The sequence below is a fragment of the Rhipicephalus sanguineus genome, chromosome 6 (assembly GCF_013339695.2).
Source record: "Rhipicephalus sanguineus isolate Rsan-2018 chromosome 6, BIME_Rsan_1.4, whole genome shotgun sequence".
Lineage (NCBI taxonomy): Eukaryota > Metazoa > Arthropoda > Arachnida > Ixodida > Ixodidae > Rhipicephalus > Rhipicephalus sanguineus.
Window position 1 is genome coordinate 139,174,393 of NC_051181.1, and position 68,422 is coordinate 139,242,814.

The 68,422-nt window shown below is 45.3% G+C and overlaps 2 protein-coding genes across 2 annotated transcripts; one reads left to right on the plus strand and one right to left on the minus strand.

Annotated features, from left to right (window-relative positions):
- Window positions 1–30,894: 30,894 nt before the first annotated feature.
- On the minus strand, window positions 30,895–55,796 carry LOC119396547 (GRIP1-associated protein 1). Its single transcript, XM_037663803.2, has 22 exons — window positions 55,685–55,796; window positions 55,281–55,347; window positions 52,594–52,655; window positions 51,759–51,893; window positions 50,759–50,912; window positions 48,758–48,773; window positions 48,593–48,678; window positions 47,796–47,866; window positions 47,579–47,658; window positions 46,798–46,845; window positions 46,532–46,709; window positions 45,585–45,719; window positions 44,705–44,800; window positions 43,731–43,877; window positions 43,143–43,367; window positions 40,710–40,841; window positions 40,543–40,645; window positions 39,452–39,603; window positions 38,151–38,261; window positions 36,653–36,746; window positions 35,608–35,771; window positions 30,895–33,136 (listed from the first exon to the last, which is right to left on the minus strand). The coding sequence occupies exons 1-22, from the start codon at window positions 55,724–55,726 to the stop codon at window positions 33,065–33,067; spliced, it is 2,370 nt and encodes a 789-aa protein (XP_037519731.1). The 5' UTR covers window positions 55,727–55,796; the 3' UTR covers window positions 30,895–33,064.
- A 105-nt stretch (window positions 55,797–55,901) lies between these two features.
- LOC119396548 (mucolipin-3) lies at window positions 55,902–58,516 on the plus strand. Its single transcript, XM_037663805.2, has one exon. The coding sequence runs from the start codon at window positions 56,138–56,140 to the stop codon at window positions 58,004–58,006; it is 1,869 nt and encodes a 622-aa protein (XP_037519733.1). The 5' UTR covers window positions 55,902–56,137; the 3' UTR covers window positions 58,007–58,516.
- Window positions 58,517–68,422: the final 9,906 nt, after the last annotated feature.

Genomic DNA, 68,422 nt, shown 5'->3' on the forward strand with positions numbered 1-68,422 from the left:
TGCATAGCGAAACTTCATCGGCTGTGCGTTTCGGACTTGCTCGGGTGACCTCAGCACCGCTCTCGGATCAAAATGATAACTACTTTCGGCGCAGCGCATGAGCTCGCTTTATGCATGATGCTTTTCGAGATATTTTGTGCGAGGCTAAAAAAAATGCCCCCCCCCCCCCTTTCCAATTCTGAAAGGATTTTGGTTGCATGTCAAGCGAATCGTTTACACCAGATCCATCCTTCCTGTCTACAGGCACGCTTCTTTCTTTTTTTTTTTTTTTCGCAACAAAGTCAGTTGCTGTAAGTTGTGCTTCACTGCAGAACGTTATCATCTGCGGAGAAGAGCGCTTTGCCGAAAGGAGGACGCCTGCCTCAATCACTCGGAAATCTTCCGCAAACGGGAGGTAAAGGCAGCATTTTATCGACGACCAAGCGAACACTTGCTATACGAAAGACACGCCGAACTGAGCGTTCGTTATTTTTTTGCGTCCTGACGTCATTCATAGCGTCTCTTTTTAGAACACCCCTCGTTTCCTAAGCAAGAAGATTATCTGAGCCATATTTTGCACCCTCGGTTTCATGAAGTTGCTGAACAGTCACATCTGATGACGCACCAAAGAGAGTATCCAAAATTTGTTTATTTAAGGTCTGCTCTTTTCTGTCAACCGTGCATGTTCTGCAACGCTAAGAGGTAGAGCGAGAAGTTAGAACCAATTGAAAACATTTGTGTTTCAACTTACTGAAGCGTGAAAATTTAACTTTTGGTGGTGAACTCCTAATCCCCGTAACAAATCGAGACTCGTTAAGTTTCATTTCTCTTCATTCATATTTTTTCTTAATGCCAGAAGACGTTTCAAGAGGCAAAATAATAATTAATAATTGCTAATTAATCATTAATTGCATAACTCGCAACGTCATCTTAAAACTAAGCACACGGCTGTTCTTTGCAGTTCACAAATATCGAAATGTGGCCGCCGTGGCCGGGATTCGAACCCGTGCCCATTACAAAAGGCAATGCACTGAAACTTTGAAATTAAATCACACTTGTGGTTACCTTACCATGGTTGTGGTTGGTAGTCGCGGTTGAAATCATCAACCGCGACTACCAACCACAACCATGGTAAGGTTATTTGTGTTGAAATAGCAGCGCGAACAAAAGACACAGGCACAGCGAAGTTGACAAACAAGCGCTGAACACGCAAACGTTTACTTTGCGAATAGGCGGAAGAGGTAAGCCCCAGCTATCCACATTGGTCACGTACAGAGCGAGTCAATAAACTTACAAAAGCTAAAAAGACGGAAACGGATAATAAATCGTCAAGCGGTATTCAAGAAGGCGAATTCTTCGCTGGTGTCTGTGCCTTTCGTTTGCGCTGCAATTTCAACATGAATAATCACCAAATTGTCCAACTTTCACATCTACTGAAATGGTAACATAAGTCGCTCATAAACGTGAATGTCGGTAGTCGCGGACCGAGCTAAAAGCTGACAATATAAATTTGTAAATAATAATAATAATTTTGGGGGTTTTTCGACCCAAAACCACGATATGATTATGAGGGGCGCCGTAGGGGAGGGCTCCGGAATTTTCAACCACCTGGGGTTCTTTAACGTCAATATAAATTTATGGAGACATGAAAAGCGTCGCATTGGAGAAATAAAGCATCAGAGGGAAACTTTCAAGTGGATTAAGTCATGTCGTGGCAAGTGCTAAGTTTAATCTTTTGCTTTGTTTCTGTCTTCAATATACGACTACCCATCGTCGCCATTATGTCGAAAAAGTTCGTTTGTTAAAGAAAGTCTTCTTTAATTAGAAACACGTATTGCGAAACAATTAAGCACCTGTGCAGTAAACGCCCTCGTCCACCTAAGCTGTACAGTGCTTAAGGTGCTCGGCCACTGACACGAAGGTCGCGGGTTTGATCCGGGCTGCGGAGGTCGCATTTTCCATGGAGGCGGAGTGTTGGAGGCCCTGTACTGTCATGTCAGTGCTCGTTAAAGAACACCAGATGGTCGAAATTTTGGGAGCCCGCCACTACGGCGTGCCCCATAATCATATCGTGGTTTCGGCACATAAAACCCCGAATATTATATTTAAATTGCCGTCACATTAAGTGCATTAGCGAAGTTAAAAGATTACCGACATGCCAGTCTCCTTAACATTAGGAATAACTTATGCTGTTCAGTTACGAATCGAAGGCAAGATTGCGTGTACTTTCAAGCATGCAGCGTCGAATTTTACAGCACATGTACAAAGGGCTGTGAGATGAACTCTTCGGCAAAGTGCGAACGATTCTTGTGTGTCTTGTGTGTGAACATTGTTGTCGACACGTGGACATTATGCATGACGTTAGAACATTCCTTTTAAAAGGACGTTGCCGTGGATGAGTTTTGCAATACTCTACTTTTATTTATAAGTTCGTGGCGCTAATTAATAAGTAAGAAGAGTAGCCGAAGCCATGTATAGGCACCAACCTCTCCTTAAACACATTTAATAAAAAAGACTAGTTCTTCAGATAATAAATAGGCATGCATTGTAAATTTTCCATCTCGATTTTTCTTTCCTTCTTATTGGACGAAAGAGAAGAAATGAGGAGAAGTATTGCTCACCTAACATACGGTTACTCGCGAAGGCAAATAATGTAAATGCCTTCCTACATTCTTCATTCGGACGTTTCTCCGATTGGCCGAAAGGCATCGCAGCAGGCGTGGTTACAAGCTTTCAAACAATACGTCTTCATTCGCGCCGCATGAAAATTCTATCAAGGAAGGAAGCACTCTTCTTCATGGTCTACCACTCCGTATTGCACAACCTATACCACAACCTGCGTAGCCACCACGTAGCCGCTATAGCTGTCGCTTAATGTATGTGTGCCTCCCAGTGTATATTTTACAAGCCTGACCAACTATGAGTTGCAGGAGCAGCGTCGGTGGAAGTTGCGCGAGCCAATGGGGCCCAGAATTAATCTACCCTACGAGCAAGATTCTAATCTATCTATCTACCTATCTATCTATCTATCTATCTATCTATCTATCTATCTATCTATCTATCTATCTATCTATCTATCTATCTATCTATCTATCTATCTATCTATCTATCTATCTATCTATCTATCTATCTATCTATCTATCTATCTATCTATCTATCTATCTATCTATCTATCTATCTATCTATCTATCTATCTAACACCGCAAGAAAAGTATGTGCGGGCGCACAAAACATTAAACAAAACAGAAGAAAAGATTCATCACAGTGATAGGCCTCCTAAGTCGCTCCACCTATTAATGTCACTTTGTGGGACTTTCGGAAAGCTGTGAATGAGATGCTTCCTGCTTTATTTCTAAAGAAAAGAAAGCTACGGGCTACGAGACTGGTTATATATACTTGCATACTCGCAACCCTTCAGTAGGCACGACCAGAATGTACGTCAGCGCTTATTTTAGTCATTATTTTTTCCTCCGTCTTTCTATCCATCTCGGAATCACCTCGGCGGTACGCCGCGACCTTTAACATCACAACCGCAAGTAGGTATGGCTTCCAACTGTCTCACTCCACCAAACGCCCTCTCTTTTTGTCCGGTTGGCTGGATTGTTAATATTTCCTTAGCTTTACCAGTGGCTCGTCTTCTCTGAGACCTTTCCGTCAGAAGCGACGGTGGGGCTTCTTTCCTCATATAGAAAAAACAAAGTGAAGGCAGCGAAAGAGAGATCGTAGGCCAGGGGCTTCTCTGCTGCAAAGAGTCGCAGTGCGTGGGTAGGCGGTTTGTGCGCTTGCGTCCAAGCTGCCCCCCGTGTCACCGCGGGTAAAAATATTCCGAGGACAATCGAAGCCTAAATGCGGCCACGTCATATCGAACAACGCGGTCGTTTCGCTGGCTGCCCTGGCCTGAGACCGGCTGCCGGCCCAACGATGCTCGCACCAACGGCTGGCCTTTCGATTCATCAAAACCCGAGAGCCTTGTATTCGCACACCAGTCCGAGTTAAGTGACGCAATCTTCGAGGCGCAAATGAGAGCGCTGAGCATCCGATATTAATGACTTACTTATTCACGTGAGCCATTCTAGTGCTCTTAATGTGCTTAAGGTTTAAAAACTGTTCATAGCAAAAGTCCATTTCCTCACACGCGTTTCTTTTTCTGAACAGCGCTCAAGTGTTCACGCCCGCTCAGCCTTGGCTTAACAATCATCGCTATCCTATACCGCTTCATCTTGGCTTAGCGGCTATGGCGTACCGCTGTTAGGCACTTGGTAACGGGTTCGATTGCCGATCAGGGCGGCCTCATTTTGATGGGGCAGAAATGCAGAAACATCTGCGTACTCATGCACACGTTAAAAAATCCATTTGGTGAAAATGAATTCAAAGTCCCCTCACTAAGGCGTGACTCCTGATTATGTCGTAGTTTTCGCACCTAAAACCCAACTTTCAAGTTTTTGTTTAACCTGCTGCCATTCGCATTCGCTGCGCATGATCTAAGTTCACTGTTCTGTGTTTTCCAGCGTTTCACTCAGTCTACAGCTAGTGATTTTTTTTTTTCATGCAGTCATGCCGCACGCCTCTACGGGCTAGTCTCGGCTCTGAGCCCTTCACAAGTCATTTCTGTACTTTGACAGATGGTCGGTCGGTCGGTTTAGGCGTTTCCTCCAGGCGACATTAGCATGAAAATCTTAACCTGCAATCGCAACGGGTGGTTGTACCTTCCCTTGGCCATTGCCCTTGGCCGCCGCGGTGGTACAGTGGTGGTGCTCATCTGCTGACCCAAAGGTCGCGGGTTCGACCCCGACCCTGGCGGTCGCATTTTCGATGGAGGCGAAGATGCCAAAAGCCCTTGTACTTCACTTGAGGTGGGCGCTAAGGAACCCCAGGTGGTCGAAATTTCCGGAGTCCGCCACTAAACGACGTGCCCCATAATCATATAGTAATTTTTGGCACGTAAAACTCCAGGAATTATTGACCATGGCCGCAAGTAAACGTGATTATCAGTGTCGTCAACACGCTTTCTGGGCCACAAGGCTTCGTCGGCATGTTCATCATCATCCTAATCGTTATCATAATCATCGCCATAACCATAGACCCTGTCACCGCCAACACGCGCATGCGCATATTCAGTATACACCTGTTCCATCTGGCATGTCGCCACATGCTTGCGAACTTGGCTCGATCGAAATCAAGTATGTTTGACTGCTGGGTTAGTCTCTTTTCTTTCTTTCTTTTTTTTTTTCCACGAACACAGAGAGCGAGATAAGAAGGATGCAAAGTGGTACGCCGATTCCAGCCAGTTATAACTTAATTAAGCCTTCTTTTTTTCCCCGACCTTCTTTGCGCTCCGGCTTGGCGCAGTTCCAATGGTCGAACACGAGAGCTGTTTATCTAAAATTTAACAACGACTCGCTACTCCATTCTCTTCGCCAGTGCATTTACCTGCTTCGACGCAACACTCTTGCCGCCCATGAATGCTCTTCGACCACGAAGACTTCGATATTTACTACAAGCACGATCCGGTGATGAAACGCCGTAGGGCAGGTCTTCACTGCCAAATTGGTAGTCGGTGTATGCAAGTGTAAAACGACTATTAGAAAGACCCAACCGGAACCAGACCGGAACAAAGAAATTTCGCGCCTAGCTATTCCTTTTCTTTAATTAAATGTATATAAAGAGAGGTTGCTGCCAACGCGTGGTGCCGGCTACTCCTTTTCACTTGCATAGTATTTGTCGTCGCAATGTAGAAAACAAACACAAATATATACAAAGGCGCGTAGTACAACACTCGCGCACAAGTAGAAACGACACGTGGAAGTGAGCGCATTTCTCGACTGTCGTTTTGTTTTGAGGGCCGTGTCCTAATTTTTAGCGGTAATCTTGCTGGTAACTACATTACGCGTGTACGAACTAGCCCAACAGATTACTTCTCTCCAGATTTAAATTTCCACATTGACTAGCCCATTTTCAAGTTGATCTGAAGATGTGACCCGATTCCCGTCTCCCAATCATATATTCTACAAAATACATACATACATACATACATACATACATACATACATACATACATACATACATACATACATACATACATACATACATACATACATACATACATACATACATGCATACATACATACATACATACATACATACATACATACATACATACATACATACATACATACATACATACATACATACATACATACATACATACATACATACATAGCATGCGCTAACGACGAATAACCGTTGCACGTACGTGCACACTTATACACAAATTCGTATGCATGCAAAGCAAAAAGGAAGCGGGAAACAGGGGAGAAAGGTCAAGGCATCGAACTTTTCTTTCTGTATGTGATAGGTGCTAGGTAGCAGAGGCTAAACAAACACCAACCTTTCTTAGTAACCGTCTTAGATGGCTATCTACTCCAAATACCGCTACCATAATGAAAGGGCAGTGTTGTTCTTGTTGTTGCTGTTCACTGCGAGTAATTTATTCAAGAAGTAAAAAGGGATCTACTTGGCCTGCATTTGTCAGCCAACGTAAAAATAAATACTATTTTCCGGGCTAAAGCTGAGAAATCGTATCTCAATGTGAAGAACGATCATAAACTCTATCATTCAAAAACTATAATGAAGATGAAATACGCTATCGAAGATTAAATGTGCGTGTATTTGTACGAATCTCTTTGTGCAATACCTGCGTATTTAATTTCCCAACACGAGCACTGGATAATTATCGGCTAAATGTCGCCTAATCTAGGCTAGTGTTTGCTAAGTGTTGGATGATGTTGGCAACATTTCCCTCAGCTCCATTCCTTAGCGCAGGCGTCGACACAGCTCTGATTGGTCAACTGCTTCGCAAGCGCAACCATCACTAGAGAAATGTGTCGCATACCTCTTTTTTTCTTTTTTTTTTCTTTTGAAGAAGAAATGGCAGATAAAGGTCCGAAAAACTTACGGAAAGTACTGCTGACGTCACAAAATTCTAAGGACCAGCTCAGGCCGGTGTACAGGGCCAGGGTGTCGGCTTCAAGCCTCGTCAAGCTAGAATAAGGATGACACCCACCTATAAAACGGGCGAAGAAAACGAGCGCATGGTAACAAAATGACGTTTTTAAGGGGAAGCCTTAGATGCCTCATCAAACGCGAAAAGTAACCGCCAGCGGCAGCAGCGTCAAAGCGATGCAAGAAGTCAGATCACGTGACGATGCAAAAAAAGTCATGTGATCAGAGATTACGTCTTTATGGCGTCACCAAGGTGACATCACCACGACGTTCCAGATCGCTAATATTTGTGACATCAATGTGATATCATCATGGCGTCTCACTATGGCGTCACGTAATGTGACGTCACATGATGACGTCATCGCATCATTGCATCATCGTATGCTCGAAGGTGGGCCGATCCCGGAGGCAACGCAAAACACGTCAGGTGCAGGAAGCTTTCCGGAGGGAGGATCAATACATTGACTGAGAAGCAAAATAAGATGGCTTTCGCCTTCGAGTCGTGTTAGGCGAACGCATAGGGACCAATATGTCAGTCTCTCTCTCTCTCTCTCTCTGTTTATTCCTCTCGTTCTCTTTAAGAAGCACGGTATGCAGGCAGTACAACACGACGTTTCCCGTTCTGTACGCGCGTGTGCCGTCGGTCAACGTCAGCGGTGACGACAACGCCGCCGTAACCTCCCGATGCGAGCCTGTTTCGTCTCCCGACGCCGTTTATCGGTTTCCCGTGGCTCGTTCCCTTCCCGCTCTGCTCGCGCACCTATATGGTATACGAGCCGCAGTTGCGCCCGAGAACGCTTTCGCATAAATCGACCCCGGTGTCCCCGAGATATAATAAACCTCGCCCGATGTCTAAGCGAACGAGCGCGCCCGTAAAATGCGCGCGGCGCCACCGGCGGCGGTGATGAAAAAGCACGAGGCCCATTTTGCGTTCCGGAAAAAAGATAAAGCACAAAGGAGCGGTCCCTCCGTGATGTTTCCTTTCTTCACAAAGAACGTGGAAAATGGGAAGGAGTAAGAAGAAGAAGCCGTGCCGAGACGGCGACCAAAAAAGAAAAAAAAAGTGTTATGCGAAAGGCGCAAGATACTATACGGCGAGAGGCGGCGGAGTTCTTTGAGAACAGGGCGATATAAAAATCGTCCGCTACGTCTAAGAGGTCCACGCTCCGCGAATGTCGGCGAGGGGACGCTCCAAGCTCGTTTCGCAATGGTTATAAGCTCCGTTCGGCTTCGCGCGGGGAGAGCTCTATCCGGCCGTCCAGAAAGGTCGCCGTAACATGAAGTTTAGGAAGGTACCGGTTTAACCAAAATTAACCCTTAATGCGTGGTAAAACAGCTCGTTATTGAAGGGCCCCAAACCAGGTCAGGACATAGCAAAAGCTCACAGGGTCCCTTCTGCATTCGCCTTAGACGACTCGAAGGCAAAAGCGATTTTGTTTTTTTTTTCTGTCGATGCATTAATCCCCCCCCCCTCCCCCACTACCTCTGGAAGCTTTCTGAAGCTAACGTAGTTTTGCACTGCCTTCAGGATCGGAGACTATACATGCTTTCTGCGCCTCACATAACCATGTGACTGCCCCCGTGATCGGCCTCCGTGATCGGCCCACCTTTGACCACATAGAGTTAATATACTGATTCTAGAGGAAAAGCTGGGCCGCGAGACCGCTAACCACCAGAACGCTGACATCTTGGAAAGTTGTCATTCTTGCCATCACATATCAATCCTAAAGAAGCGTTTGCACAATTAAAAACGCGCGGATATTGTTTTGTGTTTATTTTGAATACTTTTACGAAAGAATACAACGGCTATTTATGCAATCTACTCTACGCGGAAAAGGGCGTTTGCAGGCTGGTGTACTAGATGGCGTCACCATATCAACACCAATAGGCTCCCTAAACACCAACACTCGAGATTGCGCTCGCGACCGATTGCGCCGGTTTGCGCCTTGGGCGTCGTGTTAAAGCCCCTGGAAATTCGTTTACGTCGTGTATGTTGTAGTTGTCGTAGTGTCCCGTTGTGAGCGTTTTCTGTCGCCACGTACCACTCGACTTCATTTGACAGCCCTTTTTTCTTTCAAGCTGAAAACTTCAGTGCAAACCACGACGGACGGCAAAGAAGAGATGAGACAAGCACTGAAAGTTATGTACCAACACTAGGCGCAACCAAATTCTTGTTTTTAGTCTTTAACGGCGATAAAGCTTCGTGTGCCGTGTAACTTTAGTTTTGATTGAAGCTTTCGGGTGACGTCTGACTCACATTCGCCGCTGCATGCTGCAATCGACATTTTTCTGCTTTATGGCTCACTGCGCTGAAGTGCGGCAGCAATGAGCTGAAAAAGAACGTGGATACATGTTTCTCGCCATGCATTGCAAGTCGAATCATCGCGTGACCACAGCCTACGCACTTTGCTTCGAGCTACGATCGAATCTGTCGAGTGGCCTTTGTGCCAGCGAACGGAGAAACTTTATTCGTTATGCATTATTGGTAGGGAGTGCCTAGTAAAAACCATGCACAAACAGGTGGAAATTTTAACTGTTATCAGTCGGGCCAGCTGCAAGACAACGCTACACTAACACACGGCTTCACGCATTAAAACACAGCTGATGTTCCCTGAACTATACCTGAACAGCGCGTAGCTGGCTTAGGTTGGTAGATTAAAACTGATTACTACCGTCAAATATAGCGAGCGTCTCAGGGTCTGGCAACGTTCATTTTGTTCCATCATGGCGGAACCCATGCGGTTTCAATGCGTGGGCCCTATGGGGAGCTTTTCCTCTAGAGTCAGTATATTAACTCTATGTTTGACCAAGCGGCGATGTCATGTGATGGCGTCATCGTGAAACGCCACGTTATGTTATGATGACGTCATATCGTGACGTCCTCACGTGATGATTTTTTGCAACACTCGTGTTGACGCCGACGCCGGTCAGCTTTCGCGTTTGATGAGGCATCTAAGGTTTTCCCCTTAAAAATTCCGAGGCTCTCTTTCACTATCGCTAAGACGACTCGAACAGTGGCCAGCAGACCGCGTCAGATAAACGCCACTATACTTATCTGCTTAGTTAAGCAAACGCCGCAAACGCAAAGTGAACGTGCAGCTCGCACGCCTCCAGCATCGCTTGAGAGGTCACGGGATTTTATTTTTTACCGTTTCTTGCTGACGCCGTCATTTAGTTCAAGACCACCTCTGCGTGAGACATATAAGGCGTTCGCGTTAATAATCTTGGCGCGGAAATTACTTGCCAGTGTTCGTAGTATAGCGATCGTACTGTGTAGTCCAAGGTTTATAATAGTGCACATGTATTGTTCATTGTCATAACAACAGGAGCGGATAAAGAGGGAAGCAAGGAAAGACGTGAAGGTTAACCAGAAGCACTAGATAGATAGATAGATAGATAGATAGATAGATAGATAGATAGATAGATAGATAGATAGATAGATAGATAGATAGATAGATAGATAGATAGATAGATAGATAGATAGATAGATAGATAGATAGATAGATAGATAGATAGATAGATAGATAGATAGATAGATAGATAGATAGATAGATAGATAGATAGATAGATAGATAGATAGATAGATAGATAGATAGATAGATAGATAGATAGATAGATAGATAGATAGATAGATAGATAGATAGATAGATAGATAGATAGATAGATAGATAGATAGATAGATAGATAGATAGATAGATAGATAGATAGATAGATAGATAGATAGATAGATAGATAGATAGATAGATAGATAGATAGATAGATAGATAGATAGATAGATAGATAGGTGTTGCCAAAATCGTTTGGTTCGGCCAAACAGGCGTGCTTCTACAAAAAGTAGATTGGTTCTTTGAAGATTCGAACAGCCCGAAACCACCTATCAGCAAGAGACTACAACAGAAGCAGGGCGCAGTACGAGAAGCGGGATAAAGAAAAATGCCGCGAACCATATATAGATTCACTTTGTAAAGTGATCACACGGTGGAACCAAAGTTGTAACTCGAGCTCTTCGCTTCAGACAATGCGCGCCGTCGGCCAATTTCTCCAGTTGACCGAGGCGGCAAGAAGCGGAGCTCTCTTCGGGAAGGAGGGTCCTGCAACACCACTTCAGAATCCCGAACAAACACGCCGACGGGGGTTCCGGTAAGTGCGCGCTGCTCTGTCGGCCAAATATTGCTTTGCGAGGCGGCGAGTACACCTTTCCAAATTGTCCAGGAAGTCCGCCCATTCCTCTCTGTTTTTCTTTCGCTTCCTCTGTCTTGTCTCTCAGGCGGCGACTTCTCGCCGCATTCACGAGCATTCAGTGACGTCACACCACTGGGTCGGCCAGAGACTGAGGTGAGCATGAAAAAGAAAGAAAAACTCGCAGGGTCTCCCATGCATTCGCCTAAGACAACTCGAAGGCGAATTCTTTTGACTCGATATAATAATCCCTCCCGCCCCCCCCCCCTTTCCGCTTTACACTTCACCTGGTTTTGCGCTGCGTCCGGGATCGACCCATCTTTCACCGAACGACAACGTCACGCGATGACGTCATGTGACGTCACTTTGTGTGACGTGACACATTTGGGAGATCTGTGACCCATTCTTGCGATCTGCGACGTCATGGTGACGTCATAGCATGATTTTTTTTTGCATAACCTGTGGTGATGCCACCGACACCGCCGCCGCCCACGGTCAATTTTCGCGTTGGATGAGTCATCTAAGGCTTTCGCCTTGAAATTATCATCATCGTAAGCCTGACTACGCGCTTACTGCAGGGCAAAGGCATCTCCCATGTTTCTACAAATCAACCCGGTCCTGTGCTTCCTGGGGTCACGTTGTCCCGGCAAACTTCTTAATCTCATCTGGTAGCCTTTCTTTCTGCCTTCCCCTAGCGCACTTGCCTTCTCTTGGAATACAGTTTATTACTCATAATGATCTGCGATTATGTTGCCTTACCACAGCGTAGAGTCAGTGACCGAGAAAAAAAAAAGACACTGGAGTGCCAACCATAGTCTTTCCTACAATTACCTAGAGGGAACATTGGCAGTGCGATCGTTCGAGCACCATGGGAATGATGGGTAGTACACGGATTTGCCTAGTATTCATGCTTACGGCTTCGAACGCACTTCCGGCTTTGTTTATTGCTGTGTTCTGGCGTTCTTTTCGGATAAAAGAAGAATAATAATATCTGGGGTTTTAACGTCCCAAAACCACGATATGTATATGACAGACGCCGTAGTGGAGGGCTCCGGAAATTTCGACCACCTGGGGTTCTTTAACGTGCACCTAAATTTAAGTACACGGGCCTCAAAGATTTTCGCCTCCAGCGAAAATGCAGCCGCCGCGGCCGGGATTCGATCCCGCGACCTTCGGGTCAGGAGTCGAGCGCCATAACCACTAGACCACCGTAGCGGGGCGGATAAAAGAATAGACCGTTGTGAACTTCGTGGCCAGATTCGAATTGGTGAGCCTAAAATGGTTAAAGTAGTGAATTGGAACTTCTGACTTTTGCTGAAATTTGTTTTGCGACAAAGCGGATGCAGGCGACGCGGAGCCAAACGGAGCCGAAAGAACGAAGTTTAGACGAATTCGTGTACTACCCATCATTCCCATGCTGGTTGAAGCGCCATGCGTTGTAGCTCCCATAGACACTAGCGCCAGTTTTCTCTAGTATGTACTGTAGGAAACTCTATGGTGCCAACAACAAGCAAACATACCTGTTGGACACAGAAGGTTGCGGAGGGCTACCGTGTGTAGCAACCTCCCCCTATCTCTATCCCTTTGCCCGTTTCCTTTCAAAAGAAAAAAATAAAGTTTTTACCTACCTACCTTTTGGGTTATGTCGGCTGAGTTGGTGAAATGATGACTATATTCCACTGAAGCGTTCCTTTATGGATTCAAATAAATACGTATGCCTTTTTATGATTCATACGAAAAAAACAAATATGCGAGGCATATGTGAATTACGCTTTTTTGTAAGCGTTATACAGAAAACATGGAAATATTGGAATGGCACATGGAACGTTTCTGTAGGAATGTTGACCAGTGTTAGCTAACATTGGCAGTAGTTTCGCCATCGGTTGGTTAAACATTAAAATTTTAGGTAATGCTTGCGCATTCCGTGAACTGGAGAATTCCCGCTGCATTTTCTTTTCCTCTTCCTGTTAACCTTCCTGCCATCTGCCTCTCATTCGCTTCTCTCTTTCTTTATCTGAGATTTCAATACTAGCGCGAGTCAGTTAACCGAACTCATCGTTATATGGATTCGATCTCTACACACAGAACGAAAGGTCCTTCACACGTTCTCTCGACGTCGCGAACGCTTTCGAGACAAGAGACAATGACCTTAGCGACACCTGGTGCACAGGCGACAGCTGTCGCATAAAGTCGTCACAGTCTGCGTAAGAAGGGGCGCGGTATATAGCAACGACGCTGAATAATGTATATTGCTATTGTTTTTGTTTTGTTCTTTTTGTAATGACAGCCAATTCCAAAGGCGCAAGCGGTGCCAATTGTTCGCCGGAGAACATCGAAGACGAACCGTAATGTATTTCGCATTCTCTCCTTGCGTGTCGCACACTTTATCGAGATTACGTAAACCTACCGCCCACGTGCTGCCATCTCGGCATTCGCAGTACTCCCGAGCAAGCGGCACCCCCCTGTGTTTCACGTTTGAAGTGCCTTATGTTTCAAGCGAGCAGCTTCTTGAGCAAGATGCGCCGAAAGCTGCGAGTCGTCCCAGTGCGCGCTCCGTGACAACTCAGCGCTCGTAAAAACATAGAAGCTATACCTCCCCGAACCTCGTTCGTCGAGTGTTCCGATGCCAGCCGAAAGACACTTGCCGAAAACGACGTCAAGGAAAGAAGTGCGCCATCGTTCGCTTTGCATTGCGAAGCTGTGTGCGTGGATCCGAGAAACAAACTGTTGGAGAGCGACAGAGGGAGGGAGGGAGGGAGGGAGGGAGGGAGGGAGGGAGGGAGGGAGGGAGGGAGGGATAGATGGATAGATGGATAGATGGATAGATAGATAGATAGATAGATAGATAGATAGATAGATAGATAGATAGATAGATAGATAGATAGATAGATAGATAGATAGATAGATAGATAGATAGATAGATAGATAGATAGATCTTTCCTTCGGAGAGAGGGCCGCAGCAGCGACGGCGAAACGTATTCCGGCGCGCGGCAATATTTTGGCGTTCGCCAGTTGGCGGGCCGCACGCGCCGGACATTTATTGCTCCCGACATGCGCGCTGTCTTTCTCGCGCGCAGACCGTTTTGTCTGTACGCCCCCTTACCCCTCTCCTTCCTTCCCCCTCCTCCTCCTCCTCCCTCTCTTTCAACCACTGGCTCCTCCACCGCTAGACCGACGGCCGTGCGGGTTCCGTCTTCTCCGCGAATCTTTCGGTGCCCATTCGATCGTCCCGCCGCGGGTCTGCCCCGCCTATGTTTCCTTTCTTTTCTTTCGGTCCTGAGAAGAAGCGGGCTCCCGCTTTTCAGCCGCGCCACTTCCATTTCTCATCGGTCACGCACAGAATCGAATGCGCGGTGTACGACCAGGCATGCCTCGTCGTCGTTGGAGGAGTCAGATTTGTTATTCTGTGTACGCCGCACGACGTTTTCCTCCTCTGATGTTATCTTAAGGAGTCCTCTGCGCGCATACTCGCGAGTGTCTCGTGGAAATAAATAAATACCGTGGCCACAGAGAGAGGGAGAGAGAAAAAAGGGGGGAGGCTTGAATACTGTGGCGGAGGACTGCGAGCGAAGGACGTGCTGGAATTATGCCTGTCGGTGGGATTTTTCGCGCACCACTGGCATTGGCGAGAATGTCCCAGAGCGCCACTCGGAACAAATCTCGGAACAGCTTAGCTCAGGGGCGGATCCAGGATTTTTTTAGAGGTGAAGGGTCAGCTTTTGTGATGACCTGATAAGTCCTCTTCTTGGGGAGTATACATTAAGGAATTAAGAGGAGAAGAGGGGGGGGGGGGTACTTCCGGACCACCTCTCCGGATCCACCAGTGGCTTAGCTTGCTGTATAATCAAGGCTTCTTAAAGTTTCGAGGTCAGTGTAGAATAACTGCGGTCAGTTCTGTGTGGCGGCGAGAGGGAGAGGGAAAAAAAATTCAGGAGACCTTCCCCTTCCGGGAAAATAGGGACAAGCGAAGCTTCGTGTGTGCGTGCCTGACGCACTACTCCTCTTTCTTTCTTTCTTTCTTTCTTTCTTTCTTTCTTTCTTTCTTTCTTTCTTTCTTTCTTTCTTTCTTTCTTTCTTTCTTTCTTTCTTTCTTTCTTTCTTTCTTTCTTTCTTTCTTTCCTTCTTTCTTTCTTTCCTTCTTTCTTTCTTTCCTTCTTTCTTTCCTTCTTTCTTTCCTTCTTTCTTTCTTTCCTTCTTTCTTTCCTTCTTTCTTTCTTTCTTTCTTTCCTTCTTTCCTTCTTTCTTTCTTTCTTTCTTTCTTAATTATTTCGTAACTGTTTTCTTCCTCTATGCCGGGTATCGGACCTTCATCCACATTAGAATGGAAAGTTGGGCTAGTTGGAATGCATGCATGATTGATGCAGCGCTAAAGACGGATACGAAAGGAACACAGAGTGCACAGGACGAGCGCTGTCTCGCTACTGAAAGATTTATTTCGAAAAAAACAAAACGAGAAAAACAAGCAGGGCATAGCAGAAGTGCGCATAAGACCGTAAAGCAAATTAATGAACAACAAACACGTGCACATTCTTCAGAACAAATTCAAATATGTCACTTGATACTGCATGAGCCAAGCAGATAAGCAAACTCCTTGTCCGTCAAGAAAATTGACGGATGGCTCACGCATGCGTCTCCCATTCTTTTAATGTGAAAGGCCTCGATAACTTACTTTGCTACTGTGCCTAGAAAGCACTTCCGCATCTCCGAAGACCGAGTGGCACTGGTCTTAAGTGATCTTTATTTGAGCCATGTCAACAGAAAACTACAAGGCAACCTAAAGGAATTGGCGTGTTCCGTCTTTCGATATGTTGATGACTACCTTGTGTTTTTTTTTTATGTGATAACTATAGTAGAAAGGCGACTGATGTCTCGAAGATCTTTCGTGAATGTGGACTCGGGCTTAGGTTTACACTTGAGTTGATTAAGGACAACAAGTTACAGTCCTTAGACATATGCCTTTCTTTTGAAGTTAACCATGTTTGTTGGTGTTACCTGCCTAGGTCACAAAAACCGCTTCTCAAAAGTTGTCAAAAACGGAACTGTATTCTCTGCCCTGAAGTCTACTATCACTAAGTCTTGTACGCATAGTTCGGAGCGCAGTTTCTGCTTACAGATTCCGCGGCTAAAAAATACAGGTTTCCCGGGGTCCTTTCTGTCTAGTTGCAGTGAAAGGCTGTTGAAATGGGTCAAGGATCAAAATTGTCCCGACGCCAGTGGTGAAAAAAAAAATACGATAAGGTATCAGTTTTTCCTTATGTCCATAACCTTTTCCACGGCCTGAGCAATTTTGGCAAGAGATATGGTATTAAAACGGTGTTTTCTGCTCCAGAAAAGCTATATAGGATCTGCCCTCTTGTTAAGAAAAAAATGGAGGGTACTGAATAGAAAACTGAGGGGCTGTGAAGTTAAACATGTGTCCACATATGCACCTTGCAAGCGCGGGGTTGTGTACCAATTTCCGCTTACTTGCGGCAAATCGCACCTGGTACAAAGCGGCAGGTGTATTAACGTTCGTTTAAAGGAACATAATCAGTCCTTGAAAAAGCCTAACACATCCCATCTAGCATCGCACTGTAATACTTGTGGCTGCTCTCCGGTCTTCGTAGGTGCGGAAGTGCTTTCTAGGCACAGCAGCAAAGTAACCCGTGAAGTTATCGAGGCCTTTCATATTAAAAGAATGGGAGACGCATTCGTAAGCCATCCGTCAATTTTCTTGACGGACAAGGAGTTTGCTTATCTACTTGGCTCATGCAGTATCAAGTGACATATTTGAATTTGTTCTGAAGAATGTGCACGTGTTTGTTGTTCATCAATTTGCGTTACTGTCTTATGCGCATGTCTGCTACGCCCTGCTTGGTTTTCTTGTTTTGTGTTTTCGAAATAAATATTTCAGTTTCGAGACAGCGCTTGTCCTGTGCGCTCTGTGTTCCTTTCGTCTCCGTCTTTTTTATTATTATTAAATGTGTTTAAGGAGAGGTTGGTGCCTATACATGGCTCCGGCTACTCATTTTCCCTTACTTATTAATTAGCGTCACGAACTTATAAATAACAGTAGACTACTGTTAAACTCACTCACTGTAATGTCCTTTTAAAAGGAATGTTCTTCCGTCACGCATAATGTCCACGTGTCAACAACAATGTTCACACACAAGACATACAAGAAACGTTCGCACTTGGCCGAAGAGTTCATCGCACAGTCCTTTGTATACTGCGATCACACAACAATCACTGGGCCCTTGCCCGCACTTTAAACACAGCTGTTTTGAATCACAAGAGGGAACGCGAAACATGTGACCAGAAGTATCTCAATGTGAAGAATAATTACAAATGTGAATCAGTATCTTTTTGATGTTTCCGATTCTTCTAAAAACTCTACTAGGGCGCGTGCAGTAATGTTTTGAAAGGTTTCACTGTTGGCCACGGACGCAACACTTTTGCTAATGATAGCGGCCGTCTATCCAATCTGTTTCGCTGCATCAATCATGCTTCATCCGCATGCCTTGCAACGCAACACTACAGTTGCTACAGGCAACGACCACGGTCATGCGATCATATCCAGGCAACAATGAAATGTGGCAACGTCAAATGACCAGTGACCTTGACAAAAGATCAGATTGCCACATTAGACACGGCTGATCGCCGTTAAGCCCACGATCGAGGGAGCCACAAATTATTGGAAAACGGTGCACACAAATACGCGCGTTACCGGCTCACCTTCGAGGGTCGCATTTCTGTACGCTTGCCATTTCTTTTCGCGTACGACACCGCCGCCAAAGTGTACGAGCTATTACAAGCTTTGGTCGAAAAGGTGCGAGCTTCGCTGCACGCAACTCCGACCCACGTGCCACACTTTCCTTTACGCCACACAGCCCTGAAAAGCGTGCTCTCACTGCACGACTTCGAAGCTTGCAAGGAAGCCCGTGTTTCCAGTAGGACGATCGAAGGTCGCTGCGTGCGAGTCACTTCTTTCTCTCATTTCCCCTCCATTGTTCTTTTCGTTCTTGGACGCCATCCGGCGCGCAAAAATGCAGGTCAATTCCACGTAATAACAACTCGCGTCCTCGTTTTTATATAGTTTTCTTTTTTTTTTCTTGCATACCTGCTCCGGCTAAATATTTTCCATTCATTTTTCAAGTTCGACGCTTACTCATCCGTTTTCGTTCCCGCGTTCGCCCTTTTATTACTGTCATTCCTTCGGATTAGTTCCGTCGTTTGTACTCTTTCCTCTCACGCCGTTTTCATTACGTCACGTTCAGGGTGCCCTTTCTTCCTTCTTCGTGTCTCGCATCTATCTGTCTGTCTGTCTGTCTGTCTGTCTGTCTGTCTGTCTGTCTGTCTGTCTGTCTGTCTGTCTGTCCGTCCGTCCGTCCGTCCGTCCGTCCGTCCGTCCGTCCGTCCGTCCGTCCGTCCGTCCGTCCGTCTATCTATCTATCTATCTATCTATCTATCTATCTATCTATCTATCTATCTATCTATCTATCTATCTATCTATCTATCTATCTATCTATCTATCTATCTATCTATCTATCTATCTATCTATCTATCTATCTATCTATCTATCTATCTATCTATCTATCTATCTCACCTTCCACTTTCTTTTATTTCCGTTTCCTTTCCTCTCTTTCTCGATCTCTTCTTATTGCTTTCACTAAAACTCGACGCAAACCAGATGGAGACTTATGAATAAAAGAAAAAGCTCGCAATACAGTCGCGGTTGAAGAAGCCAGCCCCAATTTTCATTATTATCCCTATATTTGCTTTAACCAAACCCCGCAGTTTATTTCACTAAGGCGTAGTTTTTGTTTCGTTTACCTTTCACTCGAGGAAGGACTCCTCCGTACCTCTCTTTCTCGCTCTCGGAAGTACGAAAGTGGCCGGAGAACAGCGGAGAGCGATTGTCACGAGCTGGACAAAAGCGCAGCCCGCCATCACTCGAGAGCGGCGACTCAGAGGCGGCGGCCCACTCGGACCCGGAAGAAGTTCCCAAGTGCTCGGAGCCCCATTCTGGAAGATTATTTACCTTTCCCATTCTCCGTCCACACACACACACACACCTACTGTCCGCGGCCTCCTTCCGTTTCGTTCTACATTTGCTTTAGATTCCTCTCGGTCCGCACTTTCCACGAACCTTTTATGAAATGTTCAACAAAACACAAAGCACGTAGCTCCGTAGCGTAGTGAACGGAATGAGGCGAGTCTTGGAGGCTATAGTGTCACCACCATGGCAGCCTCTAGCTTCTTTTTCTTCTAATTTCTCTCTGGAATGCCCGAAATAGAGCGCTATAAAGTTTTTCGAGGACGAATTGGATTGCCCTCGCATTTTTTTCTTAGAGGAGAAAGAGAAGGAATCGTCCCTGCCGACTTCAGTCAACGGGCCTATCTGTCTTGCGCAAAGTTTGAAAGGTTTTATTGCGGAGACGACGCATTCACGGATCGCAATGCGAACGCCACACGCCATTTGAGAATCCATCTACATTAGTTATGAGCGCTACTTCAGGATGCAACTGTCGCAAGGGATGGGGCTTGAAGCCTAAAAGGCTGCGCCATTATGATGCATTACGGGCGCGCGGTAAGCTAACTGTGCCAGACGCTTTCTTTCTTACTTTTCCGTCAGTCTGACCTGACCGTATAGTGCAGAGTTCGACTACAGACAAGTCCTTTTCATTTTTCTGCTCCTCGGCTAGGAAGTTTGCTTCAGCGGAAAACACATCGGTCGTCCCTTAAGTATTAGGTGTTCGGCTAATAACAAACTGAAAGTAAAGACCAGGGCCCGTATTCACAAAAACGTCTTACGCTAAAAATCTTCGTAATAGAATATTTCAGCCAATCACGGGACATATCGTCAGCAAAGCCTGTTGACCAATGGAAAAAACACACTTATGAAAGAGAAGTTGTGTGAATTCGGCTATATTTTATACACTGACATTCCATGTATACCAATGCATGTACCATATACGGCCATTCCATATAACGAAGGTAGATGCTACTGCATTTATCGGTTTAGTGCCTGAAATCGTGAGCGCGAAGGGCTCTCGATCTTGCAAATGAGGCCTCCATTAGTAAGAACATCACATTTGCCCCAACTTGTCTGTAAAAGAAGTCTTCTTCGCTATGCCTTCGTGTGAACACTAGTTTTCAATGAATAAATCCCCTTGTGAGATTTCATTTGAAGTACACAATGTTTCCAAAATCAAACCACTTCCATCGAATAACTTGTACGCGTGTTGTAACTTGTTCACAACAACATGCATCGTCGTTCGGGAGCATCGCATTTTTGCCAGAACAGGCCTCTTCGTAAGAAAACTGTTCTCAGCCATTATTTTTGTCTGCGTGCGAACAAGTACCTCCATTCGAAAAAAATTGTTAGAATAAAGCTCTAGTCGCAAGCACAAATAGCCTTGATCGTAAGAAAATCACTTTCGTTTGGGCAAACCTATTGCAACAAATTTCTTGGCTCGTAACAACACTCCACCCTCGTTCCAAGAGATTCACGTCTCAAATCACCATTCTTACCTCTGTAAGAGCCGTGCCATTAGAACCTTTGAAGTACGCGCAGGGGCAGATACATGTTATTCCTGAGAGTGTACTTAGGTTCTCACTACATTACACTAATTGTGGCAGCGTGTTTTTTTTTAAGTTTTACATAAAGCGCGCCAGTTTCCATCATCATTTTGACTAGCTATCTGCACATTCGACAAGTGAAATTGAAGGAGGAAAGCTGAAAGTTATCGTAAGCTGCTGACAAGGCTTTGAATAGTTATTTCCCGCTGCGTGCATCTGCTTGGTTAAGACCACAATACTGCAAAGGCGGTGTATTGAAACTTTTACGAGTAATCCGAGCAAGAAAATACACAAATAAAACGACGCATTCATATTTCGCCCTGAGCGCGTCCTTTCGTCCTTTTTAATATTTCATAACGCGTACGTCCGAGGGGCTTCGGTTTCTTCGTTCCCGTTTCTTCCTTGGTTTATTTCTCTTTCTTTCAGCCGCGCCTTTCGCAAGATTACCGCCCCCTCCTCCAGCAGGACGTTACACGTCAGGCAAATACCGAAACGATAGCGGTGAGCACACGTCGTTCAAACCCAACCGATGCGGCGAACGGCGCATTGTGCGCGAATAAATGGAGAAAACGCGTAAAAGCGGCCCCTCAGCCTTGTGGGGGTTGGCATTTTCCAGTCATAAAAATTGCGGGAGGGGGGGGGGGGTAAAAGAAAAAGGAACCGAAGCGAGAGCGTGGAGTTAAAACGCGCGCGTGGGGAGAGGATTTCTTCCTTTCTCTCTCTCTTTCTTCTTCTCCACTTTCTTTCTTTCTTTCTTTCTTTCTTTCTTTCTTTCTTTCTTTCTTTCTTTCTTTCTTTCTTTCTTTCTTTCTTTCTTTCTTTCTTTCTTTCTTTCTGTCACTCTTTCTTTGTTCTACTAGAGAAGACGTGCGCTGCCGCTGAGCGCGATATTCCAGTAAACACAAAAGTCGTCGCCTGCTCGCGGACGACTTTAACGCGCCGTTTACTTCCATTTCTGCCTCCCCTTTTTGTTTTATTTTCATCCAACTCCATCGATGGGAGCCGACAGGAGAAAATAGAGGGAGAGGGGGAGGGGAGGCTTGCTGAGTAGATGGCGCGCACAGCGACGGCGGCGCACTGCGCGGTCTCTATCCCGTCTTCTTTTTTTTTTTTTTTTTTTGAGAATGCATCGTTTCGATCAGGCATAGTCTTTGGAGAAACGAAGCTAATCCACGGCATACACGTGTGTTGTGAGCGAGAAAGCGAGAAAATCTCGAGCCAGTCAAAGAAGAAGAAAAAGTGCCTTAGGCCAAACAAGCCGGTCGAACGACTCCGATAAACAAGAGGCGACGCGCTCGCGCGGAAGGAAGACATATAATACCCAAAACTGTGACGCAACTGGAAAGAAAAAAGAAAGCAGGGGGGAGGGAAAATGTTAAAGAAAGGGGGTCTCTTTCTTCTTCTTCATCGCTCTTTTGTCTTTATCTCTTTCTTCCTTTCTTTCTTACGAGCGCAAGTTTAGTGTCTAATTCCCGGGGCAGCGGCAGAAACGACCTGACGGTATGCCGATAAGCGAAGCTCTCAGAGGAAGTGCACCCGTTACGCAGGTGGCGTCTGCAGGGAGCGGTTTGAATCGTATCGCCACGAATGAATACTGTGTTGTGGTTTCTGAATGTCGAATGGTTCCAGCGTTATACGATCGCGTATAAACGTTTTTTTGGTTTTTTTTTTTCAGGTTTCCAAGATCTACTTTCAATGCGAGAAAGAAAAAAAAAGGGGGGGGAGGGGGGAGCTTAACAGAGATAAGAGGAACAAGCCGGCGCAGAAATTTAAAAGAACGCAACTCTTCCAAGAAGACATCCTAGACAAGAATAAGCCGGTTGGTTGCGTCCTGTGCCGCTGGTCTTCGCGTCAAAGCGCTTGCACAGAACCAGTAGCCTTCGCGTTTCCCGCGCACAGCGTGTTTAATTCAGTACTACGCACTGTTACCGAGACGTGCGTTCGCCTTTTATATTAAGCAGCGGTCAGTGTACAGTCGAAACTCGTTATAACGAACACTGATATAGCGAATTCTCGGTTGCAGCGAACTAAATGCGAACTTTGGTTGGTCACGGTTTATTTCAGTGACATTTAATCTTTTTTTATATATATATATAATGAAACCGAAAACGCGAGAGCTGCCGCGATATCGGCTGTAACGAAGAAGTATTTGGCTTGCACGAGGCTTAAACTCGACAGCTAGCATAAAAAGCAAAATAAATGTTGAAAGACAATTCACAACCATATTCTGTTTAATCGTTTGCGTGTTGCTGAAGTTTTGGTTAAAAAAAAAAAAAGAAAGCACATTTGACTAGTTGCGCCAGTATGAACCGAAGTTTGAAATGCCACAAAGAGACAGGCAAGGATTATCTCGTTCACAGTGGGTTTGAAGCCAATAGAACAATGCGTTTCTGTATTTAGGATATTTCGCCGGCTAGATTGCCGATTCGTAAGAGCCGATTTTCACCGCTACTGTTACGACGAATATCGGATATAACGAACTAACTTATGGCTCCGATGCTACTTCGAGGTTTAACTGTATTAAAAACTCGGATATTGTGCGTTACGTGTAGAGTCTGTGGTTTAACTCGAACCTCTCTGCACTGAGAAACAACCTAGAAACAGCCTAGCATCGCCTAGCTAGAGCCTATACTCGCGGACAACTTTTCTTGGCAATGAAGGGAAGGCTAGAGAGCCGAACTGCGCATGTGCTACCGCTGAAGATTATAGTCCCACAATTGCGTCCGTGTTTTCTGCGTGAGAATAAAAACAACATTACTTTATTTTCTACGGGACGCTGTTTGAAAAGAGGGTCAGCGCGCACCACGGAGATATTTATTTTGTTTTGCTTTATGCAGTGTCATTTCGCGTTTTTGCACCTGTGAAAACGTCGCACTTTTTACGTGCACCTCACAGTCAAAATGGCGTCTTCTTCTTTAGTTGAGCAATCGTCACCCTCCAGCTTTTCCAACAACTCACCGAGGGAGCTTGTGACGAATTTCACTAACAAATGGCTGTGTAAGCCTGTGACGGCTGCTCGAATAATCAAATGGCCGTCACAGGAGGTACGGAAGGTTCACAAACCAAAACTAAATTCGAAACGCGCGCCGACCGGACTACTTCGCGGAGCAGTACATGTGCAGTAGCTCCGCCCCCGTAGCCTTTCCTTCATTAGATTAGACTACAGAATCGTCCAGCTTCGCCGCTTCAATCCTTGCGCCACTTAATGCAAGCTTCGTCATTTTTTTCTATAGGTTCACTCGACAAATGAAAATCTCGCTGTATGAGTAAGACCGTCACTTTGTAAAATTCAGAACTGTACATGGTATGAATGAAACTCTGCCCATTCACCGATATTTTTATCTATATACCATGACCCTCTAAGTGGATGGCTAGTGCGGCGCCATTCTACACATCGCGTGCCTAGCGACCGCCACACGAGGACGAGAGAATTAAGGGGAAGAGGCAAGGGCATCATTTTCCACGAAAAGGCGCGCGCGTCAAGACTCTTCCGAGCGGTGGAATTTTCTCGTCGTTTATAATTGCATTCCCACTATTGCCAGTCGCCCGCCCTTAGTAACAAAAAACAGAAATATATAAAACGCAAAGAAGAACGAAAGGGTGAAGGAGGCCGGATTAAAACCCAGCCGCGAAAATGAGCGCGAGAAAATGTTACACAGAGCGAAGACGCCTCGGCGCCAACGCGCGCTCGCTGCTCCCGATGTGGCGTGTGGCGTTATAACGCAGTAGTCGCACACAATGCGCGGGAAGCGATGTGGCACGGCGCGCTCTTTGCATACGTAACAAGCGGGCTCCAGTCAAAAATTTTTCTCGGCTTCCGTCCAATTACGGAGTCCGCTCAGCAGAGCAGGGGCGAAGGGCGAAAAGCTGGCAGTTCTTTTCTTTTGTCGTTAGAGGCACGCAGCCGCGCTCGGTGCGGCAGTTGCCGCGCTACGACGACGGAGGAGCGAACGTCTGTTCTAGTGCATCAAGGCGAAGGAAAAGGCATTTTACAGATATAGAACTAAGGGTGCTACCACTTAACAAATTGTTTTAGTTGATTAGATAGATAGATAGATAGATAGATAGATAGATAGATAGATAGATAGATAGATAGATAGATAGATAGATAGATAGATAGATAGATAGATAGATAGATAGATAGATAGATAGATAGATAGATAGATAGATAGATAGATAGATAGACAGACAGACAGACAGACAGACAGACAGATAGATAGATAGATAGATAGATAGATAGATAGATAGATAGATAGATAGATAGATAGATAGATAGATAGATAGATAGATAGATAGATAGATAGATAGATAGATAGATAGATAGATAGATAGATAGATAGATAGATAGATAGATAGATAGATAGATAGATAGAAACGCTCAAAGTGTCTAAGGTGCACGGTCATGGGCACTCCCTTAGTACATGCGTTCTTTCGATTGTTACCCAGGCCAAACTATCTATCGCAGACGAAAACATAAACACGCGTCACATAATAATAGTAAAGTGCGGTGTCGTGATCCATTACCCTTCCAGCTAATGGTTAGCGGCGGGCATAGGCAATTTAGGTCACCAGGCTGACTCGTCAGTTGGTCAAAGCGTGACGACGTTGCCTCGCGACGGACGTTTTACGTTTGCGTAATGACTTCCGCTGCCATTGTGATGCGTCGCCACCGCGGGAACACGTCGCCCCTCTAGGTTACCCGAATGGTCTTCCTGATAGTTATGCAACCGTGTTTAGAGCCATGCAATCGTGTTCAGTTCGGAAGCGCTTCTCCAGAACACATGTCGTGTATATATGTGTAGTGCATGCAGTATATGCCGTTTCCGCCGCGATGTAGTGGTAGACGTCACTTTAGTAAGGCTGCGTACAGTAGAACAAAAGAGTTGATAGATAGATAGATAGATAGATAGATAGATAGATAGATAGATAGATAGATAGATAGATAGATAGATAGATAGATAGATAGATAGATAGATAGATAGATAGACAGACAGACAGACAGACAGACAGACAGACAGACAGACAGACAGACAGACAGACAGACAGACAGACAGATAGATAGATAGATAGATAGATAGATAGATAGATAGATAGATAGATAGATAGATAGATAGATAGATAGATAGATAGATAGATAGATAGATAGATAGATAGATAGATAGATAGCGTGGCTGTAAGGGCGTGTTGGATAGGCATGACTAATAACCTTTAAGCGCAACACCAGACGAGGACGTTAGACACACGGGCGCTACTTGTGTCTCACGTGTGTTAGCGCCCGTGTCTCTCACGTGCTCTTCACTGTCCTGGTCTGTCTGGTTGTGCGGACAAAGATTAAAAGATAGACAGATACGGGGTTTGACCACGTCACACGTTCGGTTTGCTGCCTGCCCTGCATAGTTGGCGGTAGAGGACACATATTCAGACGAAGAGAGAGAGTACACGTACTACGCGTAGCATACTATAGGGTGGGCACCGACGCACGCCGGATTACGCTACGATCGCCGCGAGAGCGCGCGGCGTATGCGAGGTTGGGGGAAAAACGTGGGGATATGGCTCATAGAACCTGCGTCGTTACTGGCGTAGGAGACAGATAATTATTTAATTGTTTTATTGTGATAGCAATGATATGGAAAGTCAAGGAGCATTTTTGCTGTTGTCGTCGTCGTGAGGTTCCGTATAATGTCCAAGGGCTCTTAAATCGCCCCACGCGTCGTACGTGCTATGTGCGAGTGAAAGCGTGCGATAGCAGCCGACGATCGTGGCTCAAGCAAAGAGAAAACGCATCGGCCGTCTTCTACGCACGAAGCGTTCGTGGTAGGTCCCGAAGGGGACGGAGGTGGTAGGCTGAGTGGCTCCGGCAGAAAGTGCGTACTTTGAGCGGCTGGGCGTGTTCGCGCGCACCTATATCTTTACAGGGATCACCAAACGGCTCATACCTTTGTACGGGCCGTGTTCTCGTCACTTAATGTGCGCTGAAACGATAGACAGCACTACGGTCGCTTCACTCGTTACAGCGACCGTGTATCCTTACGCTGGCGTTTTGTTGAGTTACGCCAGGTCGGGTGCTAAGGTGTTAGTTGGTAGCCTTACTTCGTTCCAATTTTTTGCCACTGCATTGACTGTTTCGCCTTGGCGCCGAAACTGTAACTGTAGAGCAAGCACTTCTTGTATGTAGGAGACATACGACTCAGTAGGCGACTGGACACGGGTAGCGAGCTCTTGTCGTGCAGCTGCGTGGCGACCGGTCGGGTTCCCAAAGATGTCACGTAGCTTCTCCTTGAATGTGTCCCAGCTGGTGAGCTCGGTCTCATGTGTTTCGTACCAGATGCGCGGGGTTCCGTCCAAGTAGAAGAGAACATTCGCGAGCATCATGGTAGGGTCCCACCGATGAGTTTGACTGACCCGTTCATACAGGCGAAGCCAGTAGTCGACGTCGAGGCCAGGTTGCGCGGAGAATGTCCCGGGATCGCGGGGGGTGGGGACCGCGACAAAGGTTGTCGTAGAAGCCGCAGATGGAGATGGGGACGGGTTGTCATTGGAAGCCATGGCGAGAGGCTGAATGACGCGGCCACTGCGGAGCTGCGTGGTGAGGACGGGGAACGTTCCACCTCCACCAAATATGTTACGTGAGTGACGAGTCGCTTTTACAAGTCGCTATTCACAAGATATATTTGCAAGAGCGGCTGCAGCGCTGACCAGACCGGCTCCGACGAGCTCGAGCAGCTAGCGACCTTCGTCCTCTTCGTCGGGCACACACGCGCGTCGACCATATGAATTCCGGCAGCCTACATGTAGCAATATTATTTATTTATTTATTTATTTATTTATTTTTATTTATTTATTTATTTATTTATTTATTTATTTATTTATTTATTTATTTATTTATTTATTTATTTATTTATTTATTTATCATTCTGTCAACCCTCTGGCAGTATTAGTACAGGAGTGATGTATTAAATGAAAGGCATACTCACAACAGTAAGTGGCGGGAAGAATGTTGGTAAAAAATGCAAACAAGAAGGAAGAGACGGCGTACACAATGCACTTCAACTTACATAAATAACTTTCTATGATATAGAACACGTACAACAGTAAGTACTAATACGGATATTGAGAAGCGCGTCAATAGGAAAAATAAGAATCATATGCAAGGAACAAAATTCAATATGCTAACAACCTCACCCGTACGCACAAAATATTTTTCGTATCAGTTCTCGGAAGTTAATTTATGCTGTGCCACTGTAAGTCGGTCGAGAGCATGAAGGTCTCGTATGCATCCGGGGAAGACAGACTAATAAAATGTATTCTTATATTATAAAGCTAGAAGCTTGCGCGACGAAAGAGAATCGGAAAGAGATGGGTAGGATGCTAGATTTTCACAAATAAATAACACCTCATTATAATTGGCCGTCGTGCCCGTTTGACAGGTGATGCCAATTAATATAATCATCATGGACAGCCATGGTTCTTCGCCTATGTATGGGTGTGCGTGGAGAACTCCCTTAAGAAAAAGGAGTACTTTGACTCTTGTAAGTAATTATACTCTCGTAGGAGAGTCGTGGGATTCGAAAGAGAGTCAACGTGCCTCTTTAAAAAAGAGTCATATGGACTCACTGAAAACAGTAACACGTACTTTTTTTTAGAGTGTATGGGTGGGCAAATAAGTGTTTAGAGAGTTCAGCATAGCGACAATGGTATGTTGATAAGTGATTGCTGTTTATATGAATCTTGCTTAAGAGCAACAAAGCGAGTCGTAGTGGAGTTGCGCCTCTGTCGATCATAATTGAGAAATTCGTGACGTCATCAACGTCATCATCAACGTCAAAAGACGACCATGACCCATGATTCCACAACATCCACAGCAGCAGTGTGTTTTTCTAGCAAAAAGCGAGATCGCATATATGTTTTACGACCGGATCGGTTATTAACCTTTTTGTGTGGTACTGCATTCGCAGCACAGCCGCTCCATACGAAGACTGCTACAGCTCGGAGTCTTGTATGCAGGCATAACGAGCGTGACTGCCCTGCTCTGTATATTTGCATTTTGCACGCGCCCGTATATATAGGATGCGTTTCGCGTTAAGGGCACTGTTTATTTGTGCACTCCCCATCCAAAGAAAAGAAGCTGTCAGCTGCGGCCCTCGTTTAGCCAGGCGTGCGTGCCTGGAGATGCGGCGAGCCAAAAGTCAATGTCCACAGTAGCGGCACACCAAGTTATTTTGCGAGTGTGTGCGCACACATATACGTGTGTGTGCAAGTGCGCGCGAGGAGGAATAAACTTTAGCTTTTTTTTTTCTTGCTCCTATCTACAATAATAAAAGTTTTGTTTGCCACCGCTAGGCTATAATGAACGCACTTAGCCGCAATTATGCAAATGTCGGAATCTTAAGCAGTTAGCGCCCGGCCCAAAGTCGAAAACAATAAGTAGGTGGCGCACCCCCCCCCCCCCCACCCCTAGGGATAACGGTGAGTTTGCGGTGCGCAAAGTGCTTTGTTATGACGCTTAAGTCCAAACAGCAGTTTCTCCACGAAAAAGCGTGGTTTCTTTCTTCTTTTTTTTCCCTTTCTTTCCCCGCCTGCACAGAATCTCGGTAACTTGGCACATCGTGGGCGCTCCTAAAAACACGAAAACGAGTTGTCTTAGAGCAGCGTGCCGACAAAGAAAGGACAATAACTGGAGATCATCAGGCCACCCGTCTACATAACGAGGGCAGGTTTGAAACTTGCCATTATTTCTTGGTCGGTCGCCTCGCCGCCAAGCAAACATTTTATCAGCTAGCCCATCAGCTACGGCGGTGATGCGGGCGATCGCGATGTGTGCCGTACGTCCGCGACCTAGAGTATCGTGTGACGGCCACTACGGTGAATTTTCGTTCGACGATTGCAGATACTTGAGCTGCTGCTATGCGGTAGGCCGGCCAGCAGGGAAACCAAAATTTGTCATCTTGTTTTTCCAGAGCAAGAGATTACACAATCCTGTAGCTGGGAAAGGTTGAAGTAATCAAGCCGCGAGGCAATTATACTTAATTATCAGCCCGTCAGCTACGGCGGTGGTGAAGGGGATAGCGTAGTGTGCCGTACCTACACGACCCCGAGTTTCGTGCCACGACCGCTAGAGTGAAATCTGACGCTAGGAGATACTGGAGCTACCACTGTGCAGCAGTTCGGCTGACAAGTAAATCGCGTTTGTTGTTTTCCCGAGACAATTCACAAACGCATGGTTCGGGTGAGGCATAAACCATGCGGCTAGCTGGCAAAAAAAAAAAAGTAAAGGCGTATTTTCAGCCTCATACGCGTACGCATGGTTCTCCATTTGGGGGGGGGGGGGGGGCTGAGTTTTACCGCACCGCCCCCCCCCCTTGCGCGCACGCCTATGTGTTTATTTACTGTACGAAAGAAGCAGGCTCAGACAGCGGACGCTAACATACGCATAACTTATTTGCGAAACGCGCAACTTTGCCTACGTAACCTGCTGTGAGCTCCACGAAGCATGTGCAGGGGTGGTCAAAAGTTCCCAGGCCACTATCCCACGTATTCCTATGGCAGCGTGGCCTCGGAACTTTTGACCACCCCTGTACATCATGTGCACGATACTCGGGGTCTGAGTGGAGTCCGAAATACCACATATCTTCCCTGGATCCGCACGCGACTCCACTGAATGTGCAGCAGGCGTAAAAAAGTCAGTTTCACCGCAAGGGCAAAAAGCGATGAATGCGATAGTAACAAATTGCAGCTTACTCCTTTAGGAAACGTGGCCGCTGCAGCGACCGAAGTGTAGACCTTCGTACTGTATATAGCTTCAACGCAAACTTTGCGATGAAAGCACGACACGTAAAAAGATTAGCCGTTTGCGGACCCCATCTAAAGATACGCGCGTGCGACCGCGAGCTACCACGCCCGGTTGGTCATATAGTACGCATTTCCCGACGGATGTTTGCTGGACCCCCCCCCCCCCCCTCTCTTATCCGGCTATTATCTCTATGTGCCTTTTGCGGGACGGAGACGACCAGCTCGATTCATTTCCTCTTGAGCAGCGATTCCTTCGCGCGCTTTCACTCGCACTAAGAACACACGACGCGCGGGACGATGTTGTCGATTTGGACTTTATACAGAACAATTTACAACGAAAAGTCGGAAAACAAGAACACATCCTTACGCAAACATCAGGCGCACTCTTTGAAATAGGTTAGTTTATTTTTCTCATTGTACATAATCTACGCGTACAGACTGCACACTCCAGACAACTGTGACCAGCACCAAAAAATTTTGCGAAAGGCTGGAGCACAGCCGCATATTTACAGACTGAAAAGCAATGGCTGTTGCATTTGCAAGGCAGTGTATACATACATATACCTATCCAACAAACGCACCAAATATCGCACAAAATATCATCGTTAAAAGGTTTCGAGGTTTCGGACACCGGTGCAAAAGACTCATATGTACAAAATACAGCAGCTTTTCGTAGGTGCAAACCCTGAAATGAGATAGCATCAAGCATAAGAGAGAAGGAACTCACTGTACAAAACGTGCATAGGAAGAAACAGAGAGTGCCAAGGCATGCTTGCAATACTGTTTACAGATATGACTATGTGAAGCTCCCTTAGACTTGTTGTGCTAAGAAATGGAAACCTCTTTGTCATGCTACATTTGAATTAAAACCTCTGAGGTTGAATACAGCTAATAAAAGCGATAGAAATGTCCCTGGAACACAGAGCTTTTATATGTAAGCAGCTCACTTGCTAATCGGGCAGGGAAGAAGGATGTACATTCAGTGGCACTGCGGGAACCATAATATAACAGGAACAACAATATGTAACGTCAAGCTAGCAAGCAGCCAAAAATAATGTCAAACAATGTTTCCAATCGCTGATGCTTCACATCTCTCCATATCTTTTCCCTTATCAGTCATAAAGCGATAAAATGAATCCGCAAAATTATACACGGAGAATGAATGGCAATAACGCGATAAAATTTTATATTCCTGCAATATGAAATCGTCTCCCATTTCTCACGCTCAATATGATGTATCTTTGGACCTAAATGCCATGCCAGATGGAAATATAAAACTGAGTGAAAGATACTTTTTGTGCAATAACAGTGTGTAACAAACATATGCCTGTACGGAACATCACTTATAATGAAGGCATGTTGATGTCCAACGCAATTTCATTATGACGTGGCTTGACCGTTTCCGCTTCCAAGACCACAGTTGATCAAATGTCAGGACTTAAATAGCTAAAGCTTCATCTGTTGAAGCCATATTCATTTAATGGTCACCAGGAACACTTGTACTGCCACAGCGGAGCAACTCATAGTTGGGCTCTCGTGCCATGTAACTAAAGCTTCACGTGTGCATAGCATATTCGAGGCAAAAGACCAAGGATGGGCAGAGAAATGTGAGAAGCGTGGTTATAATGGTGAGACCACAGCAGCTATTTGTATGGAAGACAATGCACCGAATTTAAATACCACTAGTGCACAACTTAAGCCAGATGTATAAAGACACAAGATACCTTGCATGCAGAAAGCCAGAGATAAGCTCATACCATGAAAAGCATGTACTGTCAAGACTGTGCAAAGTAATCCAGGAGTTGAACAAAAACTGCATTGTGCAACAACACATGCATTGTAGTTGCAAAATATCCCACACCAAGAAATGACTACAATGTAGCGCATATCGCAACAGCCACCAACATTCTTTTAGGTTTCTGCTTTCAAAGTCTAAATCAGAGAAAACACGTGAACCCAAGTTCTACGATCTCACCGGTACAAGCTACAACGGTTGCATCGTGTTTTTATATCATTAATATTTTTTAGCAAGATCCTAGCAGGAGATACTTTTATGATAGACAGAACATACAGTCAGCCACAAAGGTTCAGAGGACAAGTGATTCTTAAAAATGCTGAATTTTCATGTAGCCTCTTCCAGTACCAAAATTCATGCTCATCACGCAACCCGGGTCCCATGAACATCTGTGGCTGGCTGTGCACAACATTTATATGATGGAAGCCTTCTACGTGCCTAGAAAAAAACATGACTGTATGTAGGCACCTTACTTTCAACTTAAAAACAGACACAAGAACCACATTGTCAGCAAAAGAGGGGCGGCTTTGAAATGTGCAGTACTGTCGTCATCAACTACACATGCTACGCCGAGTAAACACCAGAGCATGTTAGCCTGGTTCTCCCAATAGTGTTCAGGCCTCTTCACCCTAATAAAAAAAAAAGTACTAATAACAGCAGCTGACATGTTTACAAAGCCTATTTACAAAAACCATTCACACTATGTATAAGATCACTGTTTTGATTACGGCCTTTCAAAATAGAGGCGCGAAGGGGAGTTCAGTGAGCAGCCCCCGACAGGTCACCAGCTTGCCTCAGCTTGTGCAGCTCTTGAGAAATCACCTCCAAATCCTGCGATGGAGAGAGAGTGCGAAACAAAAAAAAAACACTTTTGCCAAAACATACATGCATCAAATGCCCTGGTGATACTGTACAAGCACGCACATTCAGGTGAAATGATTAGGTTTGGGGGATATCTTAGATGTTTTCAAATACTCAATCGAATGTTACTACATTTGATATTTGCTCTGACATTAATTTCAGTATTAACACGATAGCGCTAAAGAGCTCGTTTTGCAGAAATTCCGGTGTCGGTGTCAGCATCAGCGTCATTGGCTGTGAGTGAAAAATCAGCATTGTCCATGAGCGAAAAATCGAGAAAGATGCAAATAAAATAAATAATGAAAATCTTCGGTTTGAATGAGAATTGAACCCAGGCCTTCAGTGTGGCAAGCAGGTGCTCTACCACAGAACCACGCCATTGCTTGAAATTGCTTCGGAAAAAAAACACTACGTGAATGTCATGTAGTGGGAGGAGTCTCCTTAACGCATTTAATTGTGTGGCAGAAGCATAGAATAACTCCAGGCGTCAAAACATCTGAATTGCGCAATGAGTGGGTGCTTTAAAGGCCCACCCATTACAAAGCACTCAGATATATTTAATTATCATCAGCAGCAAAAGCATTAACAAAGTGAGCAGCTACATAGGTTCACGCGTTGCCTTACGAATGCATAGTGGGCCCTTTGCCGATTCGCAAAAGGAAGAATTATGGCGTAGTGGACACTTCGTGACTGTACTTGCAGTAGGCATTCTAGGATAGTTTGAAATGGCCAGTTTTACGCACACAGATGTTTATTTCCTTGTGGCATGATTGAGGCACCCACCGAGAACCTAAGACAGGCTAGCAAATGGTAAGGCAATGCACAAGGGGCCCGATTACTAGGGATGTGCAAATAGTAAATTCTAGTTTCAAAGTTAATTCGAAGCAAACAGTGATTTGGTCGAACAATTTCTAATTGAATAGTTCAAACAGTATATATCACATATTATAAAGAAAAATTAGCATATATGTCATGACCCAACTAACCTGCATCATATTTTTTTAAATTTAGGACAAGGCACCTGCGAATGCCATTCTTTTTGGTTCGAAGTGAAGTGGAAGCAACTTTGAATAGTAGCAGGATTTGAATTTCAGCAGGACGCAAGTGATAACCGGTAAAACACATCACATTTAAAAATTTACTATACTTAGAGCATATAAACCAGTATAACAAGCATTTAAACTTAAAAAATGATTAATCGATATGAGGGTAACATGTTCATTTAACCCTGAAGTTGGACTTCACGGCAGTGGAAGTTTTTCCTGGATAGGTGTTTTCACGGCATAGCACTCCTACACTGCAGTGAAACCACCTTGCATATGCGGTCTAATATATACGCTTATTCATCCATTTCGAATACTTCCAAATTTCGAATAACTTAAATTAGTGTCGAAGCAAACTCGAATCCTGTAGTATTCGTTTGAATATTCGAAGTGCTCAAATATTTGCACATGCCTACCGATTACGCTATTGCGTTTTACTCCTGAAGGCGAAGCTCAAGCGTCCTCCAAGTTTTTCGAAGTTCTCTAATTCTTAGAAACAAACAAAATACACATTCCCTGCAAATAACACTCCCGAAATCGTGTTTTCACAACAATGCAGCTCAAGAAGTCGTAAAACCACTCTCTCAGGCATATTTCACGAGCTGAGTGTGTAGTAAGGCCAATGTCTGAGCAAACCTGAAAGCACTTTTGTTGCATGCAAAGTGCTAGCCTTCACAGGTTACAAATTCCACGAGTACACTGTGCAACATACAGGAGCTGCCACATAAACTTCACTCATTTTACAGGAGCCATATGGTTGCATAGCACTCCCATGTGGTTGCATAACCCATGGGAGTGCAACTACATGCATGTGTAAGTGTTGTGCAATGTATCTGGTTGCATAGCACATGGGAGTGCAAACACATTCAACCACATGCACATGTGAGTGCTATGCAAACTATCTGGTTGCACAGCACTCACATGTGTGTAAGACATGTCGTTGCGTAGCACTCCCATGTGGCTGTGTGTGGTTGCACTCCCATGTGCTATGCAACACATGGTTCCACTCGCAGGTGTGCGAAACACGAGTTGTGACTGAACTAACATAAACCTGTAAACAGCAGTTTGAGTGAGGGCAAGGACTGCACGAATTAAAACAATTACTCATTTCGTTACATCAGGACCAGTGCCAAGTCATGACACGTTATAACTGTCAGGGTTTTACATTCAAAAGTCAAGATAATTTATGAGAGATGCCGTAGTGGAGAGCTCCAGAAACTTTCAACCACCTAGGGTTCTAAATGTGCACGTAAATCTTAAGCGCACCAGCCTCTAGCATTTTGGCTCCATCGAAATGCGGCAGCTGTGGCCAAATCCCACGACCTTCGGGTTAGCAATTGAGAACCATAAGTCTTACACCCCGGCGGCAGGTCGGTCGTGACATGTTTACACACCCACCTTTTGCAAGTGCATGTTTTTGGTGAGCGTCTCCTCGAGCATTCGCTGCATCCGACGGTTGATTTCCTTGAGGTTCTCGTCTCCTTTGTCCTTGATGAAGTCCACTAGCCGCTTGACGGTCAGCTTCTCCGTGGACGATGGGTGGTGGGTGCCCGAGCATGGCTCTGCGGCAATGAGCATGGAGAGGAACGCATTATTATGTCAAAACTTTAAAAAATTTCAACATTTTTTTTGTCTTAAATGAGGTTTTAGGATTTTGAACCCAAGGAAGAAAAATTGAAAAGCATCGGAGCACCCTAGATAATTTAATGCAATAGCTTCCCTACAACCGGTATTGGCTTTGTTTTCACAAAGCTTTATGCTCTTCTCCAGTGTGTATTTATGGCATCTAACTACATCATGCAACGTATACATTTTTGGGAGTTCTCAAGAGATGGCAACACCTTACCGTGTTCAACCAGCGAGAAACAAGCCAGCAAGAAATTCAAAGCACTCGCATGTACCAGGCACACTACATGTGCGGCATAGTCACGACAAATCTCACCAACTAGAGTTGGCAAAATAAAAATACAGGCGACCTACATGCCTGATCTAGAAATCACAGCTTTCTTGAAAACTTGTCACAGTCGCGATGTGAGTCTTTTGAAAAAGCCCAGTTATCACACCACCAAAAGTGAAGCCGAAAGTGATGTTGAGCCCATTCATGCTACTTCTGTGGACATATGGTACAGTACTCGCCGATTGAAAAGTGAAAATTCAGGGCTAAGTAATACACATAGTTCAGTTTCCAGCGTCCACAGTTTGCATCATATCAGCGTAATTTTGACTCGAGCACTTACATCAGAGCTGACGTTAGCTTTAAGGGCCAGATTTGCAGCAACATGATGCCATCATCACAAGCAATTGCTCATAGCAGTCGTTATACTAAAAAAAAAAAATCTCGCATTTCAATCCATGAGTACTGTATATGTGCGGCGGCTTCGTGCCCGTAGCTATCACACTGCGTAGTTGCAGAACTTTGTCCCCGAATGTGGTGTGCCCTCACCGTATTTGCTGTCCATGCAGTAGTACTGGATGATGGCTGTCTTGTTGACCAGGTCATCAGCCATGGCAGAATTGCTCACTTCAAGGTGGTTTATCTGAAGAAAACAAAAATATATACTATATAACCATCCAAGTGAACTGTGAAAAACAACACACAAGAAACGGTAACGGCAAATATGTCTATAGAAATAGACATATTTCGGCAGCAAAAATCTCCCAGCATCCGTTTTATGCCGAGAGATGTCGTACTTGCATAGAAAATACACACCGACAGCCAGCAATGCAATGTATGAAAGGCATAAGGAAAACAGATAGAAACCTATCACTTGCATGTGGGCATAGTGGAAGAACCCTGTGCTGTGCCAGCAGTTCTGCAGGACAGTAGAGTATTTGCTACTATACCAGCTGGTACTAGTCGGAAGACCACACTTTCAGCAAAGCGATGTGAACGAAAAGCACCAGATAGTTATTCTGATGCCTTCTCTCTGGATGGAATGTGATGGGCCGGAAAGAGGCATTTTTGATGCGAGATAATATGCCTGCCACTGTCACCTACTAAAACCTAGAAACACAGTGAAGGCACTGACATACAGTGCAGCTACACTGCTCTATTTTTCCCCCTCTTAACGTCTGTTAAAATATCAGCTGCCCAGGCCTGCTTGCCCTCTAATCCACCCAGCGGCTCTCTTCCTGTTTATTAACACTAAGCATGACATTTTTTTTCATTCCATCATATATTGTGTTGTCCTTAGAGCGACTGACAACTAATTTTTATGGTACCAGTTTTATTTAGAGCAAAAAAGCTTACAAGTCAGAGTGTCTAATCACGGAATATTAACACAAAAAATGCCGTGAAACATTCATAGTCTGATATTTTCTATCTGCAACGACTATGAAGTCGTATACACACAACACATGCTGCAAACGGTGGAAGGTGAGCGTAAAAGCAGTTCGTGTTTATGTGCTGCGGTTTGTTACGCATGCACACAGTGCGTGCATGCATCATGACTCAACATGGCCCACTAGGCCACTACTTGGCACGAAGGCAGCGCTGCTTCTCAATGTCAACTCCTTTTAGCTCGTAAGCAGCAAAGAATAGAGCAGGGATGGATAGTAGTATACATACCTAATTTTTAGCACTAATTATAGTGCGCATAAAAGCATCAGACGACGCACAGCAAACGGAATGACTCCACTGTTCAGCGTCAAGGCACTTCCGCTAGGCTGCATGACGCAATTTAAAAGTATAAATACTACACAGATCATGGAAAGAATGCTTGAATCTGTCGCTAAATTCATCATCTTTTCATTTCCACCAGTATCTAATTACATGCTCTGGCCAATTGTCGGTCCCTTTAATGTCTTCTCAAGATTCCTTATTAAACTCCACACTTCCGACCCGTTAGTTGCTGACAGAATGCATATGAATACAAATTAGCCCGACACTCCCAAACCCAACCATCTGAGATGCGAGCACAGCGGCGTAAGCATGCACGAACCTTCTCCTCCAAGATCCACTTCTCTTCCTGCAGGGATGCAAGACGGCTGACAAGATCATTGTTCTCCTGCTCCAGCAGGCCAGGGGACGCCTTGTTGGGAGGTGGGGGAGCCTGGGGGGACAGAGGAACAAATACAGACACTTTATTTATTTATTCATTTATTTATTTACAATACTGCTACTCTCTTTTGAGGGCGTGGCAGTTGGGCAGTAAAATAATTTTTCACACAAGATTAAAAAAAAACAAAGTTAGAAGCAAACACGTACAAGCGTAGTAACAGGATATGAAGATCAAATACAATTCAAGAACACAGAGAACACACGTACATGTGTGCTATAGGCAGCTAGAGCACAAGCTTGCTATGGTATACGCACCTGCACGGTAGGCTGTGATAGCGAAGCATGCCACCTTACACTCCTGCTCGCCAGTCCCCGTTACCGTAACTATATTTCACTATTCTCATCTCTTCATATGCCTCTTCCTTTTTACAAAGCAGCAAACCAATTTTTTTTATTTAACATACCTATCTTTTCTGTTTCAAGCTTTCTTCACTGTTGGTGCTTCTGAGCTATGCTAAGCCCTGTTGTGCTTAAGAGAAAGACCCATTTATCTTTAGCTGGACCTGCGCTACCATCTCATTCAGGCACGTAGGCAAGGGGGGGGCGCGAGGGCCCCCCCCCCCCCCGAAATTCGTCCAGCTTTCTATACTTCCAGGCATTTTTTTTTCTTTTTGCCATGGAAAGGCTTTCTTTCGAACAATTAGGCCTTGGGCCCCCCCCCGAAAAAAAATCCTGGCTACGTGCCTGATCTCATTAACATGAATAGAGAAGCACTTAATGCAGCCATCCTTAGTGTTTCAAAGCCCAGAAACTTTTTTAGTTTGTTGAAGCTCTAAAGGAACTGCCTTCTTTAAAGTGTTTTCCCAGATGGCATCATTAAAGAACTTCCCAGCAGCCAATTCTAAAGAAGCATCTGCACAGATCGCTGGCTTGAGACACCGAATCCACTGTTCCCAGGAAACACCGGAAATTGGCTCTCTAGCTACCTACAGGTGTTGTCGAAAAGAAACAAAGCTCCTGCACGCAGACCTTTACGTGAGTAAAATATGCCTGGTTGGCTCAAAAGATTTCAAAGAACCGCACAGGCTTTCATTTTCACTCTCAAGAGCTTAGTTGTGCCAGGAGTTAAGCAGGCACTCAACAAAATGCAGCCGTGGCTAATGCACACGCGTGTAACTAGCGACCTCGTTTGTCCGAACGAAGGCTATGGCATAGAATTCTGCTCTGACGGCACAACCCAACCTGCTCTCCATTCAATGACAACGCTCCGTTGCTGTTGTTGTTGGTGCTGTCCTTCGAGTTCTCGTTGTTGGCAGACACGTAGCTCCAGGAGCCAATGCTGCTCGAGTCACCTCGCTGCCGCTCCTCGCAGCTGATTGGCTGGAACAAGTCATCTGAACACAGAGGGACCAGACAACAAAGATAACCTCTTGTAAGGGCTGTCAGATACTTCGGCCAATGTCACAGCTACTGATCTTCCGAACCCTGCGAGATTTAGACTGTGGCACTCGGCTGTTGAGCACGAGAGCACAGGTTTGACTCCTGACCACAGTGGTCACGTTCTGGTGAAGCCAACAATGCAAAAAAGCTCACATGCTGTAATTAAGGTGCAGATCGAAGAACTCCAGCTAGTGAACATCAACTTGAGCCCTCCACTGTGACATCTCTCTCACAACCGAGATGATTGTATGGACATCAAACCCAATCAATTAATGAATGAATCAATCAATCAATCATTCGACAGCTGCTGCCGTACTTCCATTTTTATTTCATGCCAGCCATCCTTCCTGTTACTAACATCAATGACAAAAGCAACCACAGGAAAAACTGTGATGCCCAACCTAACACTAAAGATAATTCCTTACGAACAAATTAAAGGGAAACTTGAGGCAAATGTTACGTTCTGCTAGATCAAAATATTAGGCTTCTATGATAATGAATTCGTCATTCTCAATGGGAGCAGAGCTTCCATAAGCAAGAAAATGACAAAAATGAAAAATCTGAGCGACACCACCTACATTTCAATATACTGTGCCCGTCAAGTGACACCACCACAAGCTGAATCATACAGGGAGCAGCAGATGAGGAAATCACGCAGGGGTTCGTGTCAACTCATCAGTCTTGTCACGAAGAATCCAAATGTAGAAGCAGCAGTGGGATCTTCGGTTGCAGTACCGAATGCAACAGTCACACATTCTTATACAGAAAAGAATGGCAAGCTGCTGGACTAATAATTTTATCGATTGAACTCAGCTGATTACTTTTCTTTAATTAATGTCCCCGCAAGATATAGACGCTCATTATCCCTGGCAGAAGCTGAACAGCAAACTCACCGGACCGTCCAAGGCTGGAATCATTGAGAATTTCTTGCAACCTCTCTTGCAGCTTGTCAGCACGCTTCCGCTCTGTCTGAAGCTGCCTCTTCAGCTCCTTCACCTGAGATTGAAGCGTAATGACAACATGAGTAAACGACAACCAGATGGCGTCTCTATGTGCTTACCATTGAAAGGCCCTTCTTGTCTTGAATTTTGCGCTCCTCCACGCTGTCCTTTATTTCCTGCTTCAGCCTCTTGACTTCTTCCTCGAACTCACACTTTTGGCTGTTTGAAATCTCCAGCTGGATGGTCAGGTCCTGGCAACACCAAAATGTGAAAACAGCCCTCATGAAAGTGCTCAGCAATCACTTAGGGAAAAAATAATTTACAATACGAAATGACTGCACAACTTCAAATCTTTTTACCAGCATAATAAGTCACAATGTGAAAAATTAAAAGGAGCCTTCGCGTCATTGTAGAGAGAGTCAGGCACAGAGACGAGGAAACAAGATAAAAGAAGCCAATCACACAGACGCTGTCTCCCTTCCCTCCTGCTTGTGTCTGCATGCCTAGTTTATTTTTCACAGTGAATTCCTACCAGCTGGTTCAAATTTCTCTCATTCTAAACATCTGTGTGTTTCACAGACTTTCTATATATTCTGTATACATCTGCAGAGCTGGGATAGCAAAAAAAAAATTTGCCTGGCACTTTTGCTTCCATAAACAAATCTGCATTTTTTAATTTTTTTTCGCATTTTCTAAAGGCCTCATGGAGAAGATGCAGAAGTCTTGCAAAATTTCATTACTCTACAAACCTCGCAAGATTACATAACTCGCACGTAACGGTTAAAAAATTACTTGACATCGCTTTGCTTTCGTAAGCGGTAAAACTGTTCACTTCATGGCAATCGTTGCAGCATTGCAAGGAGCTCATGATACTTCTCTGTGGAGGCGTTCACCTCCAACCACTTGTGAAGATACCAAGATATCCTCAACTTGGCAAGAAAATTTGAGATGAATGATAACACCGCAGTATGTAGCAAAATGTGAAGGTTTTAAGAAAGCACAACCTCATGAAAGTGATAACTGGCAACCACCCGTCTGTAGCGCGAAGCCACGAGAAAATTCATGGAGATTTCTCGGAAAGGAAAGCTACTCAAGTTGAAGAAAAATTCATCCTGGTCTGGCGATCGAACACGGGACCAACACCTTTCCTTTCGATCCCCGGACCAGGACGACCTTTTCTTCAACTAAGAAGCTTTCCTTTTTGAGAAATCCCCATGAATTTCCTTGTGGCTTCGTGCTACAAACCGGTGCTTCATCCATTTCATAACCTTTCTGCCACCTTGCGGGATTTTGCGGAACTCATTTGCAAAGTACGACCCCATGAGCGATGCAAACAAGTTCAAAACAGATAATGAAGTTTTTTTCTAACATGTACTACCGTAGAATCTCATTAATTTGGCCCCCGTTAATTCGTAAATTCAGATAATTTGTCATTCCCACACCCTCCCTTCAAAAATGTTCATAGCCCTATGGCAACAAACATTCGCTAATTTGACACAAAATTGTGCGCGCACTGGTTAATTCAGACTGAAGGCAAGCCAAAGACGGTGGAACTGAAACTGAAATTGCGTCTCGGAGGACATAATATTTATCACATTGCATTTTCTTTGCCACACATGTGCAAACTTATGGTCTCCGAGATGGGCTCCGGCAGCAACGGTGCGCTGTCGATGCCGATCGCGGAGGCCTAAGAAAACCGCATTTTTTTTTTTTCGAAAACTTATGAAAGGGGACGCACGGTGGCGTTTTGTAGCACGCATACGCATCGTTCTGTCAAAGGCGAAGAACGGATCACAAAGAAACAAGGCCTCACACGGATAGCGTGCGGACCTGCAGGTGTCGGTTGTGCTTTTTTCCCCGCTCTTCGGTGCGTTGCGATATATCAGCGTATCGGAAGTGTCGGTGCGCAAGGTGGTGGTCGCACCAGAGTGGTGGTGTGATATATCACCCTGCCGCGATGTCGGAACCGGCGACGGCAACTAAAGTGAAGATACTAAAGGCACTCAAAGACGGCACTTCCAAAGAAGAGGTGACGCGTCAGTTCGAAGTAAAAAGAAGCACACTATCGACGTTACAATTGATGACGGCGTTGTCCTCGCCGGTCACTAGAACGATGACGAGATCATCAGTGCTGCCCTCGGTGAGACGGATGAGGCGTCTGACGAAGACCCGTGCGATGAACTATGCCCGGTGCGTCGTACCGCAAAAAAAGCCGCGGACGCTCTCGTCGTTCTAGAGGAGTTTTGTTACGATGTCCCAGGTAATACTCTTGCGCTAGAGGGTTTGTCACATGCCCGCAAACTAGTCCTTGCCGCCCAGCTGTCCACAAAAAAACAAACAAGCATCACGGACTACTTCTCAAAATAAAGGTATTTGATAAAGGAATTGAAAATGTGCGTTTTTGTCATGCATTCGTTAATTCGACATTCAGATAATTCGGACATTTTTTTCATTCCCTTGAGATCCGAATTAACGAGGTTTTACTGTACCTTGCTACACTGAGGTTGAACTGCAATGGCATTAAGGGTTGGCACAACGGTTCAAATTCTCACCTTGATAGCATCGTCCAGTTGCGCCTTGAGCTTGCTGTAGTCCTGAGAGAGGCGTGTCCGGCACTCCTCCAGCTCTTGCCGGGACGTCTCGATGGCCGCCTGCAATTCGTTCACTCGCGCCTGTGCCTCGGCCCGCAGCTGAACAACTTCTTCCTTGAGCGAAGGCAGCAGCCGCTTGTACATCGCCAGGGCTGCCTCGTTCTCCGCTGCCCTTGCCGAGTGTTCCTGGAAAAATGCACAAAGGTACAAAATACGCTCACAATTGCGGTCTGTATGGTTATGCTTGCATCGTAATACATGGTAAGGCTTTGCATATGAATTCCCATCGTTGCAAAGAATCAAGAAGTAAAATTGCGCTTTTTTCACACTCTTCCGTCCTCTCCCAAGTTGATTTTACAATGTCCACATCACCATCACAAGCAACCATTCATCGAATACAAGTCTGCAAGCATTAAGATGGTCACATACACGAGAATGTCCTTCTTTGTTCATCTCTATATCTTCCAACATTGTTAGTGCCGATTACACGTTTCACGCTGCATTAAAGGCATGTCGCTCAAAGAAAAACGTTTTTGCCAACTCTCCTACCTGCTCTTCCAGCAAGGCGGCATTGAGCTGGTTGACCTTCTCCTGGCATTGCTGTTCCAATTCCTCCATGGCCTTCCTGTGTTTGGCCTCCTCTTCGAGCAGGTGGGCACCCATCTCCTCCACCAGAGCCTTGCGTTTCTCGGCCACCTGCACATAGCACAACCCATTCAGTCTCACATTGAGTCATTCTAATAATAATTCCTGGGGTTTTAAGTGCCAAAACCACGACATGATTACGAGGCCCGCCGTAATGGAGGGCTCCGGGAATTTCGGCCACCTGGAGTTCTTGAACGTGCAACTAAATCTAAGTACGCGAGCCTTTAGCGTTTTTGCCTCCATCAAAAATGCGACCGCCGTGGCTGGGATCAAGCCTGAGACCTTTGGGTCAGCAGCTGAGCACTGTAACCACTATACCACCATGGCAGCTCTCGTGCTGTTCGGGCACTGAAATGGCTGCACCTGCTGCATAAGCTTCAACTATACTGCCATTTCCCAACCTCTCCATCAGGAAGTCCTGCGAGCATATGACGCAGCACATACTCAAAATCTTAATAGCGTTCACTAAGAAAATACCACGCACAACTTACATCAAGAACTTGGAAATTAAGTACAAAGTGTAAGGTCAGAAGGAAACTGCATTTTAGACTTTCCGAAAGCAAGGGAGTTGACATGGACTATAGCTAGCTGTGCCAGAGTTCTAAGAAAACTGCAAAAGCACTGAACAACGCTAGATGAATCGGGCCTTCTTGCCAGGCCCCATGTGTCTGCATTGCTTCAACTGCAATATTAGAAGCAAGGTAAGAAGGGCTGAATTTAGATTGGCTGAATTGATCAGCTTGAATTGTGTCAGTAGACACTTCCCTCAAGTCTACGGGAACTTTTTGCTACCGCCTTGCACAAACAACAACAGAGAAAAAAGCTTCTTAAAACATATAGTTATTATTCATTACAAGAAAAAAAAAAGACTTTCTTGCCTTGTTGGCCTCCGAGGCTGCCATGGCACTGCTTCGCGATGCATCCTCCAAACCATCGATGGTATTTTGCATGGCAGTCATCTTGGAACCCATCTCCTGAAAACAAAATGAAACATGTCCAACACTACAGTCAAGGAACCACAAACATTTTGCAAGGGAATCATAGCAATGGCACAGGCACTGTCACACAAGGAGTGAAGCAACTGGGCCACAGAAAATACACTCATGCACAAGGTCTTTTGAAATGGTGACGTTAAATTATTCAAGAATCGCAGCTAACATCTCAGCAACAGACCAAAGCAGCCATTACAAGTAGGGCTACATTGATACAGCAGTTGCAAGGGTAATGTCTACTCTAATAAGTGTTAATAATACACTCCAGCACCACAATATGATTATGAGGCACGTCATAGTGGAGGGCTCCAAAAATTTCAACCATCTGGTGCTCTTTAACGTGCACCGATATCGCACAGTACATGGGCTTCCATCATTCTGCCTCTATCAAAATGAGACTGCCATGGCCGGTATCAAACTTCGGGTCAGCAGCCGAGCACTGTAACTACTGTTACACTGCAGCGGACAATGATACTCTAATAAGCGTTGTCAGCACCAGCCAAGTAGACTGGTCTTTAGAGAAAGGAGGAATGTAAAAGGCTAAGTGGTAGGAGTGACAGCAATGAGATCTTTCAATTGGCAAAAGCATCTTTAGACCTCAGAAAGTGCATTGCCGCAAGCTAGGAAGGCAAACTGTTTTTTACTGACTTGTTTACCTGCTAGTTACAAGTTTGGAAAGCTGCACACTAAGTCGGCTATGAGCGTTTCTGTTCTTCCAATGGACTACTACAACGTCGATGCAAAGGTCCACAATGAAACAGATTACCTCATTCATCTTGAGAAGGCTCGCAACCTGTGCCTCAGCCTGCTGGCATTTCTCGGTGGTTTCTCGAAGGAGCATCTCCAAGGAAGCCTTCTCAGCAAGGGCTTGTTGCAGGCGTTCTGGGGAAGCATTGTTCAACTGCAAGCAATCGAGAAACCATTTGAATGGCTTTCCTGCCAACAGTCATGTAATGGACCCACAAGAGACGTTTCCGCAGCCTCGTAGGTGGCATGCTGAGCCGATAAGTGGCATGATCAAAACTGTGAGCTGGGCGAGTCAACACGTATCTAGCTTGAACAAAAGAAAACCGTGCTTTCTATAAGGTGCCTCATGCTTCAACTTTTTCTGCAACGTCGAGCCACAAATTTATTTTTGCTATCTGTGCAAACATTTCCAATGAATATAGGACGCATATTAAAAAATCAAATTTTTTTATGCATTTATTTATAAAAGTTAGGTTCAAGTGTATTCCTAGACCAACACTGTCAACTGTGCTGCTGGTTCCAGACTGTGTTACTAAATCTAAATTGTACTTCGATCTACGAAGCCAGCAGAGCGCTTATAAAGGTCTAGCTGTCCCAAATGTATGGCAATTAGATTTTCATGCGCCAGAATCTAGATATGGTTATGAGGCACTCTGTAGCAGGGGACTCCGGATGAATTTATACCACCTGGGGTCCTTTAACATGCACCTAAATGCACGCCCATAACTGTTTTTTACATTTATTCCAAACAAAATATGACCACTGTGGTTGGTGATTCAAGCCGTCCTTCGATTATAGCAATGCAATGTCACAGCTACTATGTTACAACAGTGAGTAATCAATCTTCTGTGGTGTTCTTGATAACAAGCTAGTGCCACAGATGGTCACGCCTCGACTAACTGATCTCAGATGGGTTCTGGGAGTTCCAGCATGGCTTCTCATAGATGCAAGACGTGCACCACTCACTTTTGTCTCAAGCTCAGTGATGGTCTCTTCGAGCTGCTGAATTGTCGTCGTGCTCACAGTCTGGTGGTCCTGCTGGGAGACCAGGGCGCTGTTGAGCTGGCTCTGCAAGCGCTGAGTCATCTCCTTCAACTGCTGGATCTCACGATCCTTGGCCACCTGCATTGTCTCCAGGGCCTTCCTGTCAAATCCCAAAGCAATGCGGTCGGTACTACTACCTCGCCAACAAGACGAAGTGGCAAAGCAAACGACCGGGTCAAAACACTCACTTGCTGTCTGCAAACACCTTGTCCTTTTCTTGCTGGATCTGAAGAAAGCTAAGGTGAGAGAGGGAGAAATAAAGTTCACATCTTAGGTACCGACTACACAGTCCTTAGGGACTATACACGCGCTATCCGCACACCCGCTCCGCACGTGGCGGGACACCTGCCGCCCGCAAACGGAGGAGGAAAAACCGGAACGACGCCAATCATCGCACACGGGGTACCGGTTTTTCCTCCTGCGTTTGCGGGCGGCAGGTGTCCCGCCACGTGCGGAGCGGGTGTGCGGATAGCGCGTGTATAGTCCCTTACTCATGAAGTCCCAAAAGACATGATATCCAAAACTAGTATTCTGCCTTCTAAAAACATGCAATGGCAGTCATTGAAACATGCTTACTGTATTGCACGAGCGCAAGACAAGGCTTACCTTTTCACTTGTTTGTTTAGAGATCTGAGAAAGCGCCTCCCTTATATTTGATAGTGTGTTCTAAATACAATGCTCAATTTTCCGCGGAACTTAACACCTTTAGCATGCAGAAAGTTCAACTTTCAAACAACAAGGCTTCACCGAGTTCAGCCAACTTAGCTTAGTCAACCTCTCAAGTTACCACGAAGGGCTCAAAGGCAGCAGAAAAATCAGGGAATAGTATTCAAAAAATGCCTACGAATAAATCGGGGTCGACTGACATTTGTGTGCCAAGGAATTCGTATGGACATACTACAACATCTATGATCCCTACTTTTAGTGCAAGATTAGTGATAAACACTCTTACAGATGTTCAAGTTTTACCTTTCGTGCTTCCGTTTTAATTTCTCCATCAATTTTTCATTCTCCTCTTCCATTTTCTCCGTCACTTCCTTTAATTTTTCCTGAGGTAGAACCAGAGACAAAACACAAAAGTGCAAAAGAAGGAAATATTGTAATGCCGCCACATCAACATTCAACTGCAAGATATCCACCCAAAACATGTATAAATTAGAAAGAAAGAACAATGAAGCGACCCCACCTCTACTTCGGATAATTGTTTTCTAAGCATGTTCTTCTCTTCGATCTCAATGTTAAGCCGAAGTTTGGCATCTGAAAGGAAAGACAGAAACAATAAAATACTCAAACGTATTCATTGTCAGCAGTTACAGAAGGTAAGCAAGCTCGGGAAAATAGATAAGACATCAGCAGTCTGCAATCAAAAGCACTACGAAGAAAAATTTGTTCGCTTGTATTAGTTGATTACTATTTCACAATAATGACACAATAATGAAAGATGCACTCTTGCTGCAGAAAGGTGCCTGGTAAGCTGGAAAACTCTCATGCAAAGGCAGGACCTGGACGGCACTCGTGTAAATGATGTATTGTACGAAGAGCAAGACCAGCTTGCCAATGTCTTGTTTCTCACGGATATAACACATTTTGTGCTAGCATTTTGCAGACAGTGGGTTGCACTTAACGCCGACGTGAAATTTTCCTAAGGCACAACTCGAGGCTCAAGAACACGCCAGCACTCTGCGTTTTAACGCAATGCAAACAAAGCACCTGGCATGTGTCTAAAGCAGCATGCGTGTTTGGCACTCAGTAACGCAGGCACTCAACAACCCTCTTAGATGGCAGTCTTTTAAGTCTACAGACGAAACAGATCATGTTCGATGCCACACGTTGATCTCAAAACAGGATGTCAATTGCTGTAAAGGGCTCACAAAGAAGTGCTTCCACGTAATCATCTCTTCCAGGTGCACTGTTGTCACTTTCAAGCTCGGTTACCTTTCGTATAAATGAGAAAATCCCACCAATAGAAATAAAGAAGCCTACCCAACGCCCTCTGGTCGACTTCTTCGGACAGGCCGTCTTCACCGTCGACCATGAGTGGGTGATCGGGTGCAGGCAAAAGCCCATTTCTGAAATGCACAAGGACAACGTGCAGTGAGACCCAAAAGCTTGTGGAGGCTGACGGAAAGGCAATAGGTCAACACTCACGTGCTTCCTCGAAGTTCTGCAAAAAGAGTAAAAGTACAAGTTCAAGCAAGTTTCAGCGGCAGACACAAAAACAAACTGAAGCAACATCGCAGTTCATTCAAACTATGAACCACCGAGCCATTGAACAGACTAAAAAGCCTGCAAAAGAAGCTAACTCTAGACCTCTTCTACAGCACTTGTACTAGCTAGCACTCTTCACTTTAGATAATGAGAACAGTTATGAAAGCTTGAATGTTATGATTACTTTCCTATTAAATCAGAAGATGGCATTATTGTCACAAAACTTTACACATGGCAATAATGGCACGAGCTCAACATCCAGTTAGCAGTGACAATCCAGTTAACAAACCCTGTTCCTGTAAATTTTACTGCACCTTTATGTCAACCTTAGTCCTGATGACTCAGGTGCACGCCAGCATTGTTCAAGGAGGTACTGAAAGGTATTCTTAAGAGTTTTATAAAATTGAAAACAGTTCTCACATGCGAATGGGTGACAGCAAGCATGAAGGTTGGAAAACAATTATATTTTAATTTGATACTATGTTTTGATTTGGTACTAAAGGTGACACAGTACCTAGTATCATTGACAACACTGGAATAATGTACGAAAGAGCAAAATTTGCTGACGCTTAGCACTGATACTAGGCACGATGCTGCTTCTTATAAAATAAATTAACAAGAGCACCAGGCGCATTACTCGTGGCTACGCTTGCATGTGGCAGCCACAGCAGCTACAGGAACAGGACAAGACAGTGTAATGACCCATCTGCTTCATGGATGCCAACATTTAAACTGCATTGCAGCACCAAGCATTACTGCAGCAGTGTACTGCTGCTATCTTTTCTACAACACATACAGGGGTGGGACAGCTCAGATAGCTTTTGGAGCAGTTTTTGGAGCAGAAAAAATAGTTCAGAATAACAGAGAGCTGAGCTAGTTGGTAAGTATTCATTCTAAAAAGACAGGGCGTGCAAACACGGACAGAAGCAAGAAGCTGTGGTGTCCCAACTTCTTTCTTGTCTCCGTGTTTGCCCGCCCTATCCTTTTAGAATGAAAAAATAGCATTTAGGAGCAGAAAAACTGTGTTTTCGAGCACCAGGTCAAAAAAAGAAAAAGCAACTCAACCTTTTTATTTCCGGAATATCACAGAACCAAAGTACTCTTAAGAAACTATTTTATGACAGCTAGGGCAAATGTTCCATGTAAGAGTTATTCATATGGTAAAGTTGCAAGTTGAAAAAATTAACAAGGAGTGGAACCGAGGGAGCAGAACCAAGGCTTCCTAAACATGTGTCCAAATACACAGCAAGTGTCGTCTGCACGACAGTCATGTTGCATGATTAAGCAGACACCGTCAGGGATGCGGCCTTCGGGGAGCAAAGCACCGTGCGCAGCCAGGACAACAACTCATCCAGGCCAATTCTCAACGTTCCAGGCGTCGCCGGTACGGCGTATCTGCATGGAGTCGGCAGCTACTTGGCAAGCCGAGAACGTGAGACTATATAGCACCATAAAAGCCAGCGCGTCTTAGTCCGATGTGAAGTCTACTTTTCCTAATTCCAGTTTCATACGGAACATTACATTCGATATTGCAGACGAAGCAGAATCATAGTTGTTTACACCACTGTCGAGTTCTGCTAAAACTGGACAGTAAACGAATTTGCGGTTGTCGGTTTCTGCGTTTTGGAGCAGCATGGGGCAATTTCAGGAAATACTGCAGTTACGACGCAACTTGGCGCAGGAAGTCGAAAATGTAGCACTTTGACACAATTGGCACAGCTGTACCACCCCTGTACATACCTTCTTTAAACTCAAAATAACTTCTTTAAGTGCAAAACAAGGCAAACAAGAAATACGATGTCGATACTTCTTTAGTGTGTAGGACACTGGTTACCAATAAAATAGGAAGGTTTGTACCTGTATAGAAGGCAACTCTAAGAAGGCACCGTTATAGGTCACACTGTAAAACCAGAGAAATGGGAAACAGAGGCCCCTTCTCACCTGCAAGCGACTTTTGTAGGGCCAGATTTTCAGCCTGAAGGCGGCGTATCTCGTCGAGAGACTTTTGGTCGGATGGCTCGGGACTTCTCTTGGGTGGCCGCACACCTTGCAGCTCCTCCATCTTCCTTTCCAGCGCTTCGTTCGCGGTGACCGTCTGCACACATGCGCGAACAGTGCCGTTTCTTTATGCAAGAAAGTTGATTGATTTAAAGGGGTCATGAACAACCCCTCGTGCTTGGCAAGAAAAAGATTCTGTGGATAGCAGACACTGCTGCGGACATCTCAGCCAAATCTTGCAGTCATGCGCAGCTAGGAGAATTTACAAGTGGAGCGCAAAGTTGTCATTTTTGCAGGCACCCTATTTATTCAAATGGAGGCCTGTGCTCACTCTCTTTCGAGCTGCCAGCGCCTGCTGTTTGATGTCAAACAGCAGATAGCATGCTATTGGCCAATAGCCGACATAAATCCAGAGCGGCGTTTGGATTGCATGTGCTTCTTGCCACGAGATGTCGCCACGTGCTGGCTGTGCTCCATGGTCTGCTAAAGTTACACAGACAGTGAGCCACACATATGCACAGGAACCACAACAGGAGAGAGCGATCATGTTCCATCACGCGCACTCAAGGTCATGACATGCGCTGATGTAACTTCTTTCCCCCGTGCCATCCCTTCTTGTGTAGCTTCTAGTGCACTCGTCATGACGAGAGGAGAGAGAAAGCGCGTAAAGAGGGCAACAAACCCCTGTAACTCCGCTTGTTCTTGACAGATTCGAGAAATTTTTGCGGCAATCAATTCATGAGGCAATGAACTCCGATACTGAGGTCATTCAATGATTACTTGGGGAAAATGGCTCATGACCCCATTAAAACAATGCATTACAGCAATTCTGAGGAAACACTATACTACAATCTGTTCACCGGGCACCGATACACATGCAAACAAGCGCATGCCCCCAATTTTCAGCATGCAACACCCCTAAGCCCCAGACGGCCACACTCACAGCAGACAGTTCCTGCATGAGCGTCTGGTTCTGCAGCCTGAACTCATCTTCTTGGCTTTGCAATTTGCGCTGGAGCACTTCATTGTCCACAATCAGCTTCTCCACCTCCTTGGCTTTCTTGCTCCGGCTGAGGGCCTACATGCAGAATGTTATTCATTTGTCATGATCAGTGGAACCTCACTACTACAAACACACATATAACATAAGAATACCTGTGTTCATTATACAGGCATTAAGGGAGGGCACTGTGCTTGAAAACTTCTTCTTTTTTAATTTCTGCTGTACTGTGGCATTTAAAATTGTATTCTCACAAATGCATGATCAAGGAAAACACGTGCTTGCTTAAACAAAAACAGTATTCATATTCTTGAATGGAAGATGTATTGCAAATTTTAGAACATTACATGGCTAGGTCATGTGCACTAATTTACATAAATTGTACTACGACAGCAGAGCGACAACATTCACATTTTGTCACGAAGTTGGGAACAATGTTTCTGCATAAGAACACCTCACAACCTACTCTGCTAATGCCTGTGAGAAAAAGGAAACATCTTATAATTAGGAAAAACACCAGACACAAAACCAATAACAAGCATGGCTAAAACACTGCTCACACTTTCTTGCTCCACACCTGCTGTGCATAATTTGGTTACGTTCAATGAGGATGCACATAACATTATTCATTCTCGTTTAAGTCATAAGGTGATACGTCCCAAGGGGACAGCCATTGCGGTGAACCTATGGTATTGTGGACAATGTAGAGTGAGTTTCTTGGTTACTTTCCTAAGTGAAACAAACTTGCTGGAACCACCCGCTACCACGCAGTACCTACCGAGTGAGCCTTTGACAGCTCCTTCTTGTGCTCATCGAGACTCTGTCGGAGAGCTACAAGTTCTGAAAAAGAAAAAATCAAGCATAAACTTGATTCAAGCAGAAACTTGAAAAAGACAAGGTGGCTACGTATAAGCAGTTTATACAGTATGTTTGATTGTAACATAGATTGTCTAGGATGTATTTTAAAGGGGCCCTGCAACACTTTTTCAACATGGTCAGAAAACACTGCCGATTGGTAGTCAAGGCTCCTGAGAACACGCAATCCAAACATTATAGCGCAGCACGCGGCCGGGAATTTATAACTAATTCTGAAAGTCAGCTAGAAATTGTTCCCTCTTCTCTCAACAAATGATGCCATATACCCAAATTCACTGCCAGGGGTGTAGCCAGAAATTTTTTTCGGGGGGGTTTCAACCATACTTTATGTATGTTCGTGCGTGCATTTGTATGTGTGCGTGTATATATACGCAAGCAAAATTGAAAATTGGGGGGGGGGGGGGGTGACCCCCCCAACCCCCCCTGGCTACGCCCCTGTTCACAGCCATTGGCTGATTTGAGCATCGTAAGCTGCATAGTTACAGTGACCGCCGCAGGAGGCCGCTACGTGCCCGCTCGCGATCACTGAAAGTAAGCGGCATTTGAAGAAAAAAAAAGGGAAAAGTGCTCAAGGTCATGACGTGCAAGTGACGTAACTTCTTTCACCCGTGCCATCCCTCCCTGCTTAGCTTCCAGTGCATTCGTCAGGACGAGAGAAGAGAGAGAGCAATTACAGCATACGACAAATCTCTGTAACTCCGCTCATACTTGACAGATTCTAAAAATATCTGCGGCGGTCGATTCGTGAGGCAATAAACTCCTTTAAGAAAGCCATTTGATGGTTATTTGGAAAAGTGTTGCAGGGTCCCTTAAGCAACAAAAAGTACGGTGGAATGATGAAATTAGGAAATTTGCAGGAACAAAATGAAATCAGCCTGCACAGGATAGGGCAAATTGGAGATCATTGGGAGAAGCGTTTGACATGCAATTGACATAGAACAGGATGATGACAACATGATGAATCCATATTAGTCACTTACATCAGTGCTACGAGACTGACTTCGTAACAGAAACCAACACAGTATAACCCAGACAAGTAAGACTTAACCTAGCACATTGTCGAATTAAAGGGACCCTTAAATGGTTTGATGATTTTTTACACAGCAAGGCGTTGCTTCGGGCCAGTTGGTAATCCATAATTACGAGATTTATAGCGCGGAACTTCTACACAAGGGACAAAGGAACACGACGAGCACAAGCGCTAACTTCCAACTAACGTTTAATATCTGCGCTCGCAAATGATCAGATGAGTGGCTGTAGCTGTTTCTTCTTTTATTTTCTTTCTTTCACTGTATATATTTGCGAGCGCAGATATTAAACGTTAGTTGGAAGTTAGCGCTTGTGCTCGTCGTGTTCCTTTGTCCCTTGTGTAGAAGTTCCGCGCTATAAATCTCGTGATTTTTTACAGACCCACTGAGCCCACAGTATAGGTCCTTCGGATCCCTTGTTTTGGGATAAGGCACTGTTTTGTGATGCGAAATGCGTGACCGATCTAATCATCTTCTTGGCGTTTGTACGTCTAAAGGAATCACAAGTGCCCTTGCTAATGGTAGCACCTAGAGATCGACCAGAAAAACATGAAAGGTTGCCTACGTAATTTACGGCACCCTAGCAGAAGAAAGATGAATGCGGAGCTATGACCTGACCACTTTCGGAAGATGAGAGAAATCACGTCTAGGGAGAATGGAAATTTTGAATTGCTGCAGCTCCCTTGATACAATGTACTTTGCTTTAATTGTGATGCCAATTATTTATTCTGGGTCGCTGTAGCCTGACCACTTACATAAATTCAGAAAACCGTCAGGGATTCTTTAAGTACTGGTCTGGTGCTTCAGAGCTCTTTATTTCACCCATACTGCGTTTAGATGTGTAGAGTTTCATTATCATTACCAATAACTGGACATAGGCAGCTACACACCTGAGCTTTTCTGATGGGGTCACGCTTTGCAACCTGACTGTATTGATGGGATGCATTCTCCAAACGAAAGGTAAGAAAGAAGCCCTGCGCTTGATACTGGTAGATCCCTTCACTGTCGCGGAATGGCTTATACACTCTTAAGCGCTTGCGGATGGGAGACTTCCTTCCCTAATTTTTTCTAAGAACCCTGACTTCTTTCCTTTTTCTCTTTTTGAGTACTGCCGCTAGTGCGCCTTAGTATGCCAGAAGGAAACGTCCACTACATAAAGCAATGTAGCACAGACAGTGCATTATTCAGCGCGTGTCAAGCCAGCTCCAGCGCTCGCGATGGCAAGTGGTGGGCCATCCGCCTATGACAGCAATAGGCAACGCAAGCTTGATAGCTCTGACGGAAGACAAGTGAAATACCGACACGACGTTCCAGGAAGAGAAAGCATCACATGAGACCCAACGACAGCGCAATACTATAACCGACTAATTCCCGCGTTGCATCATTAAATTGAGTTGTGACGAAACTACGCATGCTGGACGTGTTTACTATACCCTTCAAGGACACCATCCGCCCTCCGCGCGACTTATGTAAATGCACAAAGGAAAAAGAGATAGAGTTCTTGCAAAAGACACAGGTTTCCGTGGTCTATTCTGCAATCAAGTGGCGGCGAAGTACTTACCTTGGCCCTGGCGCTTGCAGTGTTCGTCCAAGTTGTAGTTCCTACTCCGCAGATCGAGCAACTGCGTCTGGTTTCATGCACAGTTTGGGAAGATGAAATTAGGACATAAACGGGACACGGTAGCAAGTTGCGCAGTAACGCACAGTTAAAAAGAGAGCATTACACTTCTGAAAAGGCCCTGTTGCTATGGTAAGATAGAAGCGGTACTGCTTTCGGAAGTTGCAGCACAGGGATGCAAATGCGAAAACTGCGAAAGCAACGCGCGAATAAGACGCTTCTGGCGCGGCACAGCTAACACCAGCAATTTACACAATCTCTGCCTCGCGGTGTTTGATATGAAGACTGCAAGCACGGTGCATCGGACACGAAAGTAACTCCGTGATGACAATAAAACGCAGTATTACTTGCAAGCGTTGAAACTCATCGTCCGAGAGCGTAGCCGCCATGTTCCCATCTTTCTGCGGATGACGATAACGGCGACACCTGCCGACGCTGCGCTGCTAGCGCTAGCTTCCTTAGCGCCGCTTGAAAACAGCGGAGACAATCAGAAACAACGGCCACATGACCAGAAGTGACGTCAGAATTAAAACGTGACCAAAACAAGCGCGGCACGTGACATCCTCTGCACATACAGAAGTAACAGAAGGTGGATGATCATGAGCTGCTGAGGTAACCCTTTAGCGCATCGCAACAAAGCATGCCTTGGCGGGCGTGTAGGCGATCTGTGCCAATTTTACGGCACGGTTAGCCCACGGTCGTCTGATCCGACGTTATCTCATTTCGGCATACGACCTCGTAAATGAAAATGATGGTTTAGTGTACGTATCAGTGTGACGGTTCCGTTGTTACGTGGAAACATGGATAAGGGAATGCACCAAGGTCCATCTGCGGCGCGCGGCTCGTGCGGTCCCTACAACAGCGAAGTGTACGTGCGTAGGCCCGGAAATACAACCATCCAAGAACACGTTTCTAGCGGCGTAGACGCTGCGACATACGATTCGACGGACGATGCTACGCAAGGCGACACAAGTTCCTGGGAAGCGAATGACGATTCGGATCTCCATCCGAACGTGCGCGACCGTATGCGCAGAAAGCTGCGTTTCTTCTTCATGAACCCTATCGAGAAGTTCCAGGCCAAGAAACGTATTCCTTGGAAGTTGGTGTTGCAAGTCGTGAAGATTGCGCTAGTCACCCTACAGATTGTGTTGTTCGGTACGAACAGCTATTCGTACCAGCAGCAGCATAGGGACACCACCGTAGCCTTGCATCACATCTTTCTCTTCGATTGGGACAGTGTGCGTGAAATCGCCAACTATCCGCCCGCTGCCGGGCCGTATGCAGTGTACACGAAGACGGAGTTCTACAGGCACGTTGACCATGTCGTAAGAAGGTACTCCAACGTCACGACAGCGGCAATCGGCTCGTTCGGTTACGACTCCCCGACAGGTGCTCTGGTCCCCCTCGTTTTCTGCAAGACCTACTATCGCAAGGGCTACGTGTGGCCCTTTAACGATACCCTAATCTTTGACAACTACCCCGTGCGTCGTTGCCTAGCCGTGGAAGGACCTGAAGCGGGTAGCCCCGTTTGGCACAACTTCAGCACCGAGAGTTACCTCCGGGAGCATAATTTCTCCCTTATCTTCGAGCGCCTCATAAACGTTCATTTAGAGTTTACCCTCAAGACGGTGTACCTTAAGAGTCTTAGCAAGTTTGATTTGCCTGACTGCTACCGGTACAATATCACTATATCCTATGACAACGAAGCCCACGACGGGCAGCTGTTGATATCGCTTGGCGTACATTCAAGAAAGCTGGACTGCACCACCAATGTGTTGTACACAGACTCTAACAAGATAGCGTATGCATGCCTCCAGGCTGTCAATGTAATCGTTATTGTTATCTGTGCTTCCTCACTAGTGCTGTGTGTCAGGTCTCTTGTCCGTGGCCAAATACTGCGAAGAAAGACGGTAAAGTTCTTTGCAAAGTACTACAAGAAGAAGCTTACCCTAGCCGACGAGATGGAGTTCGTTGATTTCTGGTACGTAATGATTGCCATCAATGACGTTCTCATCATTCTGGGCTCCTGCTTGAAGATACAACTGGAGCAGCGCGTCTTAGATGGTCAGCAATACAACTTGTGCTCTGCACTTCTCGGAACTGGAAACCTTCTTGTCTGGGCCGGAGTGCTGCGCTACCTGGGCTTTTTCAAGAAGTACAACATCCTCATCCTAACGATGCGTCGGGCGTTCCCCAACATCTTACGCTTTCTACTCTGCGCACTGCTTCTGTACTGTGGTTTCTGTTTCTGCGGTTGGGTAGTCCTGGGGCCGCACCACATCAAGTTTCGCTCGCTCAGCATGACCTCCGAGTGTCTGTTTGCCCTCATGAACGGAGACGACATGTTCGCCACGTTTGCCATCCTGTCGGAGACCGACGGCATCATCTGGTGGTTCTGCAGACTCTACCTCTACCTGTTCCTGATTCTCTTCATCTACTGCGTCCTCAGCTTGTTCCTCTCGGTGATCATGGACTCGTACGAGACGATCCGTGAAATACACGAGCACGGCGCGCAGCCCGGTGAGCTGCAAAAGTTCATCTCCGAATGCAGCGACACGGCCACGAGCACGGCTTACCTGGAGGATGACCATTCGCCGAAGCGAAGCACGGCGAATGTTATAGCCGACTTCTTTCGGTGCTTTCGCAGGAGAGGTTACACTGCTATATGATGCTTCATGGATTTTACTCCGTGGTCCAATGAAGCTAGTGCTCTTGTTTTTATTTAAATGCAAGATATAGAGGAATTGACTTTTTGCGGCCCACCGTGACTGTTAGTACTATCACGTATAGCACTGGAATGAATCTCTGTTGATTGACCTTGTAAGTGATTAATGTTACGGTACCATTGACAAGAATAGGGTTTTATTAATGTTTTACTAGTAGCTGTCAGACTGCTGTAAGCAGTTATTACACGTAGTGAGTACTATAAACACACAAGACTGATTGGTGCACAGTGATGTTTCAGTTCTTATTGTTCGTCATCATCTCGTTCACGCTTGTTGATGTCATGATATAATGTGGCAGCTGCCGTGTTTTCTTTATAAATGCTGCTATGTGTGCATCATAGCAACTAGATTTGTGAATAGTTGGTAAACAAGGACAACAATTTTATGCTGTATGAATTGTTACGTGGGCTTGCAAAGTGAGCTTTGTTCACTCGTTAATGTTCCTGACAACCATGTTGATGTCATCATTTCATCATTTTTGTTTTAATGGACTTTATATTGTTTTTTTTTGCCTTTGTGGAAGCCATAATACTTCTTTTACTCTATTATTCACACACAACTACGAAGTAGAGGCAAGCTTAGGACTTCAATTCTCTCATCTGAAGATTCTGCATTGTTTGCCATGGGGCCTTATGTGTATATTTGTTGCACTTTTGTATTAAGTGCACATTGTAATTTGTTTTACTGTTGAAAGTCAATGATCCTTATGACTCTACAAGAATGAGTGTGTACATGTAGACAGTAGGATATAAAAAGTGTGTTATCACTTCTCTCTCTAGGCAATCTGAAAGCAATAGTATACCTCAGGCCTGTGTTCATCTGAGGTCACACTATCAGGACGATTTTCCCATGGCATACAGTGATGTTTCGCTTCAATCCCAAATCTGCTGAATAAATCATAGGCAAAAATATGTGGACGGATGTCATTCCTTTAAATTTGCTATCATTTGAAGCATTCTGGAAATGTACACAAGTAGGATGATTGAAGTGAAGTTGCTGTAATAGTATTGTGGTCATAAATTATGCAGATCTGAAACCTGAGGATCCTTACTGCCACCGATATGTTAAACTCGAGTTTCCTCGCACTCCGTAGTGTAGTATATTTCACTGTCATTGAAAAGTGTGGGAGGTCTTGAATATAGCACATTTCAATATTAGCCATGTGCAAGCTATGTGACAATGTTCATATTGTAAGGACAGGACTGCTGCTTCTTTTCCTTAAGAATCCATGCGCGCTTTATCTGTCTTTCTTGCTTTTGTTGTTTATTAAAGGTGTTAATACATCCATAATTAAATATATTGTACCTGGACTCAGTTTCATTTAAGAAAACATTACTTTTACATACGTGGTTGATTTTGGAGGCAATGAAGTTACTCCGAAGAGTTCGTGAAAATATCACCAGAACTCTGTACCTTTTTTTACAGACAAGCTGCTTGTTTATTGAAAGAAAAGACAACTGTGCCAACAGAGGGCACTAATTCCTGAACTTCAGCATGACTATTGTAGCTGTATCAAATATGATGACACCCCTGTACTTACCTACACATCCTTGTGTGCTTACGTATCAATATCAATACCGGGCTCATAGTTCAAAGCACTGTAAAATCTCTCGACATCATTAGCAAGTGGTGAAAGGTCTTTACTATAGGGCATTTCAGTACTATTCACATGCAGTCTATGTGACAATGTCCTGTAAGAACAGGACTACTGCTTCTATGGCCATGAGGGCATTCAGCTGTTAGCCAATGCTACTTATGACCACGATAGTGAGTGGCACTGGCTTATTTATTACTCCTGCACTTTGTAGTATGAAATGATTATGCAACGAAATCATTCATTAAATACTGTACATTAGGCTGTCTTGAGGGGCTAGCTGGTGCATTCTTGAAAACGATCTAAGGCTAGTTTACACCTGGAGTGTAAGCTAGTTTTGGATGGGGCAGAAAATGTAAATTTCTTGCATAAATTCTCAAATGAAAGAGGCAAATCTTGCTTACAGAAAAGACGGATAGGCCATAGCAGGTACTGTACGCTCTATTTTCAAGTGTAATTGAATGCAAACAAACCTGTGTGTGTGCATATTTAGGTGCATGTTAAATAACCCCAGGTGTTGAAGAGTAATCTGAAGAACACTGTGCCATGCCCCATAACCATCGTTGTTTTGGCACATTAAACCACACTTTTTTTTTTCGAAGTGCACAGCGTTGGCGTAGTCAAGTGGGGGGGGGGGGGAGATCAACCCCTACCCACACAATTTTTAAATTTTGCATCTGTATATATACACACACACATGAACATACATAAAAGGTGGTTGAACACCCTCAACCCCCCCCCCCCCCCCCCCCCCGACAAAAATGTTCTAGCTACGCCCCTGGCACACAACTCCAGTGTGTCGAAGAAATGAGCGCGCAATCTGGCACTGCTCCGGCAGCCAGGTCGCAAGCACAGCAAAACCCATTAGTCCCGTGTAAAATTGTGACATTGACCGCATTATCGATACGATCAGGGCCAAATGTGAGCGTATTTTAAAAAAAAACACGACAGAATTAGCATTTTCGTGAAGCAGTCGGTGTGCCCGCACGGCGTATCGAGAACACTGCTATCGCGTGTTCTCAGGCTGTCAATTCTCGAGTCGAAGACAAAGATAAATACTTTTACGCGAACTTTGTCGTTGGCTCACCCCAGATGTATAGCGTCGCGAGTACATATAAGTAACCTTTGTCGGCATTTCATTGGCTGCGACTGCATGCCGATTCTGCCACAAAATGAAGTAATGGTGGTAATGGATGACTTCTTCTCTGTCTACGTAGTTTCTCTCTCCCTCTCGATATCCCTCTTTATATTTTTATAGTTTCTCTTTGCAGTACCTCTTATAATTCTCTGGAATTGACAACAATTTGCGGAGTGGCAGATACCGCTAACCGACCACACACACTAAAAATTGTCCCATGGGTGATACCCTTATCTTTACGGCTGTTGGAAAAGTTTGTTGAAACAACGAGCTTAACGACATGTGCGATGCGAAAAGGCATCGGTAAAACATTTGCACTGATTATGGCCACCTCGTGTGCATATCAACGTCTTGGATACTTGTGTTACTATTCTCGTCATCTGTTGCACCTATATTATAATTTTTACTTGCATTGAAAAGGCGACGAACAAGCAACTTGTATTTGCTTTTACCTAAGATTCGCTCTTTTTCCCATTAATTAAAGGGTGTTAGCTATGAGACTGGCAAACACCCTTTTACGCCTATGAGGGTGTTAACGAATTTACTGTCCAAGTGCAGCTTGTTACACCTATAGGGGTGTAAAAATATTTACTGTGGGGGTGCGGCTTGTTGCCTGCGGGAAATCGATGATCTGGAGGACCGGCCGCACTCTATTACCAATCGATTATGAAAACCTCGACCGTAAGGGGCCCTGCAGCACTTTTACAAGTAACCATCGAATGGCTGTATTAAAGAAGTTATTTGCCTCACGAATCGACTGCCGCAAATATTTTTAGAATTCGTCAAGTATGAGCAGAGTTACAGAGATTTGTCGCAGGCTGTAATTGCTTTCTCTCTTCTCTCTCCCCGACGAGCGCGCTGAAAGCTAAGCAGGGAGGGATGGCACGGGGGAAAGACGTTACGTCACGCGCGCGTCATGACCCTGAGCACATTTTCTTTCTTTTTTTTGTTTTTCTTCAAACGCGCGGCTTACTTTCAGTGTGACTATGTGTGACCGCGAGCGCGGGCACGTGGCGGCCTTTAGCGGCGGCTTCGGTAACTATACAGCTCACGATGCTCAAATCAGCCAATGGCCAGGGGCGTATCCAAAGGAGGGGGGGGTTCAAACTCCCCCCCGAAAATTTTTAATATTGCTTTCGTATATCTACACGCACATATACAAACGGACGCACGAACATACGCAAAGTATGGTTGAACCCCCCCCCCCCCCCCCCGAAAAAATTTCTGGCTACGCCCCTGCCAATGGGCGAGAAACTTGGGCATGTCTTAAACTTGCAAGCATGATAAACAAAACAATGTAAAGCAGCGGCGTAAATCCGGAAGAATCACAGGGGGGACACACATCTTGCGATGGCGACTATTTTGTTTTTCGTAAATATACAGATGTGTATAAAACTTAAAATAATGCTTTCAAATAAAAAATAAAGAGAAAACCGGCATGTGCCTCGGCGCCAGGCTAGGGAGCTTAACCTAATAGCACTGAACAGCCAATTTCTAGCATAGTTACAGCTAATTATACCATTCGGGGTAAACCATCAAATGAAAATACTCGGACTTTTTTGTTGTAAGGCGTAAAGGTACAGCTTTTTTTTTTAACTTCAGCCCCATCCTCTATGGCTGTAAGGCGCCTTGCCTGGAATATTTCTTGTAAATCATGTTTGTATTCACTGGTGATTGTTTTTTAAGTAACACAATCATGGTCATAGGCGTGCGCACAGGGGGGGGGGGGGGCAGGGTAGGCGGCCGCCCCCCCTAATCACCTAGGAGGGGGGGCGCAAAATCTGCCCCATACATTGACTTAGAAGGATGGGGGGGGGCGCTGCGACGACCCTTTGCCCCCCCTAATGGGGAACCTTGCGCACGCCTATGATCGTGGTGGAGCTATCGAATTCTCAGTGGCTTACAACAAATCGACAGTGAACAACGGTAGATGGTAGGAATTCTTTATTTAATTTGCATTTTAAAGCGCAGCGTAATGAACATTTGCTACACGTCAGAAGTAAGCAGTAGCATCTCAGGAAGCCTCGTGTTCTCGGTACCTTTTGCAACGAAAAGCAGATTTCACTTTTGTACTTCGTTTCTGCTCTTTGGAATTATAAGGTTTCGAGATTTCAGATTGTGTTTTTCAGTGAGTGCGCGACACTTAATTGTCAAGCAATTCACATATGATGTTCCAAAGCTAAATCTCAAGGGGGGACATTTGCAAGGGGTGACTCCCCCGACTAAACGCAAGGGGGTTCAGGACCCCCCTGACCCCTCCCTAATTTACGCCACTGATGTAAAGGATAAAGCGCAGTCGTCCTGTATTCAGGGATGTCGAAAATATGTATAATGCCACAGATTCCTCGTCGTGTGCTGAAGGTAATAGCTAGGTTCAAATCTCTGTGCTGCCGTGAGGACATGCCGTGATCTCCCCGCGAAGCCATGCAGGGCTTCGCGGTGAGATCTACAGGCTGCCCCTATGTTCGGTGATGTGTCAGTATACATTTAACCCCCCCTCCCCTCCCCGAAAATTTTCGATTTTGAATGGATATATACACACGACACACACACAAACGCACCACGAACATATATAAGGTACGGTTGAACTCCCCCCCCTCCCCCCCCTCCCCCCCCTCCGAAAAAAATTTCTGGCTACGATACTGCCACCCACCAACGAATTTTCGCAGTGTTGAACTTCCGCATAAATATTTCGGCATGCAAGACAACTTAAAGGGCCCCTCACCAGGTGACATAACGAATTTTAGTTGGACATTGGAAGTTGTTGCGGGCCCAATAAAGAGCGTTATGCCACAAGAATTTTTCTGATCGGTTCATTAGAAGCTGAGAAAAACAATAATTTGTAGCGGCGCGAAACCATTATGCGAGGAGCAGAGCTGCAAACCCTCGCCGCTCGCCCCGTGTAGCCTTCGCAAGCCATATCCCTTCCCTGCCCTCTTCGGCACGAGAGCAGGAGGATCACATAACGCATACGCATGAACACGTCATGCGCACACAATGTCACGAGCGCATGACGTGCCCGAACCAGCCGGAGCCCCCGAGACGCGAGCGGTGTTGTGGCGGCGTTCTTTGCGCTTCATCTCTGCAACTTATGCCGAAAGCGCCGTCGCCGACCACTTGGCTTTCAACCTATTACTGAGCACGAAGCTGCGACATTTGTACGGACGCGAGACTAGCGGTGTGCCGCATGAACATCTGGTTAGACGAGGAAGGATAAATGAGCCCAATGAGCGCTGGAACGCGGTAGAAAATTATGTTCGTTGTGAAGGGTGGCGTCTGCACAATGCGCAAAGCGCGAGAACACGAACGCGTGCGAAACAGAGGTAGATTAGTCTCGAATCTGGCTGCAATTCGCAGTAAAAATTAAAAAAGAAAACGCACACATTTCGTTTGCGTGTTTTATTATTGCTCTCAAGTTTTATTCATCCATTCAAGCAACAAATTACACAAACTACACGCCGTGTAAAATAATTATCACAGTGTCACGTGCTGCTGTTGGCGACGTCAGAGCACAGTCGTCTACGTAGAGGGGCGACGTCACAGCACTACCATCTACGTAGGGCCATTCCACCATCATTCCACCATGTACGCCATCTCCTCATTCACTGGGCGCGCGGCCGCGAGAAGAAGGGGAAGCAGCGTTCAGCTTGAAATTTGACCTATTTACGCGGCGCGTAGCGTTGCAAATTGTGGCAGACGTAATCGTGAACGCCCAGTGCACGCATTGCGTTCGTCAGCTCAAAATTGTCAAACCTGGTGAGGGGGCCCTTTAACTCGGCTATATGGCGAAATACGTTGAAAGATTACTTGAAGTTAGTGGCACTTTTGCGTGGAATCAAACTGCCGATGATATCAGTTTAGCAAGGATTTCACGCATTCGTTTAAAGGGCCCCTAAACTACCAACAGACGCTCGCCTGCTCCTCTTCGTGCCTTTGCTCTGTCGACAACAGCCGTCATGACGTCGCCTGCATGGGCGTCCGGAGGGGGGTGCAAGGGCGGGGCGGCTGCCGCCCCCCCCCCCCCCCGGAATTTCAGATAATATCTTTCTATGCAGTAGCAATAAGCTGCACACGTTCGTTAGCACACAAAAGGTCCGCATATCCGTGTGAAACGTCCTTCAGGATTGCCAGCCAACTTTGCACGTTATTACATATTATTGACTAACCTTGCCGGTCAAGTCACAGTAGTGAAGCCCTACCCCCCCCCCCCCCCCCCCCCCCCCCCCCATGGATGCACCCCCCTGGAAAAATTTCTGCGGACGCCCTTGGTCGCCTGTATGATTAGGTGACGTCGCGAGCAAGAGACGCTGTCAGTGGGCGAACAAGAGATTGTTTTCTGCTAGCAGATGCGCGCGCTTCTTGCGTTTCCACCTCGGACGCTGAGGAAGGGCACTCGGAGAGAGGAGGAGGAGGAGAGGTTGAGGAAAGGAAAAGGCGCAACTTCTGCAACCCTAATTGGGAGCACGGCTCAGCGCCTGTAGGGGAAAGGGGGAAAGGGAGATAAAGATGAGAAGAGGGAGGAGAAGGAGAGGAGGAATGCTGTCCATGACCGAGGACGCGGCGGGCGGCTACTATACTCACGGACAACTTTTCTTGGCAATGAAGCAAAGGCTTCAGAGCCACAATGCACGTATCCTACCGCTAATGAATGTAGTCCCACAATTGCGTCCGTATTTTCAGCGTGAGATATATAAAATACGCCTCCATTTTCTACATGTAGCTTTTTGAGACAGAACGCAGCGCACACAGGCTAGATATTTGTATTTCTTTTACTTTATACGTTGTCACTTTGCATTTTTGCGTGTGTGAAAAAGTGAAAAAGTCGCGCCTTTTACCCGTACCTTAGACGCTAAGCAGCGTTTGCGTCGAAAAGCAACGCTAGCCATCACTTTCCACGGCGTTACGAGACGCGCGCCAAACCGGACTACTTCGCGTAGCAGTACATGTGCAGACGCTCCGCCCCCGTAGCTTTCCCTTCATTGCCAAGAAAAGTTGTCCGCGAGTATATAGCCGGTTGGCCAGTCCAGTGTCCTCAAGGAAGCGAAGAACCGCCTTGAAAACCTGGGTGTGGTGCTTTGCAGGGAAGAGGAGGTCCCTCTGTGTAGCCGCGGGAATGCCCTGGCGACGGGCACTCGGAGAGACGAGCCGACGAACGGAGCCTAGCGAAGGAAAGAGCGAAACGAGAAAGCGCGTGCAACTCCGCCAGCGTTCGCTGTAGACTCGTGCACAACTGCAACGCCACAACTAAATTTCGACCTCTGGGTGGTTTTGGGGCCCTTTAAGCGTTATTTATAAAACCTATAAATGTATTTCACATGTTTCACGTGTTTCACATATGAGGACTTTCACTTATTTAGTGTATATTCTAGTATTTCAGTTCATTTGATATAGCTTGGGCCGGTATTGTTCTTACTGTTTGTCCAAATAATTGATATCTATTTGACATACATTAATTCCACGGTGTCTTTTATTTTTATGTCGATTTTACTATCGATCCTCTACATGGCTTGCGTATATATCTGAATCCATACATTTTAATGCTTTTTAATTTGTGTGCGAATAGACATACATTAATGAAAAGAGATACGTACGCAAGCGTCCGGCGTTGGCGAAGAATACGAAATATAAATTCAGCTTAGTTAGTCCTTGATTGCTTAGTAAAATGCTATAGGCTTTGTGCTGGCTACCACGTCACTCGCGCCCATGAATGAAAGTGAGCTAACGCAGAGGAAAGTGCTCAAGCGGCATAATTTATCGCAATTTTTTTCGAAAATTATCAATTATAATGACCCTCTATTTAACTATAACAAAATTTCGCAACATCTCGGCGTTTACTGATGCACACGCTGTCCTGTAGTCGTTCGGTAAAATTAGGAGTTTGCTTGTTTACTGGTGTGGCACATTGGGCACATTGCTAATCCATTTCGAAGAGACCTGAAAGCGCACGGAAAACAAGGACGAAAAAAAAAACGGCTGTGTGTGTCTATATATATATATACTGTGTGTGCCTTTTTCGTTCTTGTTTTCCGTGCGCTTTTTGTTCCCTTGTTTACTGGGTTCTCTCTGTCTGTTGTTTTTTTTCTCTCCTCTAGAGTTTCACCGAGGTTGTGTACACGAATGAATAATTTCATTTTGTCATTAGAGAGTATAGTGGAGGGGCCCCTAAGCGGCTTGAGTACCCAAGATCTTCTTTTCTGTACTTTACTTGGGGACGGCTAGCGAACAGAAGGAAGCGAGGAGAGAAAAAGAACGCAGGTGCTTGGGACCTCCATCAGATGCATATATTTTCTCCCCTTGGAAGAGTTGAGCCAACATCACATCCCCTTTTACACCATACATCCTTATCGATAAGCAGACAATCGTTTCCTCGACCGATTGCGACCGGACGTACTCAAGATAGGCTCCGACGATATGAGCTGATATTGAGATGTCGCGTATGTGTGCACTGCAGTCGCTGCAACCGTTCCATGTCGCCTATTGAACATTGCAACTATGCTTTTTGAGCTTCAGCGTATTTGTGTAATTTACCTGCTTACGCGTTTTTCGTAGACACCGAGCCCTTTATGCACACCTTGTGTCATTGGTGGTTGCAGCAATAATTGTTACCCGATGTTAAACCCACTATATATACGCCTATTTTTACCATATATTATCTAGCCTACCCCAAAATGTCGTTAGATCTTAGAGTGAGTTCTCCTCTCTTAGAGATACTCAATAGGCTCTCAGAATATCGATATCAAGTTCGTTAAATCGCTAATTTCCTAAAGCGGGGTTTTCTTAAAGCGAGGTTACACTGTCTTTGCCCCACGTTTCGAATAAGGCCATTTTGGATGTAGTGCATTCTAGTTGTCTCCAGTGGGTTTGGCTATCTGCACTATTCATATATATATAGAAATAAGATTTGCACGTTCGCGTTACAGAAGTATGTATAAACGTTGTCTTCAGTGAAATGCGGCTGCTCTTTTCTTGCTATAGTATACTTGCGTGTTTGCTTGGCCGATTTCCAGTGAATCTACCAAACCTAACTAAACTGAATAACCTACCTGGCATACGGAACAAACGCCAAGCGTTAGGGGTTATGTATGTGACGTGGGCGAAGGCAAACACAATGGAAACTATAGAAAGACAAGGACAGCTGCTTTCCATTTCCCATGCACATCTCAAATACAATATCCCGCGTATCACCGATTCGTCGCCCTATTGTTCCCTTGTTATTATACTTACCCGCTTGACGCAGGACAGTTGCATGAGTATATTCGAAGATAATGGTGATAAAAACAGATTATTACGCTACCTTCACAGCGACTGTAACCCTCTCCGTTTTATGTGGCGAGATAAAGCTAGTCCTCGATTATATGCATCAGCAATATTTTATCCGTTCGGTGTGAAAAGAGAAAGAAATAGCACGGAAGCATCAGTCCTATAGGCTATTACGTCATGCTGCTATTGCTGCGCTCAAAGAAGCATGCGCACATGTATTTCGAGCGCAGGGAACTGAGCAATTATTCGGTAATACGGAGATTACCGTATTACCGAGTACTAAAAGATTAGAAAAATTGCCAACTTTAAATTCTTTTTGCAAATTTTACCATAATTGAACTATAGACCTTTTCAACGGAGAGGGTGA

What these genes read in the sequence shown, in the direction of transcription:
- LOC119396547 (XM_037663803.2), bottom strand. Translation starts at nt 55,726, where the DNA reads ATGGCGGCTACGCTCTCGGACGATGAGTTTCAACGCTTGCAA. An exon ending in CTGCAAGCGCCAGGGCCAAG is followed by an intron (nt 52,656 to 55,280) that starts GTAAGTACTTCG and finishes TTTCTTTTTCAG; the next exon opens with AACTTGTAGCTCTCCGACAG. An exon ending in CCGCCTTGCTGGAAGAGCAG is followed by an intron (nt 43,368 to 43,730) that starts GTAGGAGAGTTG and finishes GCATTTTTCCAG; the next exon opens with GAACACTCGGCAAGGGCAGC.
- LOC119396548 (XM_037663805.2), top strand. Translation starts at nt 56,138, where the DNA reads ATGGATAAGGGAATGCACCAAGGTCCATCTGCGGCGCGCGGCTCGTGC.